Here is a 72,089-nt window from a genome sequence, read left to right on the forward strand (position 1 = left end):
CGTGATTCTGACACCAACGACTTCGCACGTGTAAAATGCTAAGAAGTCACACGTGAGCATATTATATTAAATAGGTAAAGTACTGTTTGCATAGTAGCATGCAAAGACGTAAAAAAATAAAGGAGACAGTAAGATTTTTATAGTAGTTCAGATGCTTGAAGCGAATCCTACATCCACTGTGTTCTTTTATATGAGTTTGTTCCTAGTTGTTAGACAGGATTACAAGAGGTCGCGAACTGCGATCTGGTGTTACAAGTGCTTGGTTTACTAAGTGTTCTTAGAGAATGTCAAGCCAGTCTCTTTCTAGTAGTGTGTCTTTACTATTTCCTTTGTTGAATTCAAGAGTGTCTAATCCCCTTTTTGTGAGGGGGAGCTGCCTATTTATACCCATTGTGCTCAAGGTAATGATTACACTTTTGCAAGTAGCCTAATGTCATGCAGATCTCTCCTGCCTTCCCATTCGTTGAGAACTCACAAAATATCCTTAAATTAAATGGGGCTTGGATAGGTGTGTGAACCAAATTCATTCATTGACAAATTCTTGAGTCAGCTGGGTTGTTGACAACTGCATTCCTTTTGCCTTTGGAGACGTGGCATGCTTTGGACGGTGGAAAGCTTTCTTGAACTTTGGTTAATGCTCGATGATGTCAGTATGGGTCAACCCTTATTTTAGGCATAACATTATGAAAGTTACATTTATTATATGAAATACATATTAAAATGCTTTTACTACTCAATCTATATGCAGTGAAAGCCACATTTCAACAACTCGAAAGCTCCTCAGATTCTAAATTAATTTTTTGTCTCGATATATACAATAATTCACCTTCTGAATATATGTTTTGCAGCTTTCAAACCTAGCCACATGGACATTATAATATTTGTTTAACTATCTGTATAAAATATGTAGAGAGGTTCATCAAGTTTTTCTAATGATGATGCATGCAACCCAGTATTATAGTTAGAATTCTAAAAAGTCAGGTAATTAATTATATTTTACTTAATTTTTTGCTCCTTAATAGATGAAATCTTTTTGTTGGTAAACACAGATGCAGAAGTTGATTCAAGTTTGAAAGTTACCTGAAGATTTTGCATACGCCTTAATTCATTGAACAAAACTCTTAAATTTTTTGTCAAATTTCCAAAAATACATATTGTCTTCTTATTACAGTCTTTTGATTAGCCTTTTCTCCTTTTTTTTTTTTTTTTTTTTTTTTCCCAAATGTAAATCATTCACCTCTTATGAGATTTGAACAATGTGTGAACAAATTCTTTTCCTTATGTAAAGAGTTTTGTGGCAAAGACCCAAAACATCAGAATGAAAGAAAGGAAGTAACTCACAGTTACAATCTTATTGAAGTTCAAAAAATTTTAGGGTTTTTTCTTATGCCTTCAGCCATTCAACAAAATGCTTAAATTATTGTAGGACCTCCACCTTCTTTGATGCTATTCATCATCTTTTCCTTGAGGTCCTAAGCATTTGCCTTATAAATGTCCTTGTTCAGTAGTTCCTCCATTTTTTTTAATTTCTTCTTGCATGCATAATTATCCAATTTCCCTCTCAGTTAACCCCAATCTAACTTTCCAAACATTGCAAATGTAATTCTCATTGCGCCAGTATAGCCAAAAATGACCTTACCGGTGCATGACCAGTCGGATCCTGCTGGTCGTGCGCCATTATAGCAACGGTTGGCGGTGGTGGTTGGCTTTCGGCAGTGGCTTGGGGTGGGTGGAGGTAATTTTGCTACAAATTAAAGTTTTATATGGCTAGGGTTTTTAGCAAAATTTAAAATATAAAGGGTAAAAAAAACGATTCAAAAAATAATAATGTAAATAATATTATATTAATATTTAAAAAGGAGGGCAATTTAATAATCTATATAATATACCCACTCATTTATCCTCCCAACCAAACATATTAATATAACATACCCACCAATTTATTCCAACCAACAAAACACGTTTTCCTAAACATTTCTAGTTGTCTATCTTTCCATTAATATAACATTCTCAGTAATAAAACATTCTCTAAACCAAACACACCCCTAAAGAGATAGTCTAATCTTGACAACCCTAGGATTTTCGAAAATTTTTGGATTCCCTCAAGTCATTAAAACGGACTATAAAAAAGTCAACTCAATCAAGAATATTTTAGTCATTTTGCTAGACCATATCTAAAACTCTAAATCTATGGGTGAATGTTGTTAAGGGTGCGTTTGGTTCAGGAAATGTTGGATTACTGGAATCTTATATTACCCTGAAGATTACTGGGAATCTTTAGGAAAATATGTTTGGTTAGTTGGAATAAATGAGTATGTTATATTAATATGTTTGGTTAAGAGGAATAATTTGGTGGGTATGTTATTTAAATTACTAAATTGCCCTCTTTTAAATATTAATATAATATTATTTTTATTATTAATTTTTGAATAGTTTTTTTTAACCCCCAACATTTCAAATTTAGCTAAAACACCCCTGCTTATATAAACTTTAATTTATAACAAAATCACCCCCACCACCCTGAGCCACTGCCCACCACTGCAAACCACCACCGAAAGTCACCTAAAGTCGCCGTGAGTAGCCCACTGTCACCGGGAGGCTTCAATATGGCCGTTTCTGGCCATATTGATGGCTAAGAACACCCCAATTGGAGTAGATCTGGTCGAAAATGGCCAGAACTATTTTGACCATTTCCAGCAAGATCTACTCTGATTGGGGTGTTTTCGGCCATCAATATGGCCAAAAACGGCCATATCGGAGCCTCCCGATGACGGTGGGCTACTCACGGCGACTCCAAGTGACTTTCGACGGTGGTTTGCGGTGGCGGCACGCGGCGGCAGGTGGGTGGGGGTGGGGGTGGTGGCTTGGGTGCGTTGCAATTTGTTTTGTATTCAAGGGTAATTTTGTCCAAAAAGTTAATTAATTGGTGTGAAATAGTAAAGGGCAGATTCATGTAAATTAATTTAAAAATAAGGGTATTTTTGTCCTAAAATTCTATTAATAAGGGATATAATCGTAACAAAATTAAGATTAAATTGGTAATCTTACAATACCTAAGAAAATAGAGGTTATCAAATTACCTCCAATATTATCAACATTAACTACTATTGATATTGAAAGATTACCGGAATTATATATTGCTTGATAACCAAACGTGGTAATTAAGTAATATAAGATGACATAACCCCAATAATCTCATGTACCCCTCAACCAAACGCCCCCTAAAGGTTATCAATTTACTGTATTACTTGATGGCTTGATCATTTATTTTTCCTATAAATCAAAACCCCATAAATTGAGCAGCTTTAGAACTTTAAAGAGAACAAAAACATGCAAGATATATATAGAAGAGACCCTAATCTAATCCATGATTTTGTAAAAAGAAACATACATCTTGATTCTAGCTTCTAATTTTACTTTATTTGTAATATTCTTGAAGAACATGAGGATTAACAAGTTGCCCTTTTAGTTGTTAAGATCTAGTAATTTTTATACCCAAAACATTAATTGTTTGCTTGGTTGGATAAAAATATTTATCTATTAGATAAAAGAGCATTTGTGAAAAAGATTTTGCATTGTTTGGTTGGAAATAAAAAAGAGTTAATGGGTGATTAATTAATCTGTTTCAAGTTTGTTGAGCTTAATTATCCCATAAGCTCTTTTGAAGTTTATTTTAAGTTTTGAAATGTCAAAATTATTCTCATATATTGCTGTGTGTGATTTTTCCATCAAGCTCGGAAAATTGCGAGGTTATAGCTTGATCCAGAATCTGTTCGATTCAATTGATTGTTCGACCCAACATAAGCTCATCGAGTTTTGGCTTGACCTAGCACAAGCTAATCGCGACCAATCCATACAATTATTCAACCAATTTGCAAATAACTCCAGATCCTGGATATCTCAAAAGGAATCAGATTGACAGCAATCTTGGCGTAATTTCAACGCTCAATCGCAAGAATATCGGAGTTGCATTTCTATCTTGATTGTAATCCCTTTATTTTCGCTCTTTCTTTTGTGCAAAATCTGTATATAAACCCCCTCCAATGATGAGAAAGGGGTTAGAAAATTGTTCTAGGATTATCATTGTAAGCTCTCACAGCAAATATAAAACAATGGATGTATGCTCAAAAGTGTAACTCGCCGAACCACTTCAAAAACTCATTATGCCATTTACTTTACTGCATTTTTCTGCTTAAACATTGCTGGTTACCCGTAATCAAACACACATCAGTTTTGATCCCGTCAAGGTTAATCAGATCGCTGTAGTTAGTATATTTTTGCATTAACATATACTATTTTAAAATTTTAACATGATCATTTTTTTATTAAATTTTTAATAATTTCAGACTATACAAGTTCTTTATATATATATATATTTTTTTAACTAAATAATCAACAATGTTTTGAAAGCTCTCATTTTATAAGATCTACTTTCATAAGACACAGATGTGTAATTTGAAAATCTTCTAACTGCTATGAGGAAATCTTATAATTCCTTCATGTCTTCAAAAATTTTCCTTCAAAAATAAAAAAAAAACACTAGCCGTTGCTCTGTTTCCAATATTAGATCAATTATAATCAAGTCAAGAATAAATCCCTTATATATATCATGAATCAAATGTTTGAGAAGATAACATTCAAAGATATTTGAATAATTGTGGTGAAAGATTTAGAGAGAATTATTGGGAAAAACATATCAAAGAATCTAAAATGTCGAATTCTAGTAGATGTGCAGCATGCAAATCTTTGAGAAGAAAATGCCCTCAAGATTGCGTTTTAGCACCATATTTTCCTTCAAATAATCCTCAGAGATTTTCGTGGGTTCATAAGATCTTTGGTGCCAGCAAAATTACAAAAATGCTACAGGTAACATTACTTTTAAGTTATATCTATGTAGGTTTGTTTGATAAAATATAGTTTTGCTAATTCGATGCTTTGATTTGATTTAAAAATTGAGCAGCAACTTCCAGTGGAATTAAGAGGGGAGGCAGCAGATTGCATGGCAATGGAAGCATATTTAAGAGTTGAAAATCCAGTTTATGGAAGTGTTGGAATAATATATCAATATCAACAACAAATAATTGAAGTCCAAAATGAGATAATAAAGATAAATGGTGAAATTGCAGTTTACAATGCCCTTCTTCAACACCAGCAGTTGCAGCAACACCAAGATTCATTTTTTAGTACTGATAATGACTTCAACTTATGAAGATGTAGTTGTAACTTCACTGTGAAGAATGTGTTCATACTTTTTATTTGAAAGTAATAAAAACAAAATCCAAGTGCAAAATATTGTTAGTATTTGGATTCTTATTAGTACTTAAATAATAGTCATCCATTTTAAGCATTAACAAATAACATTTTTCCATTATTAATAAAGTTGTTTGCTGTGACTTTGAGGATCTGCTTCAGATTTTGAAAAAAGGGGAAGTTTTTAGATTCCAATATTTTGTGATAGGTAAATGATTGTTTTGTGGTCCCAAAATTTAGAAGAAAAATAATATATAGATAATAGAAATAGAAATATAGATAGAATTAAGGAGGCTTTTATTTTTATATATTGTTTAAGTCTTTAAGACTTTAAGTTGATGATTGAAAACAAATAGAGAGGATAACAATGTGTAGGTTTATTTGATTGACCATGAATTTTTTTATTTACTGAAGCCTGAAATGGCAGATAAAGATTGGTAACAACACTAATAGTCTAATACTCTAATATTATATTTCAGATTATAATACTTCTTTCTTAATTGCTCCATTAACTTTTATATATATAAATCCTACTCAATTTCATTTTCCCTGCTGAAAAATCATTAAGAAGTGACATAATTGTGATTGATTATTTAAGACCAATAATTATTTAGATGAATACTGTGGAAAAGATAAAGAATGATTGGAAAATTTAGAATTTCCATAGTTATTGTAGAATTCAATTCGTGAGTTAATTTACTTATTTGTATTTATATAATTTTATTTCTTTGTATTTAGATATGGAAAAATATTTTAAAAGAAAGTCAATTATTGAAACATCTCAACTTTGTTCTGGTGTCAATGATAATGAAAACCAACCTTCTTCAAAGAAAAATTGCTTCAAAGTTGACTTGGAAAATCTTCCTTTTGATCATGGATTTCGACCAAGAATTACGTTTTATCATCCTAATGTTCGAGACCAAGTCAGAATGCGTTATCTACAAAAGGGTCTTTGTCAACCTCGCAACCATAAGTTTCCCAAATCAAAATCTAGTGATCATGAACGGAGTTTCCAACGTTCTTGGTTTGATAAATATTCTACTGGTTGGAATATAGTGTTGAGAAAGATGTTGCACATTGTTCACGTTGTTATCTTTTCAAACCAGATAAAGGTGAGCAAAGCGGAGATGATTCTTTTGTTCTTGATGGGCTTCGCAATTGAAAGAGACTTGAAAATTGTAAATATCATATTGGAGGTCTTAACAGCTATCATAACCAAGCTTTGAAAAATTAGCAAGCTTTGATGAACCAAAAACAGCATGTGAGTACAATTATTAATAAGAAATATGACCAACAGTGAGGAGATTATCGTATTCGGTCGAAAGGATCAATTTCTGCTAGTCGGCTTCTTCTTCGACAGGGATTGCCTTTTCGTGGCCATGATGAGTCTGATAATTCAACGAATCAAGGAAACTTTCTTGAACTTTTATACTATACAGCTGAGCAAAATGAAGAATATAGATTAGTAGCATTGGAGAATGCTCCTGGACATGAGAAATTGCTTGCTCCTAGTATCCAAAAAGACATAATCAATGCATTTGTAGTTGAACCATCAACAAACTAATTAGTGATCTTGGAGATGCTTTTTTTTCTATATTAGTTGATGAAGCTCGTGATGGATACAACAAAGAGTAGATGGTAATTATCTTACGTTATGTAAATAAAAGAGGATATGTTGTTGAGTGTCTATCGAGTATTATGTGTGTCACAGATATGACTGCTTTGTCACTAAAGATGGGAATCAAAACATTGTTCTCCAAATACAATTTTGGCATATCAAGATTACGTGGACAAGGTTATGATGGTGCGAGTAATATGTGAGGTTAGTTTAATGGGTTAAAAGCACTTATATTGAAAGATAATGAATATGCCTTCTATGTTCATTGTTTTGCTCACCAACTTCAACTAGCACTTGTAGCTGTGGCAAAAAAGGACACAAATATTGAGAGACTTTTTTTGAAAGTTTCTTTTATGATAAATATTGTTGGATGGTCACGTAGACGTCAGGATCTTCTTAATGAGAAACAAGCTTTGAAGGTGAAAAAAGCTATTGAAAGTGGTGAGCTTTCAATAGGGTAAGGCCTTAATCAAGATACTAGTCTTAGGCAGCCAAGGGAAACACGGTGACATTCACATTATGGGACTTTATTGAGCTTGATTAATTTGTTTTCATCTATTATTGAAGTGCTTGAGGATCTTACTGAGAATTCTGATAATAGAGTTGAAGCAAGTGATTTGGTGGATTATATGACTTCTTTTTATTTTGCTTTTAACTTGCACATGATAAAAAACATTTTGGGAATCACATTTGAACTTTCACAAGCACTGCGAAGAAAGGATCAAGATATTATAAATGCTAGGTCTTTTTGGTTCACTTGTCGAAAAGAAGATTATTGTTGATAAGAAATAATGGATGAGATAATCTACTTGATGAAGTTTCTCATTTTTGCATTGCTCATAATATAAATGTGCCAAATATAGAAGAGAAATTTGTTGCACAAGGGAGATTGCGGCGTAATGTTCAAGAGATGACAATTTTATTTAATTATTGTGTCGAGTTGTTCTATGCCATAATAGATTTGCAACTATCAGAGCTTAAAAGTCATTTTAATGAAGGTAATACAAAATTACTTATTTGCATGACCTCCCTAAATCCAAGTGATTGCTTTCAAGCATTTGATAAGGGAAAATTAGTTCGATTTGCTCAATTTTATCCACTTGAATTTTCTTCTACTGATCTTATGACAATTGAACTTGAACTTGATTACATTGATGATATGCGCTCGGATAGTGATTTTTCATAACTAAATGATATTACCAGTATTGCTCAAAAAATGGTTGAAAAGAAGAAACATCTTATTTACTCATTGGTATATTTGCTCATCACATTGGCTTTAACCTTACTAGTTGCAACTACAAGTGTAGAAAGGGCATTTTCTGCTATGAAAATTGTGAAGACTCATTTACGCAATCGGATGGGAGATCAATTCTTGAATGATAGCCTAATTCCATATGTTGAGAACGATATATTTGACAGTGTTGATAAGGAGATGATCATGCAATGATTCCTCAATATAAAGGCCCACTGAGGACAATAGTAAATGTATTTTTTTTTTCTTTTTGTGACAATTTTGACTAGAAAAACGAAATATAAATGTTATATACATTTAGTTTTCATTTGGCCCAACCTAACAAAAATTTCTGGATCCGCTCTACCAATAATGAATGGATAAGCAAGTTGGAGATCTTGTGTCTATACAGACAGCAAAGCAATCGCCAAAGCAATCCTGATCATAATCAACCATTGAAGAGGTAGCCACCAATCACAACAAATGTTACCAACTTTCTTCTCCTAAACATTGTTAACCTATTGTATGATTAAGATCATATATCCGTTTATATATCTCTTAGGGGATGTTTGGATCATATAATGTTTTTTTATCTTAGTATAAGATTACCGGAAAGAAAAATTACAATGTAGATTACCGGGTTTAAATTATTATTGTGCTTGGTTCAATTGGGATGTATTAATAATTAATGTGTTTGGTTGATAGTAATAACAGATGTCCTGAAATACCTTTTTACTAGAATGCGCTTTAGATGATTACTAGATATAAATAATTAAGGGCTTGTTTGTTTTATTATTTCAAACCTATTCTTTATCATATTCCCAAAATACTTGTTTGTTCAATTATTTGGGAAATACTATTCTATTTTTTTAATTATTTTTAGACCCCTTAAGTTTATTAACTTAATTAAACACCCCTAGAAAAAAAAGTTTAAAAATTAACAAAAACAACCCCACCTACCCATAGTTGCCAGATTCTGGCAACCATTGTCAGTGGTGGCCGGAATCTGTCATAACGTCCTAAAAACGACCGAAAATGGCCGTTTATTCACCGATCTGGCCTTTCCGGAAAAGCCCAGATATGGCCATTAGCGACGGCCAAAGAAATGTTTTTGTTATTTTACAAATTGGGTGTTTTGTAATTATTAACAAAGCCAAGGATATTTTCTTCCACATTGTCCACTGTTTTGGGGTAAAATTGGACAGAAATTTGGATTACAGAAGTAATATTTTAATACTACCCTCCCCATAGGTAATATTATTCCCGGTGATTTACCCCCAATTTGGCACTGTTTGACATTTTTTTTCCGGAAATGTTTTTTTACAAAACAATCAAACATGGTTATCTATCTAATTTAAAATATATTACCCCCGTTATATAATATCAACCCGATCCAAACAGCCCCTTAATGCATGCCATGTGTATTTATAAATATAGAATGCCTAATTTACCCTTCTTCAAATTGTGATTCATCATTTACCTCTAAATCAATTTATTTAAATTTATATTATTTTATAATTCAAATTAATGATTAAATATTTTAAAATTTAAGAATTTTCGAAGATTCAAAAATCTTCAAATTGGTCAAATTCGTCTCATGGCGAATATCTGTCACACAGCTGGCATTACTATCGATGTATGAGTGATAAAAGGTTGACAATCTTCCAATTTGGACAGATACTGACTACCGAAAAGGCGAAAACCAACATCGTGACATTATACTGCCGTGATAAAGACAATCGTATGTGATGTCGCAATGCCAATTTTTGGCCATCGGGATCTGCCTAGATTGATAGATCTCCAACCAGATTCCGCACATGTTGGCGGTGCGTTGAAAGTGTGGGGCAAATTCGTCAGCAAACTCTCTATTAGTTCTAAAAATCATGAATACAAATTTTAACAAAGTCAAAAACATTATTCATATGATCCAATTGTTTCACTTTCTTATAATCCGGGGCTTGATAATCCAATTGTTGTATTGAAAATACTGTTTTAAAATCCAGGCTGGACCGCACCGGCCGATTAGACCGGGAGCCTGCCTTGACTTCGGTCTGAGTTAACATAAAAATTAGGAGTGACATAAAACCCGCTTTGGACTGGTAATGAACCAGTACAAAACTACCGATCCGACTGGTCCGGGGTTTAAAACAGTTCACTATTTTGGGGTTAATCTGATCCCTAAAAAAATTTTATTCTTAATTCCTAAACTAGATTTGTAGCACCGTTTCATTCTCCATTTCATTGAGCCAACAAGCATTCTCCATTTCATTTCAATACAATTTTTTTCTCCAAAGTGCATCTTCCATTTTCATTTTTTATTCTTCTTCACTTACTCTAAAATTTACAGTGTAAAGAAGAAAAAGTAAGGGGAGGAGAGGGGAAGGAAAGGAAGAAGTGGCCGATCCGATTTGGACCTTGTTTGGCCAGATTGCAACGACCAAAGCCTTCTTGGCCATCAAGTGAAGTAAGGGGGAGGGGAAGGAAGAAGAAAGAGAAGAGGAGACCAAGAGAAAGAGTAAGGAAGACGAATAGAGGAAGAAAGAAGATTAGAAGAAAGAAAAGAGGAAATGAAGAGAAAGAGGAAGGAAGAAGAAAGAGAAGAGGAGAGAAAAAAAATACAATAGAGAGAGGCAAAAGTGGTAGAAGAAAGAAGAAAGTGAGGGAGAGAGAAAAAATGAGAAAGAAGAAAGTGATAAGGAGAGAGAAAAAAATAATTAATAATAAAAGTCATAAGATGCATTTGCTTTATTTCAAACTTACAAGGACTTATGGTAAGTTTTAGGGATTTATTTACAGGTTTTTAAACTTATAAGGACTAATGGAATTGTTTAGAGATATGTCTGTTATATATCAGTCAACCCGAGAACCAGCCTCTTGATTGGGTCAACGAGCGGTCCGGTTTTTAAAACAATGATTGAAAATTGGCAAAAATATTACCATAGCTGTAAAGAATTATGCATGCTATGAATTTGGTAAAGTAGCAAAACTTAGTGATAAGAACTCGGCCAGGAAATAAATTTCATACGCCTCAAGCACCATTGCAGTGTTACCAAAAAAAAAAAAAAAAAGGGTTCATCACAATATCTTACGTAATTTGCTTCATTTGTTTCACTTTCTTATAGTCCGGGGCTTGATAATTCTTTTCCACCTCCCAAGCTTGTTGCGACATGCAATTAAATGAGGACTTCGCGCCCTTCTCATCAGTCACTTCGCGGGGGAAAGGAATGCGGACATCAAATACATTGTTTTGAATCGAGTAGAGACGCATGTCGAAGCCTAACCGATCAACCCATATCATCTTCGCCTCTGACACCTGACAAGCCAATTGGCATTTGATGAGAATAGTAAAACTAACCTGGCAAAATCTATGACAAAAAATGAAAATAACTTGGAATCAAATATGGTCATGATGTAAGTTGTATCAAATATGGAAGTTTCAAAAGGGCATATCAGAAAAATAAATATATAAAACCTGAAAGAAAGCGAATGCAATCATAATAATAATAAACAATTATAGACACGCTGATCGCTTGGACATAGACATAGACAAATACATATAATACAGCCTAAATCACAAGTCGGTACCACAGTTTTATCAGTTGTTTTCTTCAGCTATATCAAAGCCGGAGACCTCACCTTTTAAATACAAGACGGTATTAACAGTGATAGACCGTGTACGCCATCTTGTGCAAACAGATTAAAAATTAATAGATTTTCTACTACTCAAAATAAATTAAGGCTTATGTTTCGTCTCCAGTAAGCTAGATAATGATTTTCACAGGAGTTAAAAGTTTTGGACCCCAGCAATTAGACAAAAAACTGATAAACATCAGAGTAGACAAAAGTTGGGTCAGCTGCAAACCTGAAAGTCCAGATCAACATATACATTGCAAAAGCGATACAAATCTTCCTTATTATTGGCATTGATCTCATTGACAATCTTTTCTGCAAAATCTCTAAGTGGATCTGGGCTTGCATTTGTATAATCTGAAGAAGAGACCCAAATGCCATCCTGGAATAGTTCCAAACATCAGAGTTACTCTTGAATTAAATCATTTAACATGCTCCAAAATGAAATATATCAGTAGGCAATAAAGGAAAATGTATATTACAGAAAAATTGAAAAAAAAGAACATAAACCAGGTAAATGTCTATAATACCTCCTCGAAGTCTTCCATCTGAAGTACCCTTTCCACAGTGATGACATGTATAAGGTTTTTATCAACTTCTTCTCCAAATCGCTTTTTCCACATTGAATGAAGCCGCTGTAAAGAGAATGGAATACTCAAATGAAAATGTTTAACTAAGTGGTGATATTGCAGGAAAAAGAAACTGGCATTCCATTGCTTATTCACAATATGAACACAAAGGATATATCAAAACCTACTTGATTATGTGATGTATATGAGCTATTCGTGGATACCCCAAGGGCCCAAATGCAACAAATTACTCTCCCAATTTTAGGAATGCCTAAACAGATGATCCAAGTTCTTCATGACCATGACACAAAAGAGAACAAAAAGTAAAACAAGAAGTTTCCTTCAACATAAACTCCACTCTCCAGATCATAATGTTAAAATTTCACCATTTTCAACAAAATGAGCCAGAGTATGGCTAGTAAATCACTACATGAAAGAACATTCTATTATTTTCTGAAACCATAAAAAATGTCCATCATGTGGAGTGATTCTGAGGGAGATGGCATATAATAACAACCAACAGAAAATACTTTTGCCCCAAGTTGAAAGCAAAATGGGGCAGTGAAAGCAGAATATACCAATTACATTATACAACAGAAAGATTTTGAAGCAAGTCATTGTTTTAGAAGCAATAAGAAAAGCACAATCTATTTGAATTAGCTTGTGTCACTACAAACATGAGATATTCTTCATATATATATTGTTAGCTAGGACAACTCAATCATGATAAAAGCAAAGTTGTATATACCACACTATTAGGAGAATGATTGTTTCTCCTTACTATTATGACTTGAAAATAAATATTTAAGTAAAATTATTTTACCATCATCCAATAATAAACATTAGCTTCAGATTGATCCTTCAAAAACGCTTAAAACAACAGTATTTTATCACTAGTGTGCTACTAAATATGATGTGAATCCACCTTCAAGGCAACCCATTAACCTCCATAAGGACCAAGCAAAGTTCATGAGAGATAAAGGTTGTCTTTGCCGAAAAAGGAAACCTTGAGCCACCTTTGTCATAACTTTGTCTCCTTAGGAAATTGCACCCATGTGCTAGAATTGCCTCCCATTTTAATTTTCCCTCCCTAAAGGAATGTTTGACTCCCACAAAAGTATATGACATCCAAAGGTTGGGCTTGGACTCAAGTTTTCATTCCAAGAGAGTGAGGCAGATTGGGCTTGGTTTGGGCTACATAATTCCATCTTGGATAGGCTTACCTCCTTGGGCCGAGACCTCACAAGTGCTTTGTTCCTGGCCTCTATCTTGGGCCAAATTACCCCCAAGCACTTGGATAGTCTTTCCTTTGGTTTTCTCTTGATCCATAAGAAGATTGGTGGCTTGTTTCATATTATTACTATTCAAACTACACCCAAATAATTGGATTGGGCCTATTGGATCAGCAATTGAAGGGCTTGGACAAAATGAGCTTATCTTGAGCTCATCTTGCTTCATTCCTTGGGCTGAATTGAGTATGGGCTTGAAATATTCTTGCACTGTTACTTCAACTAGGACCAAATTACTTCTAAGACCATGAATGGCTTCTCTCATTAACTTTGCTTGGTCTATATGGAGGTTAATGGGTTGCCTTGAAGGTGGATTCACATCAAATGAGTATAACTATCACTGAAGTTCTAGCATGAAAAGTTTGAAAAAATCAATGAGGAGAATTTATTAACACTAAGCAACTATATCTCCTTCTACACTAAACAACTCAACGTAAGGAATGTCTACTTTTATCCTAAGGATGTTAAGTTTCACATAGATTTCTCCTCATGAAATCTTTTACAATTTCTAAGTAATTGTATAATCAATATAGATATTTGTATACGTTCATACATTCATATGTCCAGAGAAATTCAAATCCTATGTGTTCAGTATGGTGTACAGCGCTTACTTTATGTGCTTTTTTTTTTCCCTTCAAATTTCATTTTAAGATCAACCACAAAGCAACTCTCCACTTTCTTAATCCAAATGAGGCTTCATTAGCAACCAAATGAGCTTTGGCCAAGATCATGTCTACAAGCCCAAAGAAATAACCTATTCTAGTCATGTACTACAGGGACAACTTCCCCCATAAGCCACCATACTGTTAAGGATGACAAAGAAGGAAGTTCTAAAGAGTAAACTCAGTTTGAAAAATACGGAAAGGAAAAGCAGAGAAACATCCCTTGGCACTAAACAATAACTGACGACTTATGGTGGCAGCATGATGTGTAAAATTCTTAATTTATCCTAAAGGCTCATGGCCATAGCTTTCATGAGTTTTAAAACTTTTCACATAATCAAGCAAAATAACTTCACAAGTTTTTCAGCATAAGTGCAAATAAATAAAATATCCATAACCGATAATAGAATCTCAAAATCTGATAACATCATAGAAAAGAAAACACCTTTAAAATGTTTAAGTCTTCCGGCTTGTCAAGGCTTCCTTGAATTGTGCACTGAGGAGTCCTCAATCCACACTGCTCCAACTGATTCAACCAAAACCACACACATTGTTCAATAACACTCCAAACATATATCTACACACCAAAAGCTTACCACAACATTACCTCGCACACCACTAACAACATATTAAAAATTCTGCTCTCTTTACTAAAAGTCCATCTTTTATATTACAACAAACTTTGTCTGAAAGTTTGAGCTTCAATGTCATAAACTCAATGCTTTACATTACAGGTAATTAAATCTTGTTAACAATACCCGAATTACTTCTTCTTTTAAAGTGTAATTAACTTTTATTCAAAGATGCCAAAAACCAAAAAATAGTCATTTAATCAAAATGTAGCCCAGTAGTGTTGCTGGACTAAGTACTATCACACCCATTTAATATTTGTACATTACAATTACAGAGCTTGTTTGGTTAAGCACTTTTGAAATTTTTTAGGTTCTTTGATTGTATTTCAAAAGCGCTTATAGAATTTTAGGTAAAACTATTTTACTGTTTGTAGAAGAAGCCCTTATAGTTTTTCCTGAGCTTATTTAAACAATTAAAATTTTAAAAATATCCCCATTCAATTTTATAATTTTGACTTATTTATTTTTGTATATGAAAGCCCTTTTCAGTAAATTAATACTGGAAAGCTCTATTACATTTTCTTATTTAAACAATTAACAAATTATTCACGAAACTCTACTCTGATAAAATCATCTTCTATAAACTCTACTCCAAGTAGCTGTACCAATCGGGCCCTGAAACATTTATACTCAACATAATTATTTTTGTTGATTGCAATTAGAAATTATACCGGTAATGTTACTACTATTGCACTATATCGAATCCCAACTAGCATACCTGAACATGAAGACTGGACTTCTTATCAACACTGAGCTTTTTACAAGATTGATTCAAGCATAAAACCGGAGTCCCTTCATCGTCAACGGCGAATCTCACACCAACGCCCAAAGGCCAGCCGTTAGAAGTCAACATTGAGAGAGTGCCAGAGGACGACAACTCCATGATGGTCCTGGACACCTCAGCAGGAAACGGCTTGTCGTTTGAAACACCCACTGGGGTGCTTGCTGTCGTCGGGTCGGAAACCACGGAGAGCGAGCATTTGAGAGAGAATTTGCGAGGTGGGGTTTGGTTGAAATGAATGAATTGGGGTTTGGTGATGGATTTGAAGGGAATTAAAGGAGGGAGAAAATGGGGTGTCAAAGATTGAGTTTGGAGAAGCATTTGGATTTAAACTTTTTTTTAATCAAAGATTTTGATGAAGATATTGAGAATCAAGAAATGGGTTTTGTTATTGGAAAAGAAGATTTTATAAGGATGTCTGTTTGGTGGGAAAAAAAATAAGAGAAAGTGGAAGTTCTGTTAGAGGTAAGGGAGATGATGATGAAGAGAAGAGGAATGATCCACTACACCAACATGTGTAAGTTATTAAGTTGCTTACACCAATCAAAAACTACTTCATCTCTTAAAAAATAAAAAATAAAACATAATTGACTAATTTAAAGTTAAAAGTAAACTTGTACTTAATCATATCTTATCACATAATGTTGTATGAAACATATCTTATCACATAATGTTGTATGAAAATAATGTATGTATAACATTATTAAAAAAAAAAAAAAAAAAAAAATATTTATCAAGGGAAAATTTTAAATCTACCCCTGAGGTTTTGATAATTTTATGGTGACCATGTCAGAAACCATCACAAGATACACATTTTCACTTGCTACCTTTCGTCCTCACTTTTATTCAAGATGGACAAGTTTTTTCCCTTTCAACTCAACTAGTGTCTTTTACATTAATTAAAGTATTATTAAGTTTACAAATAGGATTCAAACTAACTAGTGTCTGGTTAATTTAATTTGATTAGGGTAGGTTAAATTTACTTGAGTTTGGTTATTTTTAAGAAAATATCATTGATGAAATGACCCCAATTTCCCTAAACTGTTAAAATGATTTAACATTGTTACTGTTGAAGGGTAGTTTGTGAAGATTTCTGGCATAGTTTTCATAAAGATGCGTTAAACAAAACCTTAGGGGTAGATTATGAGATTTNTAATTTTATGGTGACCATGTCAGAAACCATCACAAAATACACATTTTCACTTGTTACCTTTCTTCCTCACTTTTATTGAAGATGGACAAGTTTTTTCCCTGTGAACTCAACTAGTGTCTTTTACATTAATTAAAGTATTATTAAGTTTACAAATAGGATTCAAACTAACTAGTGTCTGGTTAATTTAATTTGATTAGGGTAGGTTAAATTTACTTGAGTTTGGTTATTTTTAAGAAAATATCATTGATGAAATGACCCCAATTTCCCTAAACTGTTAAAATGATTTAACATTGTTACTGTTGAAGGGTAGTTTGTGAGGATTTCTGGCATGGTTTTCATAAAGATGAATATAAACAAAACCTTAGGGGCAGATTATGAGATTTTCCCAATTTAGAACGTTTTGCTACCAGCAAACCCAACTTAGTTGCTACAATTACATCAAAATCTCACAGGCTTCACAACCCTAACATGACACTTCACAATAAATTCTATTTACCCAATTACAATTTGATCAATTATGAATTGTTATATCAGAATTGTGAAAAAGAAGTTTGTAAGATTGGATTGTGAACTAATCTTTATTGTTCTTACAAATCCAATCACGTTTTTACTGTGATAGATTTATTTAGGAGGCTTTAAAACATAGTTATCAAATGTGTCTTATAGAATATAATACATTCGAAAAAAAAGATTTTTTTTTTTTTTTCCCAATGGGTTTTCATGAAGATGAAAGAACTTTGTTCTTTCAAAACCTCATCCACAGTACTTATTGTTGAACTTCTTCAAAAACAATACCACAAATCTTTATACTCCGTTATTTCTTTGTTTTGCAGTTCCATAAAATAATTATCAATACTCAACTTAGGCCAGATTGTACAAATACCTGAAGAACAACTTAGCAAATTGTAAAAAGTTAAATAAATAAAAATTACAATAGATTACAACATTTGTTCAGTTAATTTCTCCATTTGCAGAATAATCTTTCACCATTAATATTTCACCGCATAACTTTTGAGGTACTTGTTGTAGTTCTATCCCTTCTTGCCATGCTTGACCTACTAAGACTCCCGGACCAACATGACGGATATATACGACAACCTGATCGTCGAAAGGATACGGATGTTTCGCTGCAGAAGTACAGAAGATTTATGATTGACAAGACTGATCCATTTTTTGCAGCCAAAAAGAAACTCTAAAACAACTATTAATGATAATGGTAATCACGAACTGCCCATCGATTTATATATGAGACAAAACACATCCTAGCACGAATCTCCAAATTTAACATTGGTACAATGAGACCTCCGGGCTTCTCTAGCGTAAGTGATATCAATTTCAAGAATATCTAAACAACCCTTCATCTATATACTTTTTTCCCGGAAATGTTTTTATAATATCTTTGTGATCCTACAAAAACAAATGTTTACTTGAGTTCAAAATTTGGAATATTTTTGAGACTGCCTAGATTCACATGCGTAAGATGAAGGAATCAAATATAAATTAAACAGAACTGGGAAAATTTTTGATGATTTGTCTGGCTAATGTTCTTGACAAGGAACCGGCTGGAACAGAGTATTCACTAAGCCAATAAGATTAAAGCACTGTACCTTTCTCATGGCAATGATGGCCAATTCTTTTAAGAAAAAATGGTAAATATGTATGCAGGAAAGAATTAAGACTCGATTAATTTTACAGCATGGGATGTTATATATAAAATTTCATACCCGGTTTCGGGAAGCCTTGTGGGAAGTGTTGGAGACCGAAGAGTCCATCTCCAAATTCATATGCCAAATCACAGGGCTGTTCTGTTGACATTACTTCCCTGAGTTGTCGGACTACGAAGTACAGTGGACTAAACGAATTTGCCAATTGAGCCACAACAGATTCACCTGAGAAACGTTGCATTTGGTAAATGGATGAGAAGGCATATTAAAGAAATGGAACTCTTAAACATTTGAATACAGAAAAAAAACCCATTAACAAATACCAGAAGAGATATGAAACCAAATTTACAAAGCTGTTCATCAAAATTGCCAACTGAAATTAATACAAGATGATAAAGAGAAATCCTAGTGAAGAGCAAGATTATTCAACTTGTTGCAGTTTATCAGACCACAACACCACCAAAATATCGAAGTTTATATAACCATTTCTATGAGTCCCTACTAAGGTTATGTCACTGATTAGCATCATTGGTTTAGCTAATTTCTTACGGCTCCAATCACATCATCTTCATTATGAAATTGGTTCCATAGTGATCCTGATGCAGGAAGATTTTGTTTGTGGTCCAGATGCAATTAATTACTACATTTGGTGGATAGAACTCAAAGAGAGCCTCAAATAAGGATTATTTTAGAGGTTCAACTTGGTGGCTCAAACCACTGTCACACCAAAGAAGATATGTGCTCATTAGAATAAAAGGCAGCATTTCATCTATGAGAAATTCTATTCATCTCTTGTTGCTGTGCCCTAATTACAAACCAACCAATCTGGTTTAGATCTCTCCTGGAAGGTAAGTTTCCGAAAATTTGATGAAGCTTTATAGAAGATCACTCATGGTTTCAAGAAAATTTATGAATTAGCTTATATTTAAGGAAAGGTTTATAATGAATTCCAAAACCATTAGGCTTGTATTTGAGCCAAACTTCAGGGGTAGTCAAATGGGATAGGCATAAAACCAACTGAACTGGACTGAATCGAAAAGTTCAGTTTGGTTTGGTTTTATGCTTGAAAAATAAAGTGATCTATTTCTGATACAGTAACAGAAATTAACCAAGCTGAACCAGTGGCATTTATTTTTAAGAAAATTGGCACATGATGATGTTTAATTGAATAAATCAGTCTGTATAAGTGCACCTGCCTACATTTAGAAATGTATTAGATATAAAATAATATTTAAAACTAAGCTAAATTCAGATTTGTACCTCAATATTTTTAACATCTGAAAATGTATAAGATATGATACTTTAAAATTGTATTCGGAGTTAAAAAGAGTAGAAATTGAAAAATGACTTCACTTTGTGTTCTGATTATACACTAGTTTTAGGATTGTATCCGAAAACTTTTTTTCAAAACAGTTAAACTTGTTTCAATCAAACACATATTCATAAAAATTTTATATAACCTGTTTTGGAAATAAAAAACTATATCTAAATTCTATATCAAACAAGCCTTAATAACCCTAGGTTCTCAATTCTCATTTTATCTCATTTATCACATGTATTGATCTAGAACCTCAATATAATTGGTGTTACAAAACTCCACGAGTAGGGATAAACTAAGTTACAACCACAATCGATAGCATTAAATCCAGACATCCATTATCAGTCCAAGGGTTTACATACATTAACTTTTTTAAAACCATAAAAAAAATCATACAACAAATAATAAAAGAGGCTACAAGCCTTTACTGTTGACCTCCTGCGTCAAAATTAAATGACAAACTGTTTTTATCAACTATTTTTCTCTCTCATTTCAAAAGACATTTCTTCTACTCTAGTGTTGGTGAAACTTAAACCCAAGACCTCTTGTACAAACACAGGAGGTCCAACTAAGTAAAACAGCTAGTACAATCTAGTTTCACCTCCAGTAAAAAATTGATGATGAAGAGATACTCCTAGATATTGCAATTATTGATAATCCTAAAGATATGTTTATTAAGGAAATTTGCAATAATCCAGTTCACATATTGTTTGGACTTTATCAATATCTTGTAAGTTTGTGACTTTAGGTGTGTGGAGCCAGTTGGTGCATTAGAAAAGTGGTGATACTGAACTTGCTTTCTTTTAGTGTTAGAATATATTGAATTTGGAACTGTAGGCTGCTAATCTCATTAAGGTGGATATTTACTGGGCTATAGTTCAATACTCTACCCATCTTTAACCCTTGGATATTAATATTTTAATTAATATAAAGCACCATTATATTGTCTTAGAACACAATTTTGAGCATTCAATGTCAAAACAAATTATTCATCATATTCACCACCTAGATAAGAATTGAGGTAAGCTTATGAGAGGATAAAACCTACAAAGACCTGTGAGCTATATTCCATAATCATGTGTTCATGAAGGATGATAGATTTCTAAAATGATCTGACATATTGAAGAATGCAGGTATATCAATTGGAGGCTAACATCCTTACCGATAAATCGCCCATATGTGTTCCCATCATTGCAGTAGAATATAGCCTGGGAGGGGAATCAATGAATCTGACATCAATTATCATATAACATACTGCAGCGAAAGATCAGCATAAAAAAAATGAAGGAAAAGGAAAGGCGACCATGGCTTTAATACACAAGACTTGGAACGAACCTTCTTAAAGAAATTGAGCCAAGCAATAGGCCATGGACCTAGTTAAAAGTTTTAATATCAAGATTACAAAATGTTTGGAAAATAGTACCAACAAAACTACAATAAAACTAAGTAAATGGGGCAAGGGAATGAAAACTAGAAAATAAACAGGAAGGCAAAGGCAGAAGAAATCATGATAGTAAAATGCTACCTAGATGCACATGACTAGAGGAAAACCTTGGAAGAATTAAGGAAAGAGGAAAGAAAAAAAGAAAAGGGACAAGAAGTCCACCAAAAGCAGCTCCAAATAGCAGTTTCTATTATTACATTGCATATTTCTTTCTTTTACATCCACAAAAGCAGCACTTTTTCATCCACAACAATGTAAATATTTTCATAGGAATCTTCAACATTAAGGATACTTTACAATTTAGAAAATTGTAATCATTGCGAATCTAAGATCAGTTGAGGAGTTCCAAAGACAAAGACTGTATTTCCTGTACTCAAATTTTGTATAACCACCATGTATAATTGACGTAGCAGAAATATGATTAGTTTAAGGATTATTATTTCTAGAATTCTATTTTATTTAGGAATCTTTTATTTCAATGTTTTATTGTTTAATTAGGATTATAATTTCATTTGTCATTATCATTTGAGAATTAGATTTAACAGAATTTTATGTTGTAAATGACTTGGTTGATTCTAATTTTATGTTTTAGGTTTACTGTTTTAAGTGGAGCAATGAATCTACCTCCACTACTTCGGCAGTTGTAAAACTCAAGTGGCATTTCACTATCATCATTAGATAGCAAGTTTGAAGCACTTTTCTTTGCTAACTTAGGATCATCATATCTTGTGCCAGATATCTCCCAAGCTCTTGAAATAAGCCTGCAATACATTTCTACTAGCATATCAAAGATTTGCATCAAGACCAAATAGAAAGATATTTAGTATCAAATATGATTTATATAGCCTAATTCATGATGCACAGGTTAAAATGCTCATAAAAATTAGCTGGAAACATCAACCAAGATATGAGAGAGGTACAGCCCTAATCATAATGTTTCTGCATTAATGATTTGGAATGCTTCAGTGGGATGACCTTGGTTTTAGCAACTGCAGCAATCGCTGACGCCTTTCTTCTGGTATGTCTTCAATTTTTTTCCTAATAATAATAATAATTAAAAAAAATAAAAACTTTAATGGGAAAGTAAAATAAATAAATAATATATGCATATAGTTTAGGAAGAAAACATTACAAGGAAAAAAAAAAAAATTATTTGCATATTAAAACAAATAAAAGATCCAGAAGCTGGAAATTCTCTTTCATTACATGATTTCAGAGTCATTAACACATGGTACTATGTCAATCAGGAACCAGAAGTACACCAGATCCGGCAAACAATTATAAACACTAAAATCCCATTACAACTCATTCCCAAATTTAGATATGAACTAGCACACAGGTAATCTTATAAAGCAATCCTTTCTACAATGCATTAGTCATTTAAATGTCATCATTTATCAATATGTCCACTTTAATAGAAGCTTATAATTTCTTCAATATCCATAATCACTATGCAAGCCAAATCATACAATGTTTCAACCAATGTATGAAAGGATTTTACATCATCAAGTACGTATGAAATTAAAGCCCTAAATACTATTCATTTGAAAGAGGTCTGAGTACTAAATCATTAATACTAACCAAAGATAAGCAGCTGGATTATATGAAGCCAGGTCGAGAGGAATCAATATAAGCTTATAATTTCTTCACTATGCATAATCATTATACAAGCCAAATCATACAATGTTTTAACAAATGTATGCACGTCTCACGTCGCCGAAATCATAACACATTGATTCTATATCATCAAGTACGGATGAAATTAAAGTACTAAATACGATTCACTTGAAAGAGTTTTGGGTACTAAATTCATTAATACTAACCAAAGATAAGCAGCTGGATTATACGAAGCCGGGTCGAGAGGAATCAACTCCTTTGGAGGATCAAGAAATGAAACTACATCTTCTTCATCCAAGTAATTTATTTTCCCACCTGGGAGAATCTCATATGGTTTCTCATCCCAAGCAGACAGTTGTGATTTTACTCCAATAAAGCGGTGAGAACCTGGAAAAAGCAAACAAACAAACAAACAGACACATTGGTTAGTGATTATAAAATTTTAGTCTTGTTTAACAAAAGAGAGAATAGGGTTGCCTGTGGAGATTTTGAGCCGGAGGCGGCGCCGGCGGCAGGGAAAGTATGTTTGCCGGGAAAAGGAAGAAGAGAGCGGCGCCGGCGGCGGGTGAAGATTGTGAAGGGGATTGTGAGAGGTACTGATAACGGTCATCTTCCAAAAGAGAATAGTCTTTGCGTATTGATGAACTCAACTAGGAGGGTTTAGCGGGTTCCAAGATTGGGGTTTGGGTTAAAATGAACTTATTTAGACTTTGAGGGTGTGAATAAAGTTAGAGGGATCTTTAATATATTAAACGCTTCACAAAAAAATTTGTCGTTTTTATTACACTGATAATTCAAAACATTAATCTACCCTCTTCTCCTATATGTTAGAATACAAGATATGTGAAGTTTAAAATCTATCTATAAAAAAATATATATATAATTTACAAACTTAAAAATTAGGTGTAAAAAATAGTTTATTAAATATAAATAATTTTACTCATCGAGCATATAAATAAGATGACATATACATTATTTGAACATATAAACACTATTAAGATTTTATGAATGATTAACGTTAAAAGAATTCTTAATGTTGTATTTTCTATTTAAGCATTGATTTATTGTGCTTTAATTATATAAATATTAGGGTAATCATAATAAATCCTTATATGTTTTTTTTTTTTTTTTATTATCAAGGATGTCGGGTCAACTTGTATGTAGCTCAAATAATCTCTTAGGGCGTTGGAACTGCCGACTGAGTAAAAGCCTCAGTGGTCACCCCTATTAGTGTCTGGGAGAACTTAAACTCAGAAGTTCATGAAACCTCTTTTTGTTCTTTTACCATCAGGTTATCCAATGATAATTTAAACCGTTATATGTTTAGTGAATTTTTAATGAATTCTCGCAGATTTTAAAAATAAGAATATAACCTTTATTTTGTTAATTTAATTTATTAAAGTTAACAGATAAAAGGTGAAGATGTTGGGCAAGTTTTGTAGATGCTAAAATCTACGGTTGCAGAAATAGGGTCTGATCCTGTGTGGTTGAGGCCACTGACAATCCACTGTATCGGCATATAAAGCAAACAAGTAAACCGGTGTGGTATCTACCGCAGGCACTCTAACACTCAAGTCAATAAGGTTGAATGAGGCAATTTAGTGAGGGTAAGGGAAAGAAGGGTTACCAGAGGTTAAGTTGGAGACTAGAACCACGTCGTAGTAGGATAGCTCTTAGGATTAAGAGCTTGGGTGTTGGGAGGTGATATTGAGGTTGAATGACTAAACATAGGAGTGACCTTTGTTTATATAGTAGTTGTAGGATCTTTGTATCCCGATAGGACTCTAAATCCTTAAGGGAAGAGTCTTGTGAATAAGAAAGATCATGATTCACTTGACTTAATAGTAACAGGAGTCCTAATTTACCTAAGATACAGAATCTTGGGTGAATTAGAATAAATTGAAACAGGAAAAGTGTTACTTACCTTGGTCTAGAAGGCCTAGCCTTAGTTGGGTCGTTGGAGTCGCCCATTCTAGAAGAAGGCTCAGCCCAAGTCATGAGTTGTGATGCTGGCCCAACGGAAATTGGATCATAAGCTTGGGCCACCGTAGTGGAACAAGCCTGTCTGGGCCTGATAAGGGCCCAGGTGATTTTGACCCCTATAATTAGCCCCCCACTCTCTAAGCTAAAGAGTATTTAGCTTGGAGGGTAGCTAAACTAATGAGAGACTAACCTAGCTAAGAGGCGATCTGTCGGGATGGTCGAATATTCTCTTCAACTGAACAAGGACATCTCGTCTCGGTAGAAGCTACAAGGAGGTTGTTGGTTATACTTTCACAACTTTGTGCAGTTGAGTTCATTCATTTGGTCAAGCCGAGTGCTAGGATGCAATGGGCAATCCTTGTAGCTGCGTCCACTTGGTTGACTAAGCTGAGTGATTGGGTGTAAGAAGCGACCCTTAAAACTAAGTTTGCTTGGTCGGTTGAATCGAATGATAGGGTATGTGGCGCTACCCTTTATGGAGTTCAATTGGCCAATCAGGCCGAGCATCTGCATTTTGTACTTTGAAGAGTCTTGTTTGTTTCTCAAATTGGGAGCAAGTCAATTTGCTCAGGCAAGTCGAGCTTTGTCCAAGTGCAATGGGGTGGCATCAGGAGAACGGGACGTGTGTATAGTAGGGTTTCGTGTATTTTGAGCGGGAGACGAGAAATTGGGGTTACTGAGGTGGTCCTATCGTATGACACATGTACGATTAGGATTTCCTCTTTTTTTTTTTAAGTGGGAAATTGAAGAATCGTAGCCAATTGGTTGTTGCTGCGTGTTGTCCTGGCAAGTTGAGTGATTAAAAGGAGAAGAAACCCATTGGCGACTGTTCATCTTCGTTCCCTATTTCTTTCAAAGATTTCTTTGATCGCTGTCGAAGCTTTTTCAAGAGTTTTTTGTGTTTTGTCACAATAAATCTCTTTTCCTTCACAAAAATCGATTTCTTTTCATTGCCTCTACTTTCCCTTAGTTTTCCAAGCAGTTTAAACACGTTTTAGGATCGTTTTTCTTTGGGTGGTTTGAAGTACCGATTTTTCCTTTTTGGTTTCTTTGGAATTTTGTGGAATTCCCAGAGGTTTGAGGTGATATCTTTAGATCTGGCTAAATTTTGAGGATAGACTCAATTTTTTGGGACGATTTTGGTAAGTGTTTTGAAATTTTGGGAGAAAAAGCTTTGAAGGATTTGGATTTAGGAGCATAGGCACTGTTGGGAAAATTTCTGGAAATTTTGAGTTTGGTTTGTGGGAGAAGGAAGAGTCGATTCATTCACTATCACCATTCGGCATGCCTGGGGCGCTTGTCCGAGTCGAGTGATAACCTCTGAGGTTGCTTGCAGATTCATTCAACCATCCAGTCGGTCTGCCAGACCAAGCTGATTGTAGTGTTAGAGAGTACAACATTTGAACACACAATGTCGGATACTGAGTCGAGTGGGGATAGTCAGGGTGAGATGGAGAGGGGAGGATAGTATGAGAATGTCCCCACTATGGTGGTGTTGCCGGAGGCAGGTACCGTGCCTGTGGGAATCCCTAAAGGGTTAAGTTTAGCTAGGACTGATCCGACTGTTGTCGAGTCGAGTGGCAAGGACTCTAACGGGCAAGGGGAGAGTGGGGACGATAGCGATGAAGAGCCAAACAAGGGCGAGCCTTCTATAAGTGGGACTACGAGGGATAGATTCAACTGGCCGAGTCGAGGGATCTTGCCATTGGAATATCCCCCAGAGCTCACTCTGAATGAGGAATGGAGGATAAGGACAATGTACCATATCCCTAACTCGGTCGAGACACGTCTACCGAGAGATCATGAGCGGGTCAATTGGGAGGTACCAAGATGGATCGCTATGCATGATATCTACTTCTATGATGCGCTTAGGTTGCTAATTCCTCACTTGGTTTGGGAAGTATTGAACCACTTCATGATAGCCCCGACTCAGTTCATGCCAAATGGTTAGAGGTTGTTGATAGCATTGAAGCTTCTCTACACTATGCACCAAGTGGGGTTTGACCTACATGAGTTCCTCTATTTTTATTATTTGAAGGAGCATGACACCGATAAGGGTAGATTCTCAGTCACCCTAAGGCATGACCGAATCCACCTGGTGACGTTCCTACGATTGAGTGATAAGAACTGGAATGGGAAGTTCTTCTTCGTGAAGGGTGGTGCAGTCTTTGGAGAGAGAGGGCAGGGCGACATACCCTTTACATAGAGGGCGGCTGGTTAGTAACTTTTACTTGTCTTTTGTTTTGAGTATTGAGCCTTATCTTTCATTATTCTACAAATCCGAGGTTCAACAAGGCTAGGCAGAGTGGTGACAATTTGGACATGCAAACACGAGAATTACTTGCTATACCATTGAAACTGAGAGATTGGAGAGTGCTCTTGCAAGAGGCGAACCTTAGGGTGAGTCATCTTTGGAGCAAGGTTGCTGCACTACAGAGAGGTACACTTTTCCCTTTGCTGAAGCAGACATGGAACGTTTTGTTGACGCACTACTACAATCACATCTGCTTCAGACATTCATTTCTTCATCCTCTAACTCCTGGAGAGTTTGCCTTGTAGAGAGATTGATGAAGAATATTAACGTTGACATGCCAAATGCGAGCGAGGCGATCACCCAATGCCGAGCTAAGAGAAAAAGAAAGTTGGCAGCTAGGTCGAGTGAAAATGTCCAGATGGAATGAACTGAGTCAATCCCACATACTGCACCACCTAAGACCGGAGCTAGGTTGTCGAAGAGTGTCCAAATCGACGAGGATGCTGAGAAGATGGTTGTCACATTTCCGATGACTGCTTCTATCTACTCTAATGCAACTGGGATAGGGAAGCTAGCCGACTCTTTCATGCTACCCATGGATGAGAATCGGTTGGATCAAATGGGAATGAGTGCAGTTGCTGAATGGGCTGTGGCTTGGCAGTTTTAAGTAATTTTTATCTTCGAACGCTTTGTTCCATAAAGAACTACTTCTAACTGTTCGGTTTTTTGCAGGCTCTGACAGGGAGTCTATATCTGAAGAAGGTCGTCGTTGCCCAAGACGCAAAGATCCAAGACTTGACCAAGTCCAACATGGGCCTTCGCACTCGAGAGGCTTCGACCTTGAAATTATCGAAGGAGGGTGTTGCCAAGCTACGACAAGCTGAATTAGAGTTGGTAGAGCTGAACAAAACGTTGGTGGAGAAGTAAAAGGCGTTGGCCAAAAGGGATGAGACGCTTGCTAAAAAGGAGGAGGAGTCGGTCGCTCTTAGAGAGCGATGCCAATCAATTGCCACCGACGCCATGATCAAGGCCGACACTAAACTAATAAAAGAGTACAAAGCGAGCAACACTTCCCACTAAAATCCCAACGAGGATATTGAATTGTGGGAAAAGATTGAAGTAGAGTCGGCTAATGGGGGCAATGGAATGGAGAAAGGTCAAGTTAAGACTGAGTGCAAGGATGCAATGGACGACTTTGCTGGAGACTTGGAAGGGTTGCTTACTGAGTCAATTGAGTCTCTTCCTTAGGATGACTCGGCGATGGAGGCTTCGACGAGCAAAGGAAATGAGGTCGAGCCGACTGTAGGGCATTCAACTCAAGTCTCTTACTTTGGGTGTTGAACACCCATGGCTATGTATTCGGATCAACCCCTCTGGGGACTTTAATAAAATTTGATATTTTGCTGATTGTTGTAGTCTTGTTGAGCTTTTGAATTATTGTTTACTGCCATCTGGGTGTCGTCGGTGCGACCGATCGATGGTGTATTGATATAGTTAATACTTGGTTGAAGTAATAACTGGCTGATTCAGTTGCTTTGGCTGAATGATTTTGCGTTGTCCAATTGACAAAATTTATATATGTTGGGGCGGATTTCAAGCAGGTAGAACCTATATCACACGTGAACTAAGTTAGCGCGACCGACTTTGTGTTTAAACATTCAAGGGCTATGTATCCCAGTTGGCATGGCCAACTTTGTAGTTGAAAACATTCGAGGCCTATGTGCCCCAATCGGCATGATCGAACCAACTTTGTAGTTGAAAATATTCGAGGGCTATATGGCCTAGTCGACGTGACCGGATCGACTTTGTAGTTGAAAACTGTCGAGGGCTATGTGGCCCAGTCAGCGTGATCGATTTTGTAGTTGAAAACATTTCAGAGCTATGTGGCCTAATTGGCGTGACCGACTTTGTTATTAAAACTTTGCAGCATAATAGTTGAACATAATTTTCTCTGAATAGTTCTTTTTATTGATTCAAGGCTTTGAAGCTGACTGTCGTTGAAGAAGGTGAACATTCCCGCTCATCCCTTTGAAAAAACAAAAAACAAAAAACAAAAAGGAGCTACAGAAACGAAGCTAAGTTGTGGTTTGTCACAAGTGATACCGTTTGAGGTGAATGGCGTTCCAACTGGGGCTGATATCCTTGCTCTCCAATGATTGAAGCTTGTAGGCACCCTTGCCGACTAACTTGGTGATCTTGTACAGGCCTTTCCAAATGGGATTGAGCTTGCTAACGTTTATCTCCTTTGTGTTTGAAAGACTTTTCGAAGGACCCAGTCGACTTCTTTGAATGACCTCACTCGGATTTTACGGTTGTAATGTCGGGCTACCTGTTACTAGTAGATAGTGTTTCTAATCTATGCATGTTCACACAGCTCATCAATGGTGCCCAAGTTGTGGCATAAGTTCTGGCTGTTTGATTCGTTGTTCATCCATTGAAGCCTGGGAGACGGGTGACATTTTTGTTGGGATGACTGCCTCAAAGTCATATACAAGGGAGAAAGGAGTTTTGCTTATGGATGAGCGGGCGGTTGTTCTGTAAGACCATAATACTCCTGATAGTTCATCTGCCCATGCTCCTTTTGCTTTTTGAAGGCGCTTCTTTATAGTTTGCATGACCGCTTGTTAGATGACTCGGCCTGACTGTTTGACTGGAGGTTTTGGGGAGTTGAGAAGCTGAGCATAATTCCTTATGTTTCACAAAAATCTCTAAAGCTAGAGCTGATGAATTAGGACCCATTGTCTATGACTATTTCCTTTGGAATCCCAAACTGATAGATTACGTTCTTCCAGATGAAGCCTTTTACCTCCCGGTCTCTCACTTGGGCGAATTCTTCTACCTCTATCCACTTTGTAAAGCAGTCTATTAAAGCCAACATATACACTAGCTGCCCAGGTGCGGTTGGAAGCTTGTCCACTATGTCAATTCCCCATTTCATGAATGGCCAAGGGGTCAAGACGAAGTTGAGTCATTCGGGGGGAATGTGTAAGACGTTAGCAAATCTTTGGCAGTTGTCGCACTTCTTGAAATATGCAACTGAGTCCGAGTGCATGGTAGGCCAATAAAAACTAGAGGTGATCACCTAGTGTGCCAGATTGTGTCCCTCAGCGTGCCATACTATGTCCCTCAGCGTGGTTTCCACATTCGCCTTCATGAAGCTCTGCTAGTACATACTAGGCTTCTTTTGGAGTTATGCATTTGAGGTATGGGCTGGAGAATGAGTTCTTCGAGAATTATTCCTCATAGATCGTGAATCGGGTGGCCTTAGCCCTCAGACGGCGTGCTTCATTCTTGTTTACAAGGAGCTCATCTTTCTCTAAGTACTTCAGGATCGGAGTCATCTATGAATCGGCTAGCTTTATGTTCATGACCTCTGAAGGTTCGTTGGGGACCATTACTGCCTCGGATGGAGGCTCTTTCTAGTTGGCTGGCTATTGGAGGAAAAGAAGTGAGATGGAAGGGTCAGACGTACCTTGAAGGGCTGAGCTGAGATTGGCGAGTGCATCAACATGTGTATTTTCTGTTCTTGATACTTGGGTGATCGTGAATTCTTTGAAGGCATACTGCAACTACTTCACCAAGTTTAGGTAGGCTGTCATCTTTGAGTCTCTAGCCTGGTAGGTCCCTTGAAGTTGATTGATTACCAGTTGAGAATCAGACTTGACTTCTAACCTTGTTACCCATATCTCTTTCGCGAGTGAGAGACCAGCTATCAAAGCCTCATACTCAACCTCGTTATTTATGCATTTAAAGCCACACTAGATGGCCCATTGGATGATGTCCCCATCTGGAGTAATTAGCACAATTCCCAAGCCGCTGCCGTTTACATTGCTCGATCCATCGACCAAGAGTGTCCACTTCAAAGGCGTCTCACTTGATAGGCATAGTAGCTCTTTCTCTGCTTGAGTAAAGTTGCAAGTGGTGAAATCTGCTATGAAATCCGCTAATACTTGGGACTTTATGGCTGTGTGCAGTTGGAATGAGATGTCGAATTCACTTAGCTCGACCGTCCATTAAGTGAGTCGCCCCAAAAGCTCGAGCTTATGTAGAATCTTCTTGAATAGATATGTAGTGAGCATAATTATGGAATGACACTGATAATATAGTCGAAGGTTCCTAGAGGCGTGAATGAGTACTAGGGCCAGCTTCTCCAGTTGATTGTATCGGGACTCGACATCAAGGAGCGACTTACTCATATAGTAGATTGGTAGCTGCTTCCCATTGTCTTTTCTAATCAGGACGGCTAAAACTGCCAACTTCGAGACTGTCAGGTATGTATACAATTTTTCTCCAATTCTTGGTTTAGAAATTAAAGGTGGATAAGTCAAGTACCTTTTGAGTTGTTGCAGAGCTTCTTCGCAGGCTGGGGTCCATTCAAACTGCTTTGACTTTCGAAGTATTGCGAAGAAGGGTTGACACTTGTCGTGCGGTTGAGAAATGAATCTGCTTAGTGCAACCACTTTTCTAGAGAGACGTTGAACATCTTTGATGCATGTCGATGATGGGATGTTTAGGACAACTCGGATCTGATCAGGGTTAGCTTTTATCCCACGTTTAGTCACCATATATCCTAGGAACTTACCAGAAAAGACTTCGAATGAACACTTGGCGGGGTTGAGCTTCATGTTGTACTTCATCAGAACTGCAAACGCCTGAATAAGATGGTCTAGATGCTGCTCAGCTAAAAGTGACTTGACAAGCATGTCATCAATATATAATTCCATGGTAGTCCCTAGGTGTTCTGCGACAATCTTTTTGACAAACCGTTGATAAGTAGCCTCAGCATTCTTGAGCCCAAACGACATCACTTTGTAATAGTAAGTGCCCCTCTCTGTGATGAATGAAGTTTTCTCTTAGTCGTCCGGATGCATGAGTATCTGATTATACCTTGAGAAGACGTTCATGAAGCTAAGCAACTCGTGAACGACTGTAGCGTCGATCAGCATATCGATGTGTGGCAAAAGGAATGAGTCCTTGGGCTCTATTCAAGTCTGTGAAGTCTATGCAGACTCGCCACTTCCCATTCTTCTTTTGAACGACCACCATGTTGGCTAGCCAATCGATCGGGGTAGTGGACCTCTAGAATGAGCCCATTATTCAAGAGTTTTTTTACTTCTTCGTTGATCACTCGGTTTCGCTCTAGAGCAAACTTTCATCTTTTTCTGCCTTACCGGGGACAGTCTGGGTTGACCTAGAGATGGTGCATGATTGCTTCAAGATTGATCCCTATCATATCTGCATGGGACCAAGTGAAGTAGTCGTGATTCTCTTGCAAGAAGTTGATCAGTCGCTCTCTGATTTCAAGACTCAACCTTGATCTTATTTGAGTCTTCCGATCAAGGTGATTGAGATAAATATGTACTTTATCCAATTCTTCCATTGAGGGTTAATTCGGCTCGCTGGGTGAGTCAGACTCGTCTGTAATTGCTATAAGGTATTGGACTTTCCTTTGAAGACATTTTTGTAACATTCTCTAAAGGACTCGGGTCGCCCTTGATCTCTCTTACTCCTCATTTAGTAGGGAATCTGATTGTCTGATGGAAAGTTGAAGGGACAACTCTCATGTCATGGATCCAAGGTTTACCTAGAATGACGTTATAAGGTGAGGGGTAATCCATCACAAGGAAGATGGTCTGTCGATTTACTCCACTCGTATAGACAGGCAGGGTTATCTCTTTGATAGTATACTTTGCTCAAAGCTAAATCTGACTAGGATGGTGGGACGCCTATTAATATCTTATTCGTCCATGCCCATTGTCTTAAACACCTCTAAGAAGAGAATGTTGGCGGAAGATCCTCCATCTACAAACACACTCTATACCAGAATATTCGCTATTTGCAACGAGATAACCAGGGCATCATAGTGCAGGGCTGCCAAGGTGGCTGGCTCATATTCTTTGAACTGGATGACTTGCTGAGTAGGCTTCTGTGTGGATGGATGGGAAGAACGAGCTTCCAAATGATAGTTTGCTCGGGGTATGCCTTTTTGCCGAGGAGTAGCTTACTTCGCTAATCTCTAAACCATCTGATATCATATTGTAGAATCCTTCCAGCTTTGTGTCAGGTAGAGGGGAGGACCAATTCTTCTCGTTTGTATTTTTTATTGTGCTTTTACCTTTATCGGTCAATAAGTCACGAAGATGCCTTCTCTTAAGTAAGGTCGCGACTTCCAATCTCAAAGCTATGTAGTCGACAGTATTATGTTTGTGGTCATGGTGGAATTCGCACCACTTAGTAGTGTCTCTCTTGACATTCAATCTCAGCTTGGGTAGCCACTTAACTATTGGATCCATCCCCTTCATTATGACAGCCACTTATGCTAGCTTGACATTGAGGTTGTACTCAAGAACCACGAACTAAGAAGAGCTGGAAGGTCTATATGTAGGCTGAGGTGGTGGCCAATCATACGGTTTCTGATTGTTTTTGTTGGAATTCCGTGCTGGGACTGAGTTGTTTGCTTCATATTGTCATGTTTCTGGGCACCTCTCACTACGATTCTGTCGACGTTCATTGTAGGATGTGTACCTTCTACGATTTACCTCATTTTCTTCCCACCGTATCTGAATGATCACTCGGGCCAGGGTGTCCTCCATTGAATTGCAGCCCAATTTAGTGAGGTCTTTATAGAGTTCCCTATCGAGAAGCAATTCCTTTCTAAAAGCATCTACTGTAGTTTCAGGATGGCAAGATGGGATTGGTATCTTTTCTTTATTGAACCAACTGACGTACTCACACAGCAGCTCTCCTCTTTTTTGATAAATCTTGTATAAGTTGGATGATAGCTTGTCTAACTTCTTGCTACTTGCAAATTGCTCAATGAATACGTCGGTGAGCTGAGCGAATGAGCCTATAAAGTTGTTGGGGAGGTTTGTGTACCATTGAAGGGCTGGCCTTGATAAACTAGAACCGAAGCTCTTGCACATGCATGCTTCCCTAAGGTCCCAAGGTATGGAAATGGCAAACATCCTCTGTTTGTATGAAGCTATGTGATTGTCTGGATCAGTCATTCTGTCATATGGTTTCATATTTGGGATGGAAAATTTGGGGGCACTCAGCTAAGGCTATGGAGTCTACGAAAGGTAACTCGACATAATTATGGGGAATGCTCTTCTTGGCTAAGACAGGTACTCTAGGTATCATCTCATCATAGCTTCCATGTCAGCCAGCTTTTTTTCTAATATCTATTCAAGAGGGGAGGCTGTAGACAAAAGGTGTGGTTCATGGTTTGGGGTTGTGTGTTTCTTTCACTCGGTCTGGTAAGACGAGCCGAGTCGCTGTGGTAGGTTTAGTGGTTATCTTGTGTTTTTAGGATTCCATTCATCCCTTTAGGGTGAATCATCCCAAGTTTTATTGTTTGGGTACTTCTACCAGCATGGATGGTTAAAGGTGTAAGCCGAGCGGTGTTTGGATGGATCGATCGGTCGACTCGTGAAGGTGATCCGAGCTAGAGGGGTCTTGGATGTATTGTTGATCACTGAAGCTGAAGGGTTGGTCAAGATTGGTGATATTTGGTGGCCGGTGGCTTAGGACGGTTGAAGTGATTTGGTCATGGGTAATTGAAGGATCGGCTGATAAGGCGCATGTTTGCATGGCTAAGCTTGTTGTATCTGTAACGATGGATGCTAGTCCATCCGTCATGGATGACTGGAGCTGGGAAGACTAGGGGTCAGAAACTGAGATTCTAGGGTCTGGGGTTGTTAGTCGCTGCATGGGGTTTATCGAGACGCGAAAGCGGTTCTTAGGTATTTGATTGAATGGGAAATCAAGAGAATAAAACTGGTTTACCTTTTGCTTTGATTTTCAACCCGAATGTTGTTATTCTTGGCTTCCAAAGCTGTGACTTTGTCGGCTTATTGTTGCATGAGCGCCGAAAGAACCTCGACCTTAGTCACGAGATCTGCCGAGGCTGTATCCGTGTTTTTAGCCATTGCGTGACTCTTTGTAGAGCAAGATTTTGAACAGAGGTCGATTGCTAGAGGCCCCGCAGTGGGTGCCAAACTATAGATGCTAAAATCTACGGTTGCGAAAATAGGGTTTGATCCCTTGCGGTTAAGGCCACTGACAATCCGCTGTACCTGCACACAAAGCAAACAAGCATGGAGGTTACTTGGACACCAGTGTGGTGTCTGCCATAGGCACTCTGATGCTCAAGTCAGTAAGGCTGAACGGGGTAATTTAGTGAGGGTAAGGGAAGGAAGGGTTACCAGAGGTCAAGTCGGAGACTAGAACCACGACGTGGTAGGATAACTCCTAGGATTAAGAGCTTGGGTGTTGGTAGGTGATATTGAGGCTGAATGCCTAAACAAAGGAGTGACCTCTGTTTATATAATAGTTGTAGGATCTTTGTATCCTGATAGGACTCTGAATCTTTAAGGGAAGAGGTCTCGTGAATATGAAAGATCTTGATTCACTTGACTTAATAGTAACATGAGTCTTAATTTGCCTAAGATACGGAATCTTAGGCGTTTAGGATAGATTGAAATAGGAAGTGTTACTTACCTTGGTCTAGAAGGCCTAGCCTTAGGTGAGCCGCTGGAGTCGCCCATTTTGGAAGAAGGCTCGACCCAAGTCATGAACTCTGATGTTGGCCGAACAAAAATTGGATCATAAGCTTGGGCTTCTGTAGTGGAATAAGCTTTTATGGGCCTGATAAGGCCCCAAGTGATTTTGACCCCCACAAGTTTTTAATTGATCTTCTAGACTCTAGAGTTTTAATTGGAGGATTGAGACTGTTTGGATGAAGAGAAAAACGAAAGTGAAAGAAAAAAAAAATGTACAAAATTGAGACCACGGTGAAATTTTTAATCAAATTAGTGGGTTTGGAAAATCAGTTCCCAGTTTTATGATAATTTGGGCTAAATAAGCCCGGCCCAAGGCCCATAACAGTAAATTTAGAGTTGAAGCTTAGGTCATAACACCAAGACGTCAAATAGTATTGGTGGTGACCGGCACTTTTCAATCTTCGTTTTGAGTACCGAAACTCCGAGACACAGCGAGATGGCGTCAAACGCAGCGGTGCCGTTTTGGAGAGCAGCAGGGATGACATACATTACATACTCTAACATTTGTGCGAATCTGGTGAGGAACTGCCTCAAGGAACCCCATAAGACTGAAGCCATCAATCGCGAGAAGGTTCACTTTTCAATCTCTAAGTGGGAAGGTGGAAAACCCCAGAGGCCTAGTACGTTTTTTTCTCAACCGGATCTACTTTTTAGTTGATTTTTTCATTTGGTTCTTTGGTTCTTTGGTTTTTGTTTGTTTTTCGATGTTTTGAGCTCGAGAAACCCTAGCTTTGCTAAATTGGAAATGGAAATTTAGGAACAATCCCATCTGTAGGATGCTTAGTTATCGATTTATTCCAATTATATGGGTCGTTTTCTATTCTGGGTTTTTTATTTTTTCAGTCTTTGAAGTCGAAAAACGTAGACTTTGGTAGATAAAAATTGGAACTTTTAGAGGATCCAATCTGTGATAGTGTTGAATTGTTGATTTATATTTATTGATTTGGGTGGGTGGGTGGGTGGTTGATCTTTCTCTGTTTGAAATTTGAGAAGCCAATTCTTTGTTAGATAAAACATGAAAATTTTGAAATATGGAAGTCAGGGCATGAGTTAGTAATGGTGATTCTTGTTGCCTTGTGGATTTGGCTTAATTTATTTGGTTTTAATTAATTGATTGGTGAATTGTTTAGGAATTACAATATGTGGCTTATAAGCTGTTGTGGAGGATTGTCCACATTTAATTGTGGGTTTCTAAAGAAAAATGAGGGTTATTTTTTATTAACCTCAGTTAGCTGTTAGCTACTGGAGAATCAACCTTTGTCTTTTTACTCGCGTCTTATATATCCCTTTCTTTATTTTGTAATGTTGCAGCATATTAGATTAGCTACGTGTGACAAGTGCAAAACATGTTATGCATTCAATGGTTTTGAAGCAGACTTGTAATGACATAGCTTATATGTACTTTAGTTTATAGTTCATGATTTGGAGACTTGCAATTTCTCTTTCATTACAGACATTGTTTCTGGTTTTGCACTAGTTTTGGGGATGACCTGACCTTATGGCTATTGATTCTTGCCCTTTGTTCTTCTATTTTCGTTGGCTTTTATCTGATTTCGGCTAGCATCCGCTTTTTTGGTATTGTCTTTGTTGATTCTAATGGATGATTGGTGTGGTAAGTGGGGCCTAACATTTCTCAACCAAATTGTAATCATGTTATCATTTCATGCCCTGCTTTCCTTCTAGAGAGGTCCAGTTCGTTTGTAGACCATTTAACAGTCAAGCTCCTTGCATGATTAATTTCTGCCAACTTGAGAGGATGATTGGGCCAATTCAAATGGAATTGCTTGGCTTTCAACACATTGAAGTCTTTTGCTGGAATCATCCCTTATGAACATACATTAGTTCATTTTATTTAGCTTCACTTATGCTTTTACATGGCTGAATGATAGATTCATAGGTTGGATGTGATTATTGGAGCCTCCATTTGAAGGAAAGAAAAAAGTTAAGCTTTTGTTATTAGACAAGCCTAGATTTTAGAGGCTTTGTGACGGACAAAGGGAAGTAAAATATGGAGGAAAACATATATTCACATATACTTATTATTGGTTGAGAATCACTTTGCTTATAATGTGGGAAGTAGCTTTGGTCTTATGGAGATGTTAGGTGTTGGCTGTTTTTAGGCTATTTGGTGTTTAGGGGATAGAAGTATTTTTTAATACTCTAGTAATAAGGGTTGGTTTCTTATGAGATATACCTCAAATCCTTGCATCTTAATGGGCTTTGGTTTCCTAACAATTTCAAGATTTGTTATTCAGATAATTGAAAATTAGTTTTAGCTTAAGTTCGGTGTTATTGTGTTTTTCATCAGTGGTGAGATTTTGGTCATTAGTGTTTGATCGTAGGTCATTATCACTGTTACTTTGACTTTTATCATTAATTACTTTTCTTACTTGTTTCTGATGAAAAAAATATTCATATGAAGGATCAACATAATTACCTCAGCTAGCAATTTCTTCATTATCTCAGTATTACCTGCATATTGAATGGAAGTAAAGCTAATACATTGCATGAGCACTTAAATTGTTCCTAGAACATGTATTGCTTTCTCTGAAGCCAGTGATCTACCATTTAGGCATTCTTTATATATATATATATATATATATATATATATTTCATTCCACTTTCCTCTAGACAAGTAGTCTGATCACTTACTTTATGGTTATTTTTATCAGCTATTCGATCTGATTCACCTGAAGCATGAGTTGGGATGGAGAATTGCTCTTTGAATGTCATCATGGAGTGATACATCATTTACTCGGAAAACCTCCTTCTGTTTTGTCATTTTGGTAGATTTAATTTTATCAAGTCTTTGATGCTTGGACCTCTCAAACAAGATTTGTATTTCTTGTTTTGCATGTTAATGCATATGTAATAATATAATTGGCATCTGTTTTTTGAACTATACTTTTTACATTAATCTTTTTATGGAAATTGATGGAGTACTCCATTTTCCTTCGTATACTGCTGTAGTATGATGCTGGAGTTGTGGAAATTTTAGCTCTTCCGAAATCAGTAAGATCTGCCTGTATTTACGCTAAACCCCAACAGAGTAAACGAAAATTATCTTCTTTTTTTCTTTTTGATAACAAACATGAATTTTCTTAGGTGGTGCTTTGATAACAAGTCCAGTAACCCTTTTTCAATCAGTAGTAAGATTATGATTATGATTTTAATGTTTCACACCGTTTTATACACATATATATTTTTTTCTTTCATGCATTGAAGCTTTGTTGAACCAGACATGGTAGAAACATAAAATAAGTTTACCAGCATTTGTTGAATCGGAATCTGGTTTTTGGTGGTCAAACTTTAACTGCAAATGTTCAAATTTGCTGCATCAATGCCCTATCTGAGGTGCAAGTTTGACTGACGCGCCTGGCAATAAAAGAAAGACAACACTACCGCCTGGTGGCAAAGCTGCTCTTGGCTCCACCACCTTCCGAAATTTCGATTGATCTTCTCCCAAATTGTACAGGGACAAGTCTGGTTGCATCAGCTCTCATAATTACAGTTTTCCTCTCCCTTATTCTAGATTTCTAGAACTTAATACAAATTAATAAAGATACTAAATAATCACAGCACAACCCTTTCATTAACTCTATAATACTATATAAACGAAAGTTATTTTTCAAAGTAGAAAAAATCTTCTAATTTGATATAGTAAATAGTCGTTGGAATATTATTAATGTATATGTGTTCAAATTGTATGTTGTTGTGCTCTTGTTTGATGTTTGAAACCTGTAACTTACCTGAGATACAAGGTACAGAAAGGCCTAAGTAGATGTTTGAAAACAATTAAAAGAGCACCCCCGAAACCAGTTCCCAAACAAAGAAAACTACAAGGTTAGGAGATTGCTGCTTCAAGATTCAAATGAATGAAGAAAAGGGATATTTTATACAAGTCTGGACGCCCAACTATATAATAGAAACAAAACAAAAACAATATTCTAATTACACTCTTTCATCTTTTACAAGTTTAATTCAATTAGAACCAAAAATACTTGGTTTCATAAAAAATAATAATAATTGAAGTTGCCTAAACTTCAATTAAGTGGAAGAACTTATCTATCCCTCTACAGGCATGTCACTTAATTGAAGTTGCCTAAACTTCAATTAAGTAGAAGAATTTATCATACTCCAAAGCAGAGAAAGTAATTATTCTAATATTGTTTAGAACTCGCCAACATATTTTACCTAATTGATTTCTCTTAATTTTTAGCAAGGAAATACACTGCTCTCTTTTCCATGCCCCATAATGAATTTTGTTGCTTACATTAATATCATAAAACCTATTGAACCAATTCTATTAGAATAGATGTTCATGACCTCGTGTTAACATCCATCACTAAGGCATGCAGAACGAGCTTATAATCTACAAGTTCACAATATGAGCATTGCAGTTTTTATCCATCTGCATTCATTTCAACAGCTCTGCCTCAAGTTCTCCAAGTTTTACCTAGCACACCAAAAACAAAAAAAGGAGATCATGTATAACTGATTAAGTTACTGGCTTCATTTCTAGTAAAAATAATAAAGATCATAACACACCTCTAGGTTATCTATATTGTTGTCAGCTCTTGTTTTAGATTTTATTGAAGGTGTCAAACCTGCTTTAAGCAGTTGATCCTTGAAAAAATATAACTTGCATGCCATCTCCCCACATTTTTTTTTTTTCAGAAGAAAGATAAATCAATAATAGATGGCAGTACATCAAAATATTAAATTTCTATCTAATATCAAGGCAACTACTGAGCCTGAAAATATACAAACATGTTTTAAGTTTTGCAACCAACACATCACTGAAAGCAAAATTTCAGACAGTAACAAAAAAAATGAAAAGAGGAGAAAATTATGCCAATATATAACATATTACCTTCAAAAATTACACTACATAACATGAGAAGGAATACTTAAAGGGCAGTGATTCGGACAAATCTTAGTTCTGATACAACTGTGATAGGCGTATCCTCATTTCCCTATTCTTATTCCGATCACTATTCCTATTCTGGTTACCATTATCATTCTCATCACTATTCCTAATCCTAGTTACTATTCTTATTTCTATTTCTATTTCGATCACTATTCCAGCTTTGGTTACTATTCTGGTTACCATTCTTATTTCCATCATCATTCTTGTTCTGGTTACTACTTTTATTTCTAAAACTGTTCCTGTTTTGGTTACCACCACTCAGTAAACTCTTCAACCCATCTCTTTTCTCTTTCAATACTCTATAGCCCCCCCTTTCCCTCAATTTAGTCATAATAGAACATTAGACTATTTGAAGTTAGACAGGGATAGCCATAGATCTCTTAAAGCACCTAAATCTAAATCTAAGGCAAAACCATGGCCCATAAATCCATATCCAAACCCATACGCCTAATCTAAGACAAAACCACAACCGACAAAACCATCCAACCTCAATCAGTTTGCTCACCTACAATTCAATAGCATAGATGAATCATGTAAATGTCAATAGACAGTGTTCTTTTCTTGTCCCAAAAATTTTAAAATCAAAAGAAAAGAATTAACAGTAACTTCAATAATTTGAACTCCTAATATCACATAATAAAGAAGCTCACAAACCATGTTGTCAAGAGAACGTACCTAAAATCCAAAAATGTAGTGAAGAAAATCGAGCATATCAGGTTTCCTTGTAAGAGGTATACAAAGTTCTTCAGGCAGTCCAGGCAATCCTGGGAAGTATTTCAAAGCTGAGACTGCAGCTCAAACCTGACCACAAACTTTGCAATGTGAAGAATTGCAAAGCAACAAAATAGGAACTTGAGGACTAAAGAAAGAAATAAAATTACCTCAGCGAAAGACAAGATAGCATCTGCCCCAGTGGGAGCATCCAGCGAGATTAAGTTATAAGCAATTAGATCTTCAGTCGTTGCTGCATCAGATCCCATCATTTGTTTCACCTGCCCATAACACAGATGAAAAAATCATATAAGTAAATGCTGCAAAAGAACAAGTATATGATAAGATTAGCGTCTACCATATCACAACATATGTTACTGCAACCTATATCTAAGCAAAAATAATAATGAATCAGGTCAAAGAATTGGTCTCTGTTAGAAAACCACTACTACGCTTTATTAGCGGTGCATCTTACATTTGGGTGAGATTCTTAGTAACCCTTGAAACATTTATTTGTTGATCACTATATTACGTTATAGTACATGATCCCAAGGTGCTGAAATTCAAGTGCATCATTAGCCCTTACAGTAAAGACATATAAATCAACCCTTGGAAAAATTTTGAACTTTCAATTGATAGGTGCTGAAATTTAGAATCTACAAGACTCTAAGACACTAACACCTGTGACAAATTTAAGCGAGTCCACAAAGAGCAAATTCATGCATGCCTGACAAGGCAAGGTGCGTTTATAGAAATAAATACCAACAAAAATAGAGAACTAAATTAGCCCCCAATTTTTTTTTTTTTTTTGGGTATTTGGGGCTCAATAAATATTGATGTAAGGGGATTTATATAATTTTTTAGGAGGTGATTTGTAAATTTTTTAATTAATTATTAAATAAATATAAATGAATGGTGGTAATGGTTTTAATTTAAAGAGATAATTTAATTTTACTTTGCAATGTGAAAATTTAATTTGAACTTAAACAATTAAATAAATATAAATTGATGGTTACAAATTTATATGGTTTTAATTTAAAGAGATAATTTAATTTTATCATAAATATAATGTTCGCAATGTGCAAATTTAATTTAAACTTAAACAATTAAATATTTTTTATTTAATTATTAATTTACATCGTCGACTATTTGAGAATGCTGACTCGGATGAAATTGTGGAAACTAGCACACATAAAATGTCACGTGCCATATGGGCTACAATGGTGAATCGACTTGCATTTTGGTTCCACCCTTGAAGCACGTCCATCTCGCATTTCTCCTCCTTGGCCATGTAGTACATGTCCATTTGCAGATACCACTATAGCTTATTTGGTCGATGTTTGTATGGCTAGAGTTGCTACATCCAGCACCACCGATACTAAGTTCCATATACGTCCAAATGCTTGATCCTTGTTGATGAATGTCTTCATCAGGTTTTTGCTGCTCGTCTCTGATGGGCGTTCTACTGTACCTATTATGATATAAAGAAAAAGGACTTTCCATTTTTATGTTAAATTCTATCAAATAAGAATTATAGTCATGTTCTAAATGCTGGCTTATCTCAATAACTATACAATTAAATACGTTAAATCTAAACCTAAGATCTACAATAAGACCTAATCCATATAAGAATGAAATATCTAACTAATATTTCCGGTATTATGCTTCCATTTCTGAAATAGTTGAACTTAACTCTAGATTATATCCATGTCTGGCAAAAGTTTTAAAAATTTAAAGTAAAATATCTAATGCTAAATTAGTAGTAGGATAATAAATATCACTTAATATATTAGTGGAATTTAAGAAATGTATGAAAAATACTGCAAACTGTCCAATCGGAATCATTGACAACTTCTTAAACCTAGGATCTATAATAAGACCTAATCCATATAAGAATGGAGTATCTAACCAATATTTATGGTATTCTGCTTCCATTTATGAAACAGTCGAACTTAACTCTGGATTATATCCATGTTTGGCAAAAGTTTTAAAAATTTGAAGTAAAATATCAAATGCTAAATTAGTAGTAGGATAATAAATATCACTTAATGTATTAATGGAATTGTAAAAAACTTTAAGAAATGTATGAAAAATACTGCAAACTGTCCAATCGGAATTGTTGACAACTTCATCCGGATAGTTCTTTTGGTTGATGAAATTTATAATTTGTCTTGAGGTTGGCATAGCTTTTTGCAACATCAAGTACGGGGAGTTCCAACGAACAGGCATGTCGCAATGTAACTTCTTCGGTTGAACCGATAACTCTTCTTGGCAACAATATTTGACATACTCATTCCATTTTGTATTGCTACTAACAATGAATCCGATAATTGCATGCACTTTATCAATCCTCACATGTATAGCTTCTAAACCTGCTTTAACAATCAAATTGATGATGTGGCAAACACATATATGGTGAAAAAATTTGCCTTCACCAAGTGGATCCAATTTCTTTTGAAATAAAGAAGTTGTTGCAGTGTTAGCAACTACAGTATTAAGCGTTAGCACCACAACTCTCTTAGATAATAAATAATCTTGCAAAACTTCAATAATTGTAATGTAAATAGTGTTATCACTATGTTTAGCATATAATGGCTTAAAACCTATCAATTTTTGTTGTAAACCCCAACTATGATCTAGGTAATGTATTGTGATACTCAAAAAATCTATTTTGATCTGACAGCCTATATGTCTAAAGTAACTGTAATAGATATATTCTGAAAATTTTCAAATTCTTTTTTAGGTTTATCACTAATTTTAGTATAAAGTTTTGTTATGTCCCTTCTACTTGTACCTCTAATAATAGGCCTATATTGTGGACAAAAAGCCTTTCTAAACATTTAAACAAAAATAACATTTTCAAATAAAGAAATGGGAGAGTCCGAGGCAACTATGTATTTTGCTACTTCCTCTTCTGCAGTGAGTGCATTGTATGTAAACTTTGAGAGAGTTGAAGATTGTGGATTAAAATTAAGTTGAGTTTGTATTTGCCTACCGGTTCTGGTTGAAGTTGAACCATGCTGCGTTAATTAGGGGTGCTTCTTCTCTAGGTGCATCGTAGAAGTCCTATTCTCAGTGCCGATCATGGTTGACAAAAATTGCATACCCCGCATGTCTCTTCCCCCAACCCATTTGGCTTTGGTTATTTTGATTTAGTGAAAAATTGCCATACCTCGAACACGACCCTTTTCGTCGGTCTTGTAGTGGTGTCGCAGCCCGCTTGTGTTTGGCTGGATGCAATCCTAACCGTCTTTGGATTTGGAATTGTTTGTCTAGAAATGGTGAAAATGGATCAAACCCTTCCATTTCTTGGGTGAATGGAGGAACTGGAATATAATACTCATTTGGGGATGATGATCCTTTGAATTCATAATTTAGGGAATCCATTATGAATTTATGATAAAATAATAAATAAATAAAATTGGATGAAATTGAATAATGAATAAATATAAATAATAATATTAATAATACATGAAATTGAATAATGAATAAATAAAAATAATAAATTGAATAATAGATGAAATTGAAGAGAGTTTGAGAATTGGAGTAGAAAGAATGAGAGTTGAGAGTTGTGAGTAAAGGTGGAAATCCGATTAACCGAACCGGATTGCCCACTTTTCAAACTAAACTGGTTTTTCGGTCGAAAGGATAATCCAAATTGAAACCGGACCAAATTATCCCTTGAATAGGTTATTAACCAAATTGAATTATCGGTTCAGTTATCGGTTAACCGGTTTATAAACCGGTTTTAAAATACCCCTAATAAAATTTGATGTTTGACTCTTTAGAATAGTAAGGACACCAAATGGGCGCCTCAAAACCGTCAGTTTCAAATACCCCAAATTACAATCCAATGCTTACATAACAAGCAAATCAACACCTGAGATGCACATAATTAATCTCACTCAATCTCAGATTAAGATATCTCATAAACAAAAATGCAGAGCTTCCAAACAAACCCTAATGCTAAATATCTACCAAACCATCAAAGAAGAAGAAGATTGAAGTCTGATCATGGCGTTCTCTTCTCGTCTCTTATTCAAATCCAAACAGAAAAGTAGTGAAGGAGAAGAAATGGAGAAGACAAAAAGAAAAAGAAACAAAAAAGTGAAAGGAGAAAAAGAAAAAGAAAAGTGGAGAAGGAGAGGAAGAGAAGAAGCAAAACTGAAAAGAAAGAGAAAAGTAGTGAAAGGAGAAGAAGACGAAAAAGAAAAAGAAAAAGTGGAGAAGTAGACCCAAGAAAAAGTGGCGGAGAAGCAGATTGTAGACCTAATACCCAAGAAAAAATGGGGGAAGATGAGAGATTTTTTAAACTTTTTTGAGTTTTTTTCAAAATTGGTTTTGATTAACTGGTTTAACATTACCCTTAAACCGCTAACTGAACCAGAAAATCGGTTTGGTCATTTTTTAAAACCAAAACCAAACTAATTAATCCAAAAAATTGGTTTTTCGGTCCTTTTTTTTTTTTTTTAGTTTTTGTTTTCAACCCTAGTTGTGAGGAAAATGGCTGGAATTAGGGGTTCTTTTTTGTTTTTCAAGGGGGGGGGGGGGGGGGGGGGTTGTGTGGAGGAGACCGCCAGCGTCTCCCCATTTGACCGTTGCTCAACAGTCCATTTTTTTTATAAAATTACTTTTAGCCCCTTAATTTATTATGAATTACAAATATTATAGAGATTTGATATTTTCCAAGGGTTTATGATATTTTACAAGGGGTTTAGAAAAGGCTTGGGACTGGGTTTTGAGATCGGCTTTTTTCCCACCTCTAAGTGTGTTGCTAAAGAATAGGGACAAGAACAAGAAAATAAGCCAGAATAGAGATAGAATAGAATCCGAAACAGAAATAAGAATAAGAATAGAGACAAGAATAATTAATTGAAACCATTAACCTTTAACCAACCAAATAGGATATACAAAACATAAAAATTTTAAGCAACACATACAAATATACAATAGCCAGTGATCCCAACAATGCCAACAATGGGAAACTCTCAAGTCTTCTTTAATAGTTCGTGCCCCATGAAGTAAGGTACTCATGACAACACATGGTGTAGATCTTATGATTTCAATGGAGTCCAATAATATTTGACCTTATAACTTGGAGGTTTTAGCCGATGATGATTGTTGGTTCATGTATGCCAGGTATGCATTTGAGAGAGATTGTGATGCATGTGAGGATTTAAAATATGTTCCTAACTATGAATTCAAAAGTTTTCTTTGTTGTGCAATGTTACCAAAAGATTATGAGTTTGAAGAAAAGGAACTTGTACATCTATGAATGGCAGGAGGTACTCTTGGAGATCCAAGGGATGTGAAGCATATAGAAGAAGACCCATTTTCCAACAATTAAACTCTAATGTCAATATTTTTCCTCCAGCCTCTAGATCTAATCCCTAAACCGTATACCCTAAACCCTAAACTCATCTACAAGGTATTGGTTTGAAAGCATTGATGGCACATGTATCGGCCAAAAATCATATTGGGCTGACGAGGTCCAATAACGAAATAAAAATATTACGGCCCAATGCCTTAGCCTAATTCCGGTTGGGCCTACACTTAAATCCACCTTGTGAAACTACCCATTCTATGAGTTGGGTTATCCTACAAGTTAAGCTAAATCGGGCTCCAGCCCATTAACCCACAGTAGTCCCAAAATAGGAATCAGAATCCTATTTACTTTCCACTTCAGTCAAGATCCATAATCGTACTTGAATTGGCAACCCTAATTTGATAAAGGAAAGTAATAACACTTCCTTCCTAATCTAGACTCCTTAACCAAATAGGACTCAGAGTTCTACTAGGACTCTTTGGTTCACTATATAAGCATAGGCCAAACCTCTCATTAGAGAGGGAGAAATCACCCATAGCTTTATCCCTATATTCTTTCTCCCAAGAATCTCTATTTTCCCCCACAGTAAAGCTTAGTTCCGACTACCTTTAGCACCTTCATGTTAGAGTAGGTGCACTAGAGCCAACGATTTAGCTCTTGTAAACTCATTTCAAATTAATGAATAAAAGGCATTGCTTATTTATGAGCATATATTATAGCATCTATTTATTGCGTGTAAAGAAAATAGTATATGTCCTTAGAAAGGTTGGAACCAGTGACAAGGGAATTGAGTGTTATAAATCTTAATTGTGAGAACTTTATAAGCAAAAGTTGACCCTTCTTAAACCGTCCGTAATCATAGTAGAAATCTGACTAAGGACACAAATTATACGGAGAGACTATCATCGTGTTGAATGACCCTATCGAAAGGTAGTGATAAATCTCACATGTCAATGTTATAGGCATCAACCTAGTGTAACGCATAGGTGCTTGCTTGTGCAACTACACTGGACTGATCCATCGAGGATTGCACACGAGATGGTAAACCTAGTGTATGTGGAACATGTCCTCTTACAGATTGTGGTGCATGTGGTCTTTCGACTTGAGATCCAGAGCGATGTGTATAAATATCGATGTGATTTGACACTAGCCTAATGTCGTCTTTTTAGGGATTACCAAAACAGTGTTGATTGGTTACATCGAGAAGTACACTATGGCTATAGTGGATCAACAAAAGATTCATCACTCTTGGTTATAGAAGATCTTATCTCGACGAGATATTTAGTTAAAGAACTACAACCTCAAATCCGTGGCCATGGTGAAATCGAGTTGGTGCTCGAATCCAATAGTCGTCAGATTAAAGAACCAAATATAGAACATGTCAAGGTAACTTTTGAGGTAGACACTATTTCTGTACCTCAAATCTTGATGAGATAAAAGATGATGAAATGAATCGAATTGTATGGTAACCATACCGAAGACAAGGTAAACCTAAATCGCCAATTCTTTACTTACCGGGGAATCATGATGCCTTGCTAGAGGCCAATCTTGATCGGTGTACAAAAACATTAATTGCTTGATGCTTAATTAGTTAGTGGGACACTGCCAGTAAAGTGAAGAGCCTTCGGGTCACACACATGAAAGGTGGTTAAGTAAGAAACGGAAATAGAATGACAATCTTGTCCTTGGGTTGAAAAGGGCATTTCGGTAAATTGGGAGTCCAGGGGCATTTTCATCATTATAGGTGAAAAGGGCACATTGGTAATTTTGCTAAGGGGTTGACACCATTATCCAATTTATTGAAAGAATTTTTAGCACAATTGGAATCATATTAATTTTAATTAATATGGAGAATATATATTTAATTTAATATATATTAAAACCCATATATTAAATATGATAAATATGTATAATTATATATGGATTAAATAAATAGTAATATGTATTTAATTAGAATATGTATTTATATAGGAATTAAATAAATGGGAATATTTATTTAATTAGGATTCATGTTTAAGAGAATATCTTTAAGGGGCTGTTTGGATCAGGGGTATATAAGATAACCGGGGTAATCTTAGTTTATTTTACACGATTCCTATGTTTGGTTTGCAAGCAATAAAATATTACGGTAATCTTTTATTGCAAATAGTGTTAACTGTTGGTAATGTGGAGGGTGATCTTATTACCTTGTTAGGGGGTGTTATTAAAATATTACCTGAGTAATATGATTTTTCCACCCATTTTGCCCTAAATTAAAAACCATTTCGGACACAATTGCCCTGAAATGTTTACCAAATAACAATTATCTAGCCCCACTACATTTGAGGAATTAGCTAAAACACCTTAGCCACAAAAAAGTTTAAAAGTTAACAAATGCCCCTAGCCACCCAAGACCATCGCTGGCTGTGACTCACCACCACTGGTCGTCGGCATCAGTCACCGTAATGGCGCATGACCAGTGGGATCTGGCTAATCGTGTGCCGATAAGGCTTTTTTCAGCCATGGATCACGGATCCATGGCCGAAAACGGCCAGATCTAGCGTTTCCATGGCCGTTTCATGGCTAAAGATGTGGCCGTGAAATGGCACAGCCAAAGATCTAGCCTTTTTACGACCAGATCTGTGATCGTTTTATGACCACATCTTTGGCTATGAAATGGCCATAGATCTAGTCGTTTTTCGGTCTGGCTTTACCAATGCACGACCGACCATATATGATTAGTCGTGTGCCATCCCGTCGATTGTCGGCGGTGCCGGCGATGGTGGCTAGCTGCTGACAATGGCTTCGGGTGGGTGGGAGTGATTTTGCTACAAATTAAAGTTTTATATGGCTGGGGTGTTTAAGCAAAATTTCAAACATAAGGGGTTAAAAAATGATTCAAAAAATAATAATAAAAAATACTATTATATTAATATTTAAAAAGGAAGGTAATTTAGTAATCTATATAACATACCCACCCATTTATCCTCCAAACCAAACATATTATTCACCAATTTATTTGAACCAATCAAACACATTTTCTAAACATTCCCAGTAATCTTAAAGATGATATTTTTTTCCATTAATATAATATACCCTTATAATAAAACATTATATGATTCAAACACCCCGTAAGAGATATTATTTTCCTTCATATCAAGGATTACAATCCAATTCAAATAAGGACTGTAATCCAACCCAAATAGGAATTAAGAATTTACTCGACTACTTTCAACATTGGAGATTTATCTCCTTACTTAGAAGATGGAGAGCTTTCGGATTTGAGGACAAATCCTTCTCAACCCAGGGAGGATGATGAGATTATAGGCCCAACTAATTCCTTAGTTATGCAAGAGTTTCCATTGAAGAGCCAAGAAGCCCAAGCTTTGCAAGAAGCGCCCCAAATGGCCCATTCCATCAAGGAAATCTACAAGCTTGTCCATGAAGTGCTAAAGGTCCAAGATGTTGCTAAAGCCCTATTATTTGGCCCAACCTATGAGCAACATATGTGGAGGGATCCATTTAGCTCACATCCAATAAATGGGTGCCATTTGATCCAATGGAAGGAAGTTAATCAAGCTAATTAGTGGTTAGGGACATAGATCCCTAAATCAAGAGAGTTGTTGTACTTTTGCCTTAAATGGGCATGGCATTGTAATTTGAATGAATGGTTGGGAAATTAAGCCCTTATTTTATTTTGTAATATTTTGTGATTAGTTGTAAAGGGCAACTATTATCTTATAATGCCTATATAAAGGCAACTCTCTCATTTTGCAAACTCAATGAATATTTGTTTAATGAATTGGAGATTGAAATCTTCTTTGCTCTTCTTTTATCCAAGTTCGGCCTAGACTTAGTGGTGGATTAATTCCAGTTGGTGGATGTTCCTTCAAGCTTGATTCTTGGCCAAATTATGTAGTAATACCTCATTTTCCTTCTACCCGATTTTTGATTTGTGGAGTTAGTGTTACTGTTTGTGAATGGAATGAGATGTTGTATGAGTTGGAGTATTGAATTCACATCAAGATTAGATTAGAGGAAGAAAAATTCCATCGACCAGATACACTTCATACGCAATCGGTACGATGATCGACACACCAAACATCCATAACCTCGACGCCAACACTAAGGGACAAGCTGACGTTGGTTCATACCCATCCATCCCCTAATTTAGGAGGCTCGACATCAGAGACCGACTCTGCTTTTTACCTAGTTATATGTACAATAGTCCAACCTTAAGTCTGGCTATCAATTGGCCTATAAAGTTGTAACTTGATCTGATAGTCAACCTATCAATGCAATGTCTTGGTCAACTTTGCATTGTAATAAAGAGTTAATTCAATATTCAAGCAATTGACCCATGACATTTGCCTTGCTAACCTCAAGATTCATTTATTATTCATATGACTAGACACCAGCATTGGGGGACCCGACCTCGCATGGCTTAACACGGCCTCACTCAGTCGCACAGCCTCACACAGCCTCATATGGCCTTACTCGGCTGCTCAACCTCACTCGGCCTCACATGCCTTACATGGCCTGACCCGATTGCTCGGCCTCACATGGCCTCACTCAACCACATGGCCTCACTCGACCTCGCATGGCCTCACAGGATCGATCAACCTCGTATGGCCTCACTCAACTGCTCAGCCTCATTCGGCCTCGCACAACCTTGCTTCTCCATTCAGCCTTGGGTCCACTCGACCCCAGCTCTCCATTTGGCCTTGGTTCCACTCAGCCCAACTTCTCCACTCGGCCTTGCCTCTCCGTTCGGCCTTGGTTCCACTCGGCCTTGCCTTTCCTGTAATAGCCACTTTCTACTCAAATACTCATAATGAAATACATATAAAATAATATAAAGAAATTGGGCCCAAAATTTTTCTTTTTATTAAATATATATATATTCTTTACAAACCTATATATTTTTACACAAAATTATAATGTGTACAAAAGATATTAAAACATGGTGGACAGTGTAACCGCTTCCCCTCGCGTGTCGACGTCCATCCGACTGCATCCTCACCTGGATCCTGCAACCTCACCTGGATCCTGTAACATAGGAAAACAACGGGGTGAGCACTAAAATAATGCTCAGTAAGTAAATCCTCTACTCATCTATCCCCGTCACTCTCTCTCTCTCTAATTCTTTCCTTACGACTCCTCATTCAATTTCTCTTTGGGTACTTCTCTCCCTCTTTCTCTTTCTCTTAGAACTCTTTTCTAATAACTCTCTTTAGTAAGTCACGGCCCCATCTTACCAGGGGCACGGCCGGGACTCGCTCCCACTCTACGTGACCTCTACTCATTCTAGCCGATCGGACTCGGTTATGCATGGATTCGGAACCCTTGGCCATGTGAGTGTATAATCTCTCTCTCGGGTACTCGGGTATAGCCCTCATCCGCATGTACTCTCACGAGCTACACCACTTCTCTATCTCATACTCATGCCGCTCTCTCAATGCGGCGTACATGCGGGAATACTCTACCCATTACTCACGGGTTCCCCATCACACAACCTACTATATTCTTTTTTTCTCTTAGCTCTCAAAGTAACGTATACTCAAATTCTTTACTAAGTCTCAAGCTACTTCTTAAGTGCATAAAAATGTGTATGGGTAGCTCATGCTCACTAATGCACTTACGAAATGCCAACTACAAGATTTCCTCAAAACAGTCATTCTGCACAAGTCACACTAAAAAGGCCATAACTTGTGTTATACACCTCGGATTGCTACGGTTTTGATCTCGTTTTAAAGCTTAGAAACAGGGCTATAATTTCTATGTTTTGGTCTCAGCCCAGTTCAATCCGTAAAATGCCCAAAAATTTCTTAGAAAGTCACGGCAGTGACAGGGCAGATTTCACCTAGGCATTTCATCAAGCAACTCATGTGCATAAAAACACTCTACTAAAATTACTACTATACTTCATTCTCTAGCCATCCAAAATGGGGAAAAAACTCCCTCAAATACTCATAATCCCTATCAAGAAAAGCACTTCCAAATAGGTTCACACAACATCTCTCAAACTTCATCTCAAATTCCATTTCTCATCACACATCAAAAACACTTCTCATACATGGAGTCTATCCAACAACCACAAAAATAGCTACTCATCTCAACTCAATTTCTCATCAATCATACTACATACTGATCATGCATACATCTCTACTCAAAAGCTTATTCAAAACTCAAGTTGGTTGGATTTACTTACCTTGTCAAAAGGTGGCTTCTTTAGCACTTTTCCTTTCCTTTGTTGTCTGGTCTCCTTTCTACAACTCAAAACAACAACAAGAACAATAACAACCAAATAAGACTTCACTATAACTATAAGAAAACTCACATCTAAAGCATGAATCCTTACCTTAGGATGCTTTAGATGAAATCTCTACTCAAAATTACCCAAAAGCTCTCTTAAAACCCTTAGAAATCTTGGAAGATTGGATGGAGAAATTGAGAGAAAAATAGGCAATGGAAGAGGCGGTGGAATGAATGGACTAAAGGGTTTCTCTACACTTAACTCTTTTTAGCTCATATTATAAGCATCATTTCCCATTTTGCCCTTACCCTTCCTTGGAAATTCCATCTATATCCTTTGATTCTTTTCAAATACATCCCCATCCAAACACAATCTCTACTAAATTTCCTTACATTTTACTCCCCACTTTTCCTACTAATTAGGGGTAGAATGGTCATTGTGCCCCAAAAGAAGAATTCTCTAGAAAACTCAAGAAACTTTGTATTAGGCTCGTCGCCGCGGCGAAGCACTTTCCGTCGCCCCGACGAAACAGGGCAAAACCTACCCGTGGGTGCAGCTCCTCCTCACCGCGGCGAAGCTTCTTCTTCGCCCCGGCGAAGATTGGATTTCCAAACTTCACCAAAATTCAACCAATTTCAAGGCAACCATTCAACCAACTCAACATACCAACTAACCATGATAACAAACAAACTCAATTGAAGCTGAAACAGTAAACTTTTAATTAATACAGCAAATCTTAAGTACGTACCTCAAGTGGGATATTACATTTCCATTCGACCTTGGATCCACTCGGCCTCGCTTCTCCATTTTCCATTGGTTCCACTCGGCCTCACTTCTCCATTCGACCTCGGTCCTCACTTGGCCATGAGTCTCAATTCGATCTCAATTCTCATTTGGCCATCAATCTCCATTCGGTCTCAGTTCTCACTTGGCCTTGCTTCTCCACTTAGGCATCTAAGCCAAATCGATGATGTCAAGCTCAAAACGAGCTTTTCGTTGATATCTTACAGTCCTCGTAACTCCTTTTAGATAAAAAGTTATGGCTGTTTTAAGTTGACATGCACACTCGACTTGGCCAACATTCTCCAGTCGGCCATCCAAGTCGTGTGGTCTTCTTTTGGCCAACATTCTCCACTTACCCATCCAAGCTGATCCAATGATGTCAAGCTTGAAATAAGATTTCTGTTAATATCTTATGGGCCCCGTAACTCCTCTTGGATCAAAAGTTGTGCCTGTTTTAGATTTGACATGCCCACTCAGCTTGGCCAACATTCTCCACTTGGCCATTCAAGCTGTGTGGTCTTCACTCAGCCATCTTAGCCAAGCCAATGATGTCAAACTCGAAATAAGATTTTTGTTGATATCTTACGAGCCCCGTAACTCCTCCCGGATCGAAAGTTATGGCTATTTTAAGTTGACATGCCCACTCGACTCAGTCAACATTCTCCACCTAGCTCAGATAGCCGAGTGGTCTTCACTTGGCCAGCGCGAGTAAACGAGAGCATGGAAATGATCCAAGGCACAAGGGTTATGTTTTCCACTCGACCAAATGAACCAAGTGTGGTATTATGATTTAGGTCCACAAACATGTTGGTTGAAACAACACTAGACTCGGCCGCATCATGATGACTCAAAGCAATCATAGTTACCAATCTTCCTTGTAAGTTATTGTACCTCGACCTTTAGAAGTATATGCCATTCAGCTCTACTCGGCATGGTCCACCGAGTGGACAACTACGAATGCTTCTAGTAGCACCAACACTTTCACTCGACTCAACATGTCTCATCTTAGGACATATCATTACAAGTCAATCATCACAGCGCCATTCCTAGGTAAACTAAAGATGCTTCACTAAATAAGGGACTCCCCACTTGGCTCCATTCGGTTATGCCAACCAAGTAGGAGGACAAGAGTCCCATCAAGAGTTTGTCGCCTCCAGTCGACATGGCTTAACTCAACTGTACCTTAATAGTGACATCGACTATCATTCCCAAAATGATCAAGCTATTATCTTCAACGACACAATTTAGAGCACCTTGGCATCCCAACCACTCGGCTCCACTCATCTAAGCTGTGATTATCAGAGACCAAGACATGTCACTCGTCTCCACTCGGTCGCACATGACAATAGTATAAAAGCAAATGATTCTCCACAGGCCAATCACAAGAAAACTTCCCACTAGGTCAACATCTCCCACTCGGCGTACATCTCCCACTCAGTGGTACAGGTCGAACTGAGTGGTGTGGAACATAACATTCATAAGCATCAATCACCGACAAATTCCCCACTCGACCAACACTGCCCACTCATTAGCATTAGATGTGCCGAATGTGAAACCATCACAAGCGTGGAATGACAAGTTCAAAAAACCTCAATTTGTACTAGTGGTCGATTTGAGCTGATTAATACTAGAGTTAAAGTTCAACAATCAAAGGTCACCAAGCTACTTGCTTTTCATACTCCCCCAACTCTAGTTGGTCGACCGTGCTTCCATACTTTACCTAACTCCAGTTGGCTGATTAAGCTTCCTCCGCGCAACAGTAAATTAGCTTGCACTAAGTTTGCATATTGAGTCAAGGCATACCACCTCAACGACTCGATGAACTTTTCTTGCTCAAGGCAAGAATAAATAAGGAATTCTGAAATTCGATACAAACATCAAATGATTGAACACAACGATGACAAAAAATTTCAAAAAGCAGTCCATCTGATTTGATGAGCCGCTAGCATTAACCCATTTAGTCTGCACTCATATTTGACTCGGTCTACTCTCTAAGCTAAGAACTCATTAACTTAGAGAGTGAGCGACAAATTGTATGGGCCAAAAATTATATTGGGCCTCACGAGGTCTAATAAAGAAATAAACATATTACGGCCCAATGCCTTAGCCCAATTTTGGTTGGACCTATGCTTAAATCCACCTTGTGGATTGCCCACTCCATGAGTTGGGTTATCCTATAAGTTAAGCTAAATCGGGCTCCAGCTCATTAACCCACAGTAGGCCCAAAATAAGAATAAGAATCCTATTTACTTTCCACTTCAATCAAGATCCAAAATCTTACTTGAATTGGTAACCCTAATCTGATAAAGGCAATTAATAACACTTCCTTCCTAATTCAGACTTCTCAACTAAGTAGGACTCACAAAGTTCTACTAGGACTTCAACCTCTTTGGGTCGCTATAAAAACATAGGCCAGACCTATCATTAGAGAGAGAGAAATCATCCATAGCTTTAGCCCTAAATTCTTGCTCCCAAGAATCTCCATTTTCTCCGTTGTAAAGCTTAGTTCAGACTAACTTTACCACCTTTAGCCACCGTAAAGTTGTGCTCTGGCCATTTTGTGTTAGTTTGGCTCTAGCCACATTACAGTAAACTCTTTCGCGCTTCCCTCACTAAAATACCTTCAATTGTGCTAACTTGAGAGCTAGAGTGACTACGACAGACACCACAGTAATGTCACCCAAGCCTTCATGTTTCCTTTCTCTCTTTGTACAGGTCCATTCGATTGTTAGTGGCTCACTTCTCATTAGATCTATCCCTTTCAAATCAACCATAGATTTTACCATCTACAGCACATAGGGGAAACTAATTGAGATGAAAGTGAAGTTAGGTTATTGAGCATAATATCTAGGTTTAAATATGTTATTTACAAATAAAAATCCTTCATGTACATCTGTGAAGGGTATCCAATTATTAGTGTTATTGTACATCACATACATTATCTTCTTGTTTTGTTTTATTGTTCTTGAGACAATGTAATGGGTTGTAAAATGCAATGAATAAATATAACTTTTTTAGCTAGCAATGTGTGATGACATTGTTATTGGAGATTGGATTTGGGTGAAGAGTAATGAAATGATGGATTCCAATTAATTTTTTTTTATGCAGATAATTGGACGTGATTATGTTTATTATTTGTATGACAGATGGTGAAATGGGGTTTTGAAGAGGGTAAGACCCATTTTGGATTTGACCATGATTTCTGCCAAAGTAACAAGTATTGTGTGAAAGTTTAATTTTATTGAGCTACTTTATATATGAGTTTGTAGTAGAAGTTTTGAAGGTTAAGAAGATAAGAATTTTTGCTACTTGTAAGTGGGTATTTGGCTTGTTTAATTTTATATTTTACTTTGCAGGAATGGAAGTAAGGATGCAGCTGTGACAGATATTTTAGAACTAAGAATTGTCAGGGTCAGGGTCCTCTAAATATTCCTTGATGGTACGTTTGGTTAAGAGAATATTGTATTACTAAGAATATTATATAAATAGAAAGTTAGATTACCTTGAAGATTACTGTGAATCTTTAAGAAAATGTGTTTGGTTAGTAAGAATAAATTAGTGGATGTGTTATATTAATATGTTTAGTTTGAAGGAATAAATCGGTGGGTATGTTATTTAAATGACTGAATTGCCCTCTTTTTAAATATTAATATGATTATTTTTATTATTAATTTTTGAATAATTTCTTTTAACCTCCAACATTTCAATTTTAGCTAAAACACGTCAGCTTATATAAAACTTTAATTTATAACAAAATCACCCCCACCATCCCAAGCCACTGCCGTCCACCGCCGAAAGTTGTTGAAAATTGTCGGGAGACTCTGATATGGCTATTTCTAGCCACATTGATGGCCGAAAATGAGCTGTTAACAGCCAGATCCATGGCCTTTAACGACCATATCTGGGTGAGATCTGGCCGTTAACGGCCTATTCTTACCAGAATAAATTTGGCCGTTTTTAGCCATCAATATGGCCAAAAACGATCATATTAGAGCCTCTCGATGACTTCTGGCGATGGTGGTGGTTTGCAATTTGTTTTAAATATAAGGGGATTATTGTCCAAAAACTTAATCAAACAAGGGTAAACTTGTAATGGTGGATTAATGTAAATTGATTTTAAAGTAAGGCATTATTGTCCAAAAATTTTATTAATAAGGGATAAAATTATAACAAAAATAAAATAACCAAGTAATTTTACAATACCTAAGAAAATAAGGTTATTAGATTACCTCCAATATTACCAATAATAATTACTATTGGTATTGGAAGATTATCAAAATCTTATATTACTTGTCAACCAAACGTGGTAATCAAGTAATATAAGATGACATTACTTCAGTAATCCCATATAACCCCAACCAAACGCCCCTTGAGATGTTATGTAGTGTAATTTCTGGAGTTAATATGTAACAAGTGTCATATATTGGCATAATTTTGTCCTCTTTTCATTTTTTTGTTATGGTGTTATGGATGTACACATGAATTTTTGGTTTTAGTGATGTGTGGGTTGCAAAATTTAAAATATGTTTGTATATTTTCTGGCTATATATGTGTGTCTGTTGATGGTTTAAAAATTGAATTGTTTGTACCAATAAGGTGAGTGAGATGGTCTGCTTATTTCTAAGCTTAATTAGGTTTTTATTTATTCATTTCTCCAATTTCAAACTTTATTAGTTTTTTTTTTCACCCCTATTCCACAATTTCAAACTTAATTAGAGTTTTTTTTTTATACACTTTTTCCAATATCAAATTAATAAAATTGGAAGTGGCCATGGAGTCAATAGTATAAACTCTTTTATTAATATATTTGTGATCATTTTACATTATTAATTATTTACATATTTTAAAAGTAAAATGATAAAATCTTGAATAGTTAAGTATAAGTTTTTAAAGAAATGCTAAATACAATATTTCCCACTCTCCCATTATAATTGTGACAGGTGTGCAAAAAGATAAATAAAAAGAGAAAAGAAAAAAAATTATATTTTACAGATTTAATATACAGATATAATATTTATATAATATTTCTCAATAATATTACGTGGTGAAAATTTATTTTTACTTTAAAGTCAATCCATCCTACAACTACATGGTATCGGGAATGTTGTATATAAAAAAAAAAAAAAAAAAAAAAAAAAAAAAAAAGGTTATAGTATAGTCGTTTAAGACCCAAATACTTATAGGCTTTAAACCGGAAGCCACACTGACATCAAGATGTGAGGCGATTAGAAAAAAGAAAGGGCAAAAAAGGGACGGAGAACTGTTCTGCAGAGAGGAAAGAGAGTAAAAGGAGAAAAGTAAGAAGAAGAGCAAAGGAGGAAGAGAGTAGAGTAAAGAAAAGGGAGTAACCTACTTCGATTTCGGGTTTGGAGATTCGATGCTTGTTAGAGAGGTCGAAGACTTTAGAGCTTGCAAAATGTTGGGCTGAGCATTCAGGTATAAAAATTTGATAAATTGATATTTTGATTTCATTTAATTGAGAAAGATGGTTTTTATTACTTGAATATTTCAGTATCTTATGTTAAGTTGGAAGGGAGATTTTGTTTTGGTTAGGTTGAGACTAGGCTTGCAATCGAACCGACACGAACGAAACAGGCCCGTTCAAAAATGAAAGCATGTTCGATTGTTGTGTTTGTGTTGTGTTAGTGTTCGAACTCGAACGAACACAATGTGTGTTGTGTTCGTTCGAATAACTCGTTCTATAATTCATAAATACCGTTCGAATAACTTGTTCGAAACTTGTAAAACATGTTCGAATAACCGTTCGAATAACCGTTCGAATACCTGTTCGAATAAAAAATATAAACTAACTTGCAATTTATGCTATAAAAAACAAGACCTGGGCAAGGGACTGGTCCCTTGCGGGCCCAGGCTTGGGCCTGTTTAGGACCAGTCTCTCATGGGCTTGGGACCGGTCCAGGCCCATGAGAAAAACCAGGACCGGACCAGGCCTTGGCCTGGGGGGACTGGTCCCATCGGCCCAGGACCGGTCCTAGGACCGGTCCCATGGGGTTTGGAAAATTTAATTTCCCCCTCAATCTTTTTTATATTTTGGGGGCAAAACAAAATTTTATAGGGGATTTTAGTATTTTTAGGGGTGATTAGTAAGTTTCTAAAAATTAATTAATTTTAAAAAATAATAAATTAATAGTTAATTTTAATTTTTAAAAAAATTATATCAAATTCACACATCACGTTCACAAATAAACAATTAAATAATTTTTTTTATAAATATTCATCTTCAATTTCATCGTCAACACTAGTTACATATTCAAATCTGTATTCTAAAGAGTTCGAGTAGTTCGGGATCTTCAGGGTGCTGTTGTAGTCTTATTTCTGCATGAGTCCAATCCTGTAAACACGTTATCACTTCAATCATCTCATCGGTTAAAGAACATCTTCTGTTCAACAATCGACCACTCGTTGAAAATGTTGACTCGGATGCAATTGTAGAAACCGGCACAGATAAAAGTCACGTGCCATTTGGGATATAATGGGGAATTGACTTTTTGTTGGTTCCACCATTGAAGAATATCCATGTCAAGTTGTCCTTCATCGTCATAAAGGTCAAGTCACATGTAGGTAGCGAGTCATCTCATTGGTATGTATGTACGAGCTGGAGCTTCCGCCACATCCCACTACGCCCACTTGCTCGATCCTTGAGGGGGGGCTACATCAGGTCCGATCGCCTCTCCTAGACGTTCCACTTTCCCTTCACTTCTACTTCCATTGTATCTGTTCTCATATAAAGAAAAAAGCCTATCCAATTTGTGTTTAAAGTCAGTCAAATAAGACGTATAATCATGTCCAAATAATGGCCTAACTCGTAATTACACCGTTAACTACGGATAATTTAAACCTAGGATCTAGAAAAATGTCTAATCCATATAGAATGGAATATCTAACCAATATCTCTTATATTTTTCCATACTTGAAAAAATTTCACTAAAAATGTTATCATGTCTATATTGATCAAAAGCTTTAGCAATTGAACTAAAATATCTACACTAAATTAGTAGTTGGATATAAATACCACTTAATGTATTAGTAGATCATAAAAAATTTTAAGAAATGAATAAAAAGTTCACAAAACCGCCCAATCATCATAGTTGACAACTTCCTCTGGATAGTTCTTCCGGTTGACGAACTGTAATTTGTTTCGCGGTTGGCAAAGCTTTTTCCAATATCAAGTAGTAGAGTTCCAATGGATAGGCATGTCTGTACATAACTTCAAAGGGCGAACCGATGGGTCCTCTTGCTTACAAATATTTGACGTACTCCTGCCATCTTTTTGCTACAGCCGACGATAAATCCGATAGCTCTACGCACCCTCTCAATCTTTGAATGTATAGCATCTAAACCTGCTTTAACTATCAAATTGATGATGTGACAAGCATATCTCTGGTGATAAAATTTGCCTTCACCAAGCGGATCAATTCTTTTGAAATAAAGATATTGCCGCGGTGTTAGCAGCTGCATTACAGCGTTAGCGCTACAACTCTATCAGTTAATAAATATCTTGCAAAACTTCAAGAATTGTAAAATAAATAGTTTCAGCACTATGTTTTTCATATAATGGTTTAAAACCTATCAATTTTTGTTGTAAACCCAATTATGATCTAAGAAATGTACTGTAACAGTTAAAAAATCGGTTTTTGATCTACAAGCCATATGTCTGATGTAAGTGCAATAGTATATTCCTAAAATTGAAATTCGTTTTTAAGTTTATTATTTATTTTGTTATAAAGTTTTAGTATATTCTTCTACTTGTAGTTCTACTAACAGGGGTTATGTGGATAAAATGCAGTTTTAACCATATTAACAAAAAAAGGATTTCAGATAAACAAATGGGAGAGTCCGTAGCAACTAATCTTGCTATTTCCTCGTGCAACAGTTGTATGTATCCATGTGAGAGAGTTGAGGATTGTGGATTAAAATTAAGTTGAGTTTGAATTGTCTACCTGATCCGCTTGAAGATGCATTTATTTGGTGATGCTTCTTCTCTCTCTCTTCGTCGCATCGTTGAAGTCCTTTCACCCCCAATAATGGTTCACATAAATTACATATCCACACGATTCTTCCCCTCCCCATTTGTCTTTGGCCTGTTTGATTGGGGAAGTATCGCAGACATCGGACACGACCCTCTTTGACGTCGGGGGGGTTGGGCTATGTCCGTGCCCGTTGACTCACAGCTCACATGTGTTTGGCTACACCTCGTCCCGACCGAATGTGGTTGTGGAATTACAGTTGCATCCTCTGGAGGAAATGGTGAAAATGGATTGAAGGCTTCAATTTCTTCGGGGATGGAACGTAAAACTCATTTGGGGAAGACATTAAAATTTATGATAAAATAATAATAATAAAATAAAAAGAAATTAAATATAATATGAAATTATGATGATATTGAAAATAGAAAAAAATTGATAATATAAATAAATATAAATATAAATTGAATGAGAAATTGATTGGAGATTTGGAGTAGAGAGATTGAGAGAATGAAAGAATGAGAGATTGATTGGTGTGAAAAAATTAAAGGTTTTAGGGGTATTTAGATGTAGTTGTGGGGGGGGAAATGAAAAAAAAAAACTTAATTATATAAATGTACGTTGGTGTATTACCGTTGGCAGCCAACGGTTATAAATTTTTTATAACCGTTGGCTGCCAACGGTTAATTTTTTTTTTTTTTTAATAAATTTTTTTAAAATTTTATTTTAGTCCTTATAATTTACACTTATTTTTGGGGGTTTAATGTAATTTTATAAAGGACTAAAATGATAAAAGGTAAAAAAAGTTGGGCCCAGGCCGCGGCCTTGGAGGAGGGCCCGTGGAGGGCCGAGCCCTCCTCCTTAGGCCTGGTCCCGTTTTGGGACAGGCCTCTAGGACCGGTCCTCCGAAGGACCGATCTAGGCCCGGTTTGGAGTGGGCTTTTGGGCCCGGTCCAATGCCCAGCTCTATAAAAAAAAATATACACAAATATAATTCAACCCATTTAATTAACATTTGAAAATAAACCAACTCTCTATTTATATTTATATTTTAAATAATCAATAAAAACTTAGTAAATTAAAATAACTAACCATCATAAAATAATAAAACTTCAAAATAAATAAACAGAACATAAATCGTTCAAAACAAATGTGGTTTGGACTTTGGATTTTTAAAATTTGGGTTGGGAAAATGTGGGTTTTGACTTTGGACTTTGGATTTATATATATATAATTGTGATATACAAAATTATTATCATACATATATTAATCATAAATTAAATATATTTAATATGTTATGAAATTACCAAAATTATAGGTTATCGTATATTATTCATTACATAAATTATCAAAATCTTTCAAATGTTTAAATACATATTTGTATCAACACCCATAAATTCATAGTGAAATGAGGGTCTTTATAATATGTGATCAATACACATGTGTGATTAATTGTTATATAAATGTGTAAGTGTATATACAAATTATTCATACATATATAATCATAGGTTAAATATGGTAAATATGTTATGAAATTACCAAAATTATAGGTATCATAATATTTAATTTCATAAATTATCATAAATATTTTAAATGTATACATATATATTTGTATCAACACCATAAATTTATAGTGGAATGAAAGTCTATGTAATATATGATCAATACATATGTGTGATTAATTTGTTATATATATATATATATATTATCATTACTGTCTACATATATATTTTGTATCAACACCTATAAATTTATAGTGGTATGCAGATTTATTGTAATATATGATCAACACAAATGTATAATTAATTTAGGTTTAATTAAACTATTATATTATTAAATTTGTTATGCTATACATCACTTGATTAAACAATATGTTATATTTATCAATTTACCATACTATATTTATTATTTATTAATTGAAATGCTATCTTATAATATTTAATTATTGATTACATTTGGAAAAATATGAAGTTATTATGTTATTAGATTTACTATATTATATATCACTTGATTATACAATTTATTATGTTATTAAATTTGTCATGCTATGTATCATAATAATTTATTACTTTTTAATTAAAATGCTATATACTTATATATTTAATTATTGATAACATTTGGAAAAAAAAATCCATATATATATATAGGAAAAACAAAAGTATCATAACATTTTATTATTGATTACCATTAAAAAAAATTCATCCAAACTAAATCAAACATAATATAAAAATGAAAAAAAATAAATTATAATAATGCATAACATGTTTTTCGAACATAAACGAACGAACAATCGAACAATTGTTCGCGAACAGATGGATTAATCGAACGTATAATATTCGCGAACATAATCGAACGAACAACCCCTGTTCGAACTCGATTGAACATATTATCGAACGAATATCGAACTGTTCGCGAATATTACAGAACGAACAACGAGTTGTTCGCGAACTGTTTGGTTCGCTTGCAGCCCTAGTTAAGACCATCAATGTGGACCGTTGGGTTTTTTATTACTTGAATATTTCAGAATTAAGAGTACCATCTTTATTACCCATGAATAAATAAATCGAAATTCTATAAATCAAGTGGACCGTATCTAATTTGATTAATTAGTCATAAATTATACACCTATAGGTAGGGGTGTTCAAATTATATTCCTAGTGAGTCACGAAGAGTGAGTTGGTGCTATGTGAACTCCACTCGGTCGTGCCTTCGGTAAGATGGGGTCGTGACAAAAAGGGTAGGTTATAGTTCCAAATTTTTGGAACCATTACTGTGCAGTTCCAGTTCCTATAGTTAGGAATCGGAATCGGAACCGGGAACTGAGACTAATATAAAATAAAATTAAATAGTAAGGGGATTAATAAAAACTTTTGTAGAAAAAGTAATGTGAATACATTTATATTTATATTTCATAACATTTAAAGTAAGTTGGCTTGACTTTTGAGAATCTATCTTTATAAAAGTAATAGAGTTTGTAATTTTGAATTTATAATTTGTAATTTTATTTTTGTTAACAAGTGCCAAGTGGGAGCGTATTTGTAAGTTTTAAGGTTTTTTTTTTTTTTTGTCATTTTAAAAACTTTTGGGGGGTAATTGTAATTTTATAGGGTACTTAGAGCCGGAACCCGAACCGTTGTTACAGGTTTTGGTTCTGGGTACCTAGGAATCGGAATCGGCGGTTCCGGTTTCAGTTCCACATTTCAAAGAACCGTCAGTTTCGGTTCTTTTAAAAAAATACAAGATACCCAGAACCGAACACCCCTATCTAAAGGAATACCATTACATTAGATATAATATTTAACTCTTAAATTTGGAAAAGAAATTAAATGTTTTAAACCCAAAGAAAGATCCACTAAATCTTTAAGGCTCTGTTTGATTTACTCTTCAAAATAGCATTATAAGTTTTCCCAATAAAGTTAAACAGTAAAATTAGCTTATTCTCAAAATATTATTCTATATTATTCAATTTCTTTTAAACCCTCCTAAATTTGTTAATTTAATTAAACACCCCCAATTTTTTTTTTTAGAAATTGCAAAAACACCCCAGCAACCCGCATTTACCAGATTTCGGTCACCACTACCGGAAGTTGGCCAGAATCTGGTATAATGGCGCACTATTGGCTGAATTTGGTGGGTAGTGCGTTGATCTAGCCTTTTTCGGCCAGATCTATGATCAAAGATCTAGTAGTAGCCAGTCGTCAACGACGGCCAAGATATAGTGGTCGTTGACCATCAACGACAGCCGTATCTTTGGCCGTTGTTGACGACCAAATGTGGCTAGATCTGGCAGTCAATGACTAGATCTAACCGTAGATCTGGCCTTTTCAGATCCACCATGGATCTGGCCGGAAAAGGCCATATCGGTGCACGACTGGCAAGATCCAGCCAGTCATGCACCAATACGGCTACTTTGGCCACCCTTCGGCGGTGGTGGCCTGCTGTCCGTATTTAATGGGTGAGTTAGGGGTGTTTTTGTTAACTTTTAATATTTTATTATGGAGGTGTTTAGTAAATAAACAAACATAAAGGATATTTTTGTTAATTTTTAGATTCTATATTGTAATACCTACCCAATTTAACTTTTTTTTTTTAAATATTATTCTAAAAGATATTAAAATAAGAGCAATGCTAGTTTTACAAAGATACATATAAAAGGGGTATACGAAGATAATCCCCACCATTGATTTTCATGATTTCTCTCTCTCTCTCTCTCTCTTTTTCTGTTTTTTCTTATATTTTTGTTTTTTTTTTTTGATGTTACTTTATAGCCCTCTTTGTACGAGTCTTTATAAGGATATTATTTTTCTTAAAATAATGAACCAAATGACCCTAACTCAGAAAGTTCAACTTCAACGGTAGAATATCTCTCATTTAATTTATTTGAAATAAAATCAATCTGAATTTGAATGTAAATCCGTCAGTTCAGTTCCGTCATCATTAACTCCACATTACACGGTCAAGGTCAATTACCAGATCAACGGTCCACATGTCTGATTTCCCCATCAATTAACCAAAACATAAGCCCATGTTTGCAGCGTCTACAGCTGACCTACTACTGCTTATTCATCTCTCTATTTTTCATTACTTATTTCAAGCCAACCTCTTCCGTCTCTCTCTCTCTCTCTCTCTCTCGTATATATATATATACATATACAGTTTCTGGGTGTTCTTCTTTTTCTTGCATCTTCTGCTTTGTCATAAAAAACTAAACAAGATGGTGCAAGATTTGTTTCATTTTTTCTTTTTCATTTTTATGAGGCGATTGTCTTTCAAAAAAGGCTCCTCATATCAGACGTTTCAAAAGAAAAAGAAAAAAAATAAAAAAATAAATAATTGTACAAAAGCTTGTCCCATTAGCAGGACTTGGAGGTTTGTCTTTCTTATTCTGTTTATTGATCTTGTTTATTCATTATTGATCTCCTTAGAGTATGATTTCCATTTAACATATTTCCTGTTTCAGATTTGACAGAGGTCTATTCTTATTGTTAGAGGGGCAATTGCCATTACCCATATATGAAGTGGTGATTTATGACGAATGTTAAGAGTAGGTCATAAAATTAATTACAGTATACTTTTTCATTTAAATGGGTACTTGCATCTGCATATAAATGAACAACAATCACTTGAATTGAAGCTTATGAGTGTTTTTTATTTTGTCTTCAATCTCTTGGCTCTTGCTAACCTATTATCTAAACTCTACCAGAAAGCAAAATAGTCTTCATGAGGGTGACCAAGGCATGTCTTCAACTTTGCATTTGCATGTTAACTTGGGCGATGACCAAGATATTAAAAGGTAGAAACAGCTGCCTAGAATTTTCAATGTCCTCTCCTATTAGAATTTTGGGTCTTACAAAATAGATGAAGATTAACTTTTTCCATCTCACCTTGTGCAGGGAAACAGAGCTGTTGAGGAGCACAATTTCCCTCCTTACAATTTTCCCAGATGATTATTGTCTAAGCCCATTCTTCATGAGGATGTGGTAAGGCTTTGTCTCTAAAGCTTTAAGTTTCAATATATCTTTCCGATATTGTTATTATTTAAGCCCATTGGATGGGCATTGTCGAATGACATCATACATGGGGTAAGGTTTCGTCTCTAAAGCTTTTAAGTTTCAATATATTGAAGACTGGAAAAATATTGATTACATGATTTATTGATTGATGCACTTATATGTGCCTTCTAATCTGGAAGTAATTTTGCATTCTTTGTCTGCGCAGCCAGTTATCATAGCTTCAATAACAGTGACGGTGTTTCTACGTACTCAAATGGCTGTTGGTGTTATTGATGTAAATTACTATATGGGATCTTTATTCTATGCGCTCATTATTCTCCTTGTTGATGGATTTTCAGAGCTAAGCATGACAGTCCCAAGACTTGCAGTTTTTTATAAACGGAGAGATTTGTGCTTCTATCCTGCCTGGGCTAATGCAATGCCAACTAGTATCCTCAAGGCTCCACTTTCAGTTTTGGAAGCTTTTGTTTGGACTGCCCTCACTTACTATGTTATTGGTTATAGCCCTGAAGTTGGAAGGTGAGTCTAAAATAGATTTTTTTTTTTTTTCTTAAGTGGAAAATGCAAATGGAGCAATGTTAAAACATATGTAGCTATCAGAATTGTGTATCATGGGCCACACTTACATTTGCAAGTTCTTTGAGGACTGTGGCTTTAGGTGCATATTAACAAAAAATTGTGGATTGACAAGTTGATTATGGTACATATTTCATGTAAATGCAAAAATTTACACTCTAGATTTTGGGTAGTAGACTTTTTTATCCGGTAATGTGCTGTGATGATTATTAATTTTCTTTCAATGCATTTATATTACCTAATTGTAACAAAATATGCTACACTTTAGCCATTATTACAGGAACATTTTGCTTTAGGTTTAGTATCTCTGAAATAATTTCATGTTTGCATGCAAGTTTCTGTAATCTTTTTTTGTGAGAATATTTCATTACTAGGAATATTATTATAGCCATAAATTAGTCTGTGCTCTTTGAGCTAGATTCTTTTGTTTGGTGGGGTTGTCCTTACCTTTCTCAATGGATTAGGTATTTGTTGTAAAGAGTGTCCTTCAGAGGCCTATAAGCTTAATTCAAGGTCCACCTGGCACAGGGACAACTGTCACTTCTGCAGCTATTGCATACCACATGGCGAAGCAGAGCCAAGGGCAGGTAAGATGTTTTACAGCTGTTATATTATTGGCTCTTTTATGCTCTTATCACACAACTTTACGATGTTTCTTTCTTATATCAGGAATTCCAATCAATTCAATTTTTTTTTTCTCAAAAATACAAAACTGATATAGTGTGACACAATCCAAATCTAAGTCTAGAAGCCAAAAAGCTTCAATGTCATAGCCCAATCAATTCAATTTTTTTCTTAAAAAATACAAAGCCGTGTGTGATGAGTTCTACATTAAATAAATGGAACTCACCCTGTGGACTTTCCATTATAAGAGCACATAACACTAGAAACTTTTCGTGCACGCCTCACAGTCACTCCAGGCACCTTTTTTTTTTTTTTTTGTTTCTTTTATATGGATTCCGAACAAAACCAAACAAACCCTAATATATTTTAATTCTTTCCCAATTTGAATCAAGTCAATGAAAAGCCTACATGTAAGTTTGATTAATTTAAATATGAGGTATGAAATTCTCTCTTTTGTTTTTCAGCTTGAATAATTATTGATTTTGGTTTTGATTTTCCATTACGCGTGTTTTCAAAATTATGGCTCTTGTTTGTTTTCTTTATTAGTTTGATTAATTATTGATTAATTTGAAGATGAGGTAAGAAATTCTCTCTTTTGTTTTTTTACTAATTTTGTAAGTTCGATTAATTCTTGATTTTGGTTTTGATTTTCAAAATTATGTCTCTATTTTATTTTGGTTGCGTTTCATAATTCAGAAATCTGATTGTGTCAATAGAAAAAAATTTGAAATTTTGATGCATGTTATGGTTTCTTTTGTGTACGTATAGTAGTATTGCTTTTGTATAGTATTATTGGTGTTTTCTTTGGTTTGGGGTTGAGAATGAAAAGCCTTTACTTTGTATTGGGTGATTAAAGTGGTGATTTTCTATAATTAGATGTCTATTTTAATTAAAAATAAAAATTTTAAACAAAATATCTTTGTAAGGACGCTCCTTGGAATATTTTCGTAATTGCAACAACTCTGTACTTTGCATGTGAAAAACGATAACTATAGTTGTCAAAATCAACTAGCTTCAGCACTCATTTTGAAGATGTAAATTTTAACATCATTAGGAATTGGAAAGCAAACCTGTAAGTTTTCAAGTATGGGTCATTTGAGCAAAGAGTAGAACACAATGTCTAGAAACATTCAACTTCTTAAGTAGTGGGTCCCAAAATTACAACTTTACCATTAGCCCGATCAGGAAGTCAATTGAAATAACATTTTTGTTGGAAGGAAACAATGTAAGAAGGCAGTAAGGAATATACAAATAGCAGGCACACAGAAATCACAAAAGTTTTTCCTTTTCCAGGCAAAAGGAACTCCTGATATTTGCATCCTTTGTCTACAAACTAAGATGAAAAGGATACTTAGACCAGGTATTCACCTTTTTTAAATGGTTCAGACTCAATACTAGGAAAGGGAGAAGAATGGTTGTATTACCTCAACACAGAAAGAAGATATAAGATTAAAAAATCAAGACATTGATATCCAAAAAGGAGAGAAACAAGATGCATTAAGTGAGAACGATGAAAAGAGACACAAAATGGTATCAGTAAACCACCAAGAAGCACACCTATCAACACAATAAAGCTTGATACGTGGTTCCTAACTCTATGAGTGCCACTCACTCATAGAAATGCAACAACGGGATTCATCACTGCCAAGGTAATTTTCTGGGAGAAGCCGCCTTAGTGCGATAGCCAAAAAGCCCTCTTTGCACTATATACGGTCGAATATCAAAGTTAAGCAAATTATATATGTATAGGAATCCCAGTTTTTAATGAAGAAATCAACATTAACCATTCTGTAAGGATGAAAGAAATTCTTGAAAATAAAACATGTATTAATGTATAAATTTAAAACAATGTATCAATATAATCAAACAAGAGTATACTACCAATTAATTAAAAGCAATGAAAGGGGCACCACTAACTCAGATCCCAATTCATGTCCTTCAATGCATTTACATTCAAGCAAGGTTCCCTATAGAGAGGTACAACAACACTCTCCGTTTTAGCTGATACAAATCCAAGAAGGAATACATTTCGGCATCCACAATTGTAGCATTCAAGGACAGTCCTTCCTTATGAAAGTAGACTTCCATGTGCTTTGCACGAACCTACAAGAGATCCCACCAAAATCAATATGGGCCACAAACTTATACATGGCAAGTTCCACTAGCTTCAGTCAAGTTGTATTCAACCCTAGCTAACGATGACCAAAATAAATCGCTGAATGCAACCGAAAAATCATTAAAAAAAGAAAAAAAGAAAAAACACCATAAAACTGTATGTCTTGTGTGTAGAAACAAATCAATTTGTGAATACAACATACTTGTACCAGAGGGAGGAAACAAAGAGGGGTTTTTTTGTTTAAAATTTTTATTTTTAGCTAAAGTAGACATCTAATTATAGAAAATCACTATTTTAATCAACAAATAGAAAATAAAGGCTTTTCATTCTCAAATCTGAACCAAAGAAAACACTAATAATACTTCACATACATAAAACAAACCCTAACATGTATCAAAATTTCAAATATTTTTTCAAATGACGTAATCAGATTTTTGAAACATGAAACGCAAAAGTAGATAGAGAGTGCAATTGATTGATAAAGAAAGTAAGCAAGAGGCATTTTTTTTTTTGAAAGAGTAATACTTCACCCACAACCTTTTTATATAAACTTTATCTCACAAACTTATATGGCAAAAGATGATTTGATGAAAATTTATTTTAAATTTAAAATCACTAAATCATCTTTTGTTACATAAGTTTGTGAGAGAAAGTTTATATAAAAAAGTTGTGAGTGGTAGTATTATTGATTTTGAAAATCAAAACCAAAATCAAGAATTAATCAAATTCACAAAATTAGTAAAAAAAAATAAAAAATAAAAGAGAATTTTATACCTCATCTTCATATTAATCAAGAATTAATCAAATTGATAAAGAAAGCAAGCAAGAGCATAATTTTGAAAATACATGTAATGAAAAATCAAAACCATATTTAATCAAACTCAAAAACAAAAAAGAGAATTTTATATCTCATCTTCAAATTAATCAAACTCACATGTGCGCTTTCCATTGACTTGATTCAAATTGAGGAAGAATTTAAATAGATTAGGGTTTGTTTGGTTTTTGGTTTGGAGTCCATATAAAATAAGAAAAAAAGAGTCGTTGGAGTTGGAGTGACTAGGCGGTGTGCAGGGAAAAATTGCTAGTGTTATGTACTCTTATATTGGAAAGCCCAAATGTGTTGATCATGATATTCTCAAGAACATAAGACTTAATGGGTGAGTTCCATTTTATTTTATGTGGAACTCATCACACTCTATCAGTTTTGAATTTTTGAGAAAAAAAATTGAATTGATTGGGTTGAGATATTGAAGGGTGCGTTTGGTTCATTATTTTGGATAGGATTTTGGGAATAATACTGGGTAGTTGAATAGGAGAGTATTACGAGGTAAAATTTAAAAATGTATAAAAAAAGCCCATAGGTTTACTAATTTAATTAAATACCCAAACATATAAAATGACAAAAATACCCCTATCACCTGCAGTGCTAGATTCCGGCCACCACTGTCGGAATCTGGTTGAAAATCGCGTTACGACACAGACCGGTCAAATCTGTGTCGTAATGCATCGTTATAGCCTTTTCTGCAGATCTGGTCGGAAAATGCCAAATCTACGGCTTGCTATGGCAATCGACAGCCAGAAAAGGCCAAAATGACGGCCATCTTTGACTGTCAACGACGGCCAAAGATATGGCC

At 35.7% G+C, this 72,089-nt stretch overlaps 6 protein-coding genes across 6 annotated transcripts; 3 read left to right on the plus strand and 3 right to left on the minus strand.

Annotated features, from left to right (window-relative positions):
- The first annotated feature begins 4,710 nt into the window (after positions 1-4,710).
- On the plus strand, positions 4,711-5,209 carry LOC116123171 (LOB domain-containing protein 24-like). Its single transcript, XM_031408983.1, has 2 exons — positions 4,711-4,866; positions 4,961-5,209. The coding sequence occupies exons 1-2, from the start codon at positions 4,711-4,713 to the stop codon at positions 5,207-5,209; spliced, it is 405 nt and encodes a 134-aa protein (XP_031264843.1).
- Positions 5,210-5,990: 781 nt separating this feature from the next.
- LOC116123179 lies at positions 5,991-7,650 on the plus strand. Its single transcript, XM_031408989.1, has 5 exons — positions 5,991-6,446; positions 6,611-6,761; positions 6,962-7,060; positions 7,160-7,309; positions 7,436-7,650. Exons 1-5 carry the CDS (start codon positions 5,991-5,993, stop codon positions 7,648-7,650), a joined length of 1,071 nt encoding a protein of 356 aa, XP_031264849.1.
- A 3,459-nt stretch (positions 7,651-11,109) lies between these two features.
- LOC116123273 (glutamyl-tRNA reductase-binding protein, chloroplastic-like) lies at positions 11,110-16,097 on the minus strand. The gene is made up of 5 exons (XM_031409069.1): positions 15,600-16,097; positions 14,695-14,775; positions 12,260-12,364; positions 11,962-12,111; positions 11,110-11,412 (listed from the first exon to the last, which is right to left on the minus strand). The coding sequence occupies exons 1-5, from the start codon at positions 15,981-15,983 to the stop codon at positions 11,185-11,187; spliced, it is 948 nt and encodes a 315-aa protein (XP_031264929.1). The 5' UTR covers positions 15,984-16,097; the 3' UTR covers positions 11,110-11,184.
- A 1,519-nt stretch (positions 16,098-17,616) lies between these two features.
- On the minus strand, positions 17,617-23,555 carry LOC116123247. The gene is made up of 8 exons (XM_031409044.1): positions 23,336-23,555; positions 23,065-23,245; positions 22,217-22,279; positions 21,866-22,002; positions 21,133-21,170; positions 20,960-21,005; positions 18,540-18,704; positions 17,617-17,942 (listed from the first exon to the last, which is right to left on the minus strand). Exons 1-8 carry the CDS (start codon positions 23,466-23,468, stop codon positions 17,767-17,769), a joined length of 939 nt encoding a protein of 312 aa, XP_031264904.1. The 5' UTR covers positions 23,469-23,555; the 3' UTR covers positions 17,617-17,766.
- A 10,007-nt stretch (positions 23,556-33,562) lies between these two features.
- LOC116123188 lies at positions 33,563-34,102 on the minus strand. The gene has a single exon (XM_031408997.1). It carries the CDS (start codon positions 34,100-34,102, stop codon positions 33,563-33,565), a length of 540 nt encoding a protein of 179 aa, XP_031264857.1.
- A 1,954-nt stretch (positions 34,103-36,056) lies between these two features.
- Positions 36,057-38,615, plus strand: LOC116123265 (ATP synthase subunit epsilon, mitochondrial). The gene is made up of 2 exons (XM_031409060.1): positions 36,057-36,276; positions 38,329-38,615. The coding sequence occupies exons 1-2, from the start codon at positions 36,093-36,095 to the stop codon at positions 38,355-38,357; spliced, it is 213 nt and encodes a 70-aa protein (XP_031264920.1). The 5' UTR covers positions 36,057-36,092; the 3' UTR covers positions 38,358-38,615.
- The last annotated feature ends 33,474 nt before the right edge of the window (positions 38,616-72,089 follow it).

Source organism: Pistacia vera, unplaced genomic scaffold (genome assembly GCF_008641045.1).
Source record: "Pistacia vera cultivar Batoury unplaced genomic scaffold, PisVer_v2 Contig1027, whole genome shotgun sequence".
Taxonomy (NCBI): Eukaryota; Viridiplantae; Streptophyta; class Magnoliopsida; order Sapindales; family Anacardiaceae; genus Pistacia; species Pistacia vera.

What these genes read in the sequence shown, in the direction of transcription:
- LOC116123171 (XM_031408983.1), top strand. Translation starts at nt 4,711, where the DNA reads ATGTCGAATTCTAGTAGATGTGCAGCATGCAAATCTTTGAGAAGAAAA. An exon ending in AAATTACAAAAATGCTACAG is followed by an intron (nt 4,867 to 4,960) that starts GTAACATTACTT and finishes AAAATTGAGCAG; the next exon opens with CAACTTCCAGTGGAATTAAG.
- LOC116123265 (XM_031409060.1), top strand. Translation starts at nt 36,093, where the DNA reads ATGGCGTCAAACGCAGCGGTGCCGTTTTGGAGAGCAGCAGGGATGACA. An exon ending in TGGAAAACCCCAGAGGCCTA is followed by an intron (nt 36,277 to 38,328) that starts GTACGTTTTTTT and finishes TATTTTTATCAG; the next exon opens with CTATTCGATCTGATTCACCT.
- LOC116123247 (XM_031409044.1), bottom strand. Translation starts at nt 23,468, where the DNA reads ATGACCGTTATCAGTACCTCTCACAATCCCCTTCACAATCTTCACCCG. An exon ending in CTGCAGTTGCTAAAACCAAG is followed by an intron (nt 22,003 to 22,216) that starts GTCATCCCACTG and finishes AATGTATTGCAG; the next exon opens with GCTTATTTCAAGAGCTTGGG. An exon ending in GGCTCAATTTCTTTAAGAAG is followed by an intron (nt 21,006 to 21,132) that starts GTTCGTTCCAAG and finishes TTCCCCTCCCAG; the next exon opens with GCTATATTCTACTGCAATGA.
- LOC116123188 (XM_031408997.1), bottom strand. Translation starts at nt 34,102, where the DNA reads ATGACTGATCCAGACAATCACATAGCTTCATACAAACAGAGGATGTTT.
- LOC116123273 (XM_031409069.1), bottom strand. Translation starts at nt 15,983, where the DNA reads ATGCTTCTCCAAACTCAATCTTTGACACCCCATTTTCTCCCTCCTTTA. An exon ending in AGTCCAGTCTTCATGTTCAG is followed by an intron (nt 14,776 to 15,599) that starts GTATGCTAGTTG and finishes TGGTTGAATCAG; the next exon opens with TTGGAGCAGTGTGGATTGAG. An exon ending in AAGACTTAAACATTTTAAAG is followed by an intron (nt 12,365 to 14,694) that starts GTGTTTTCTTTT and finishes TTCTCTTTACAG; the next exon opens with CGGCTTCATTCAATGTGGAA.
- LOC116123179 (XM_031408989.1), top strand. Translation starts at nt 5,991, where the DNA reads ATGGAAAAATATTTTAAAAGAAAGTCAATTATTGAAACATCTCAACTT. An exon ending in TGAGAAATTGCTTGCTCCTA is followed by an intron (nt 6,762 to 6,961) that starts GTATCCAAAAAG and finishes TGTGTGTCACAG; the next exon opens with ATATGACTGCTTTGTCACTA. An exon ending in GAAAAAAGCTATTGAAAGTG is followed by an intron (nt 7,310 to 7,435) that starts GTGAGCTTTCAA and finishes CTATTATTGAAG; the next exon opens with TGCTTGAGGATCTTACTGAG.